Source organism: Lolium perenne, chromosome 1 (genome assembly GCF_019359855.2).
Source record: "Lolium perenne isolate Kyuss_39 chromosome 1, Kyuss_2.0, whole genome shotgun sequence".
NCBI classification, from domain to species: domain Eukaryota; kingdom Viridiplantae; phylum Streptophyta; class Magnoliopsida; order Poales; family Poaceae; genus Lolium; species Lolium perenne.
Window position 1 is genome coordinate 180039891 of NC_067244.2, and position 72089 is coordinate 180111979.

The 72089-nt window shown below is 43.8% G+C and overlaps 3 protein-coding genes across 5 annotated transcripts; 2 read left to right on the forward strand and 1 right to left on the reverse strand.

Moving 5' to 3' along the window:
• The first annotated feature begins 7868 nt into the window (after window positions 1–7868).
• On the forward strand, window positions 7869–24815 carry LOC127314492 (nucleoside hydrolase 3). 3 transcript variants are annotated; one of them, XM_051344961.2, is made up of 12 exons: window positions 7880–8279; window positions 16978–17157; window positions 17305–17415; window positions 18853–19188; window positions 19662–19838; window positions 19942–20229; window positions 20682–20804; window positions 22474–22671; window positions 22776–23011; window positions 23093–23297; window positions 23406–23711; window positions 24296–24815. In XM_051344961.2, the coding sequence occupies exons 1-12, from the start codon at window positions 8061–8063 to the stop codon at window positions 24593–24595; spliced, it is 2679 nt and encodes an 892-aa protein (XP_051200921.1). In that variant the 5' UTR covers window positions 7880–8060; the 3' UTR covers window positions 24596–24815. The 3 variants fall into 3 exon arrangements, with proteins under 3 accessions (XP_051200945.1, XP_051200921.1, XP_051200931.1); XM_051344971.2 differs by lacking the exon at window positions 7880–8279 and adding an exon at window positions 16385–16764; XM_051344985.2 differs by lacking the exons at window positions 23093–23297; window positions 23406–23711; window positions 24296–24815 and having other exon boundaries at window positions 7869–8279; window positions 22786–22984.
• A 2776-nt stretch (window positions 24816–27591) lies between these two features.
• Window positions 27592–33599, forward strand: LOC127314517 (nucleoside hydrolase 3). The gene is made up of 10 exons (XM_051344993.2): window positions 27592–27845; window positions 28311–28490; window positions 28576–29151; window positions 29259–29543; window positions 29627–29749; window positions 29971–30168; window positions 30269–30504; window positions 30604–30781; window positions 32604–32912; window positions 33032–33599. Exons 1-10 carry the CDS (start codon window positions 27660–27662, stop codon window positions 33347–33349), a joined length of 2589 nt encoding a protein of 862 aa, XP_051200953.1. The 5' UTR covers window positions 27592–27659; the 3' UTR covers window positions 33350–33599.
• LOC127314520 (uncharacterized protein At4g15545) lies at window positions 33556–36430 on the reverse strand. The gene is made up of 9 exons (XM_051345005.2): window positions 35977–36430; window positions 35747–35815; window positions 35358–35414; window positions 35157–35220; window positions 34970–35059; window positions 34672–34890; window positions 34430–34472; window positions 34028–34106; window positions 33556–33911 (listed from the first exon to the last, which is right to left on the reverse strand). The coding sequence occupies exons 1-9, from the start codon at window positions 36274–36276 to the stop codon at window positions 33819–33821; spliced, it is 1014 nt and encodes a 337-aa protein (XP_051200965.1). The 5' UTR covers window positions 36277–36430; the 3' UTR covers window positions 33556–33818.
• Between the last annotated feature and the right edge of the window lie 35659 nt (window positions 36431–72089).

Here is a 72089-nt window from a genome sequence, read left to right on the forward strand (position 1 = left end):
TAAAAAACCAGGATCTCCATGGGTCTCAGGGACTAGCACCAAGCCAACCTGGAGATTATTTTGTGGCCCACCCAAACCTCCATTAACTGAACCACCTGAACCATCAGAATCAGAGGGATCAGAACTAATGGTCAGAGTAACAGAGCTGTCCCCAGGAGCTGCATGGTCAATCTCCATCTGCTGCACATCACCAAGGTTTGGAGGAACATGAGCAACAAGGTCATTGAGTTCAATGAAAGCTTCCCCAGGCTCAACATTGAGATCAAGTCCACCAGGGGGCCCATTAAGATTCAGAGCAGCATTGTCAGGAAACAGAATGTCTGTATTTTGCTGTAAATTAATATTCTGCTGCAAATTAACTTGCTGCTCATTGCCCATTTGATTCAGATCATCATCTAAGCCAGCTTGAAAAGGCTGGGGCTCCCAAGCAGGCCACACAGGAGCAGGGTTATGCACAGCATCATGTCCCCCAGGGACAAATTCAGGCTGGAAAGGTTGCACTGGCATTGGGTGAGGGGTGGACCCATCTGCAGGAGGATCATCTTCATCAGCAGGCAAGTTACCAAGAAGCTTCTGACTGAGGATAAAGATAGGGACAGTCCAAGACTCTCCTTGGAAAGTATTCCCATCAGTGACCACACAACTATGTGGGATGTGCTGGAGGTCAGCCACTCTAACCTTAATCACAATAGCACCATAACAACTAGCTTCTTCATCCCATGCAACAAAAACCCCAAAGTCCTTGACAGCCCTTTTTATATGCTCAGAATTCCAGAGATCTAGGGGATAAGCAAGGAGCAACAACCAACACTCTTGATTATAGGTGAAAGCTCGGTGATTAATCCCCTCATTGTGATTGACAAAGGAAATAGTCCTGCCAGCAAACTGATGGGGGCTCTGATTCACTAGCCAATCTCTATCCGCAAAGGAACTAACTTTGACAAAAGCCGTCCCAATAGGGCAGCGCTGAACCATCTCCAAAGTGAAGCCATATTCTATCTCGATAAGATTGCGCAGCATATTGCGGACAAGACCGAAGGGGATAGCATCACCTGGCGGCGGCGTGATCGTAGCAATGGCGATGTCCTCATGCTTCGCCCTAATCCCATCTGTGACATGATATCTGCATTGTTGGGGACGATGTGCGACTTGGATCAGCTCATACTGACCAGGGATGAACGGAGATGGGTCGACCGGGAAGTTAGCCATCGCTTCGAGGAGTTCCGCCGGCGAGGCGGACGGTGCGGTGCTACTGTAGCCTGGGGTTTGCAGAGTTTGATAGGACAGAGGAGGTGAAGCGGCCGCGGCTGTCTGACGAGAGGAATAAAGACCAAGGTCTAGATTTAAGTGCTGAGAGGACCCATCAGACTCGGACGGCTGATCTGGAGTCGTAGGATCCTTATCGGACAGACGACGGTCAGGCAAAACATCGAAACTAGCACGAAGATCTTGCTTATCCACGGCAGGAGAAAAAACCGTTTCCAAAGGAGGTGGATTTTGTTTCTTTTGGACCCATACTTTCCTTTGCTGAACTAGAGGATCTTTTCCAAAAAGGAAGGAAAAACAGTTTGCTTTAATATGGCCAAAAGATTCACAATGAAAGCATTTAATATTATTCAGACAATTGGGCCTGACATGATTCGGAGAAAGACAGCGACTGCACCTTGGGCCATTGATGGGCCGGTCCGCCCGAAGTGGTACAGAAACCTTTGCACTCGGCCTATCTGCTGAATTTGAATTCCCGCCAAAGTTACGGAGATCAGAATGCAAGCGAGAAAAAATCTCCTTCACCGTGATATTCGGGCCAGACTTGAGAGGATAACGCTTGAGCAGCTCCTTGAAGAAAAAAGTCAAATCAGCAGTGAAAAGCTTCAGATTGGCCAAATCAGAGATAGCTGCCCGGTGAACTGAAGAAATATGATCCATGGGGTTGTCTAGGGAGGCCTCAGAACAATGATTGCGAAAATGTATCAAAATATCCTCTACTGAATAGCCAGCATTCACCAAATCTTCAAGAAGCAACCTAAGATCAGAATTGAAGCCAACAATGAAAGAAAACCTCGACAGAAGTTGTGATCCTGGGAACACTGCAGGTTTTGTTCCAACAACAGTAAGATTAGCACCCGTTAAAGGTCCTCTGACCGCATCAGCAAAAGAGAAAGGCCGTGAGCTTGATTTAACTGTAACCCAACTGCGATCTTCCTCTTGCTGCCAAAGACGGAATTCACGAAAAGCATTTGGACCACCATTGCCCCAGAGGAGGAAAAAAACCTTAAAATCTTTGCAACTAAACGAGCGCAGTTGATTCACAAAAAAACCCACATTTCTAGAGCAGACAGAAAACCTGAAAGTACGATCTCGCAGAAAGATCACCTGGAAATCCTTGGCAATGCCACCCAGACATGTTGAAAGGGCTTCGCTAACTGAATCTGGATCAAGCCTAAAAGAAGCTCTGCCAAAGGAGGCCACTAACCAGAATTCTTGATTGCAGTGAGCTGAAGAGAAAGCAACTGGGCAATGGAAGAGCCTCCAGATCTGTCTCTGAATATCAAGCCCAGAGGAAGAATCAAGGCGAAGTGCAGAAACCTTAGGAACAGATCCATCTAGTGGGACTCCTGATGGCTGAGGAAGGTGACTAGAAGGCGGCAGACCACGTCGATAGCCAACATGAACACGAAAACCAGGTAGATCTACCTCCATACCAGGACCAATGGCTTCACGATCACCAAGATCACGACCACCAATCACCTTTCCTTGCGCCGAAAGAAGAACAAGACGACGAACCTCAGATCGGAGGTAGAGGAAACCAATACCTCGGTCAGCATTACCATTGGAAGGCCTTGGGAGCGGCCAGAAGACTGCCTGCCAGCAGGAGAGGGTGTCCGCCATGACACCCAGGGCAAGCAGGGCAAGACCCGCCGAAGGAAGACGACGGGAGAGGGAGCCGGCGGCCGGGCTAGGCCCGCCGAGGGGCGGCGGCGGAGACGTCGCACTCAGATCTCATCTTTCTCGCCAGACTTCTACACCCTTCATTCTCACGTGCATGCAAAAAATCACTATAATTGATGATCTACTAGAATGAAATGGTGGTCTTCTATTTATAATTTTTTTGTTATGTTCACATCAATAGAAGAATGATTTAGAAAAAGAGAAAATAAAACATAGTATGAAAGCGAAAACAAGTTCCACTCAGAAAATTATGGAAGAACCATGCAATTATGCTTGCCAAATGATCTACATTGAGATTCATATACTTTGGAAAAACCTACTTATTCATCGAACACTAGAGCGTTATTGGGCCCATCCGTCCAAACCGAGGGGGCACGATACACGATTATACAGTAAATCCAGCAATTAGCGTTACATAGTGCTCAGGGAACAAGAATATATCTAGTGTTACCATGAGTTAGGCTGCCCCGTACCAAGTTAAAGCAACAGAACAAAGAATTTTATTTTATTTTAAAAACCCGAGTGGGTTGACCAGATATATTTACCATCACTATAAAGTCATCTCCAATATTGGTTCACATAATGAGAGATAAATCAAGAAAATCCATCTATGAATAGTGCGAAATTCGAACTCCACCGTGAACAGTATATTTGGCCGTAAAGGCTAAATTTATCGCTTTTGTTTTAACTTCGAGATGAATTTGAGTTTGAAGTCGTTACATATGTAACTTTCATGAATTTACTTGACTATTTTATTTTTAAAGTATCTACCATTTTGTTTGTCGTGCTTTGGTAGTGCTTTGGTAGCATTCCACTGTGAACCAGCCGTGTTGTGTATTGACTATTGAGGGTGTGTTTGGTAGCCCGGGTCATCTGGGAATCACTTTCCCATATGAGATTGTCCACTTCAGACTAGCTGGGCTGAGAATTTGGTGCATGTTTGTTAGCTCGTAGGAACTGAGCTAGGCTGAATAGAGAGTGTGTTTGGAATGATTTCTCAATGGAGCACTGCCCACCTCCATTTTTTTTTACAAAAAGAACCTTAACAAAAAAGAAAAAAAGCAATCGGCTCCACGCCATGGAGCTTGACAGGGATTCTTCATCCCGGAGCGTCAACGGCCGGACGCCGCGACCTCGCCTGGCCGGGTCGGCGTCGCACGAGCTCGTCCTTGGTGGCGGCGTCGCACGAGTTCGTCCGTGGCGGAGACGCGGCGCAGAGCTCGTCCGTGGCGGAGATGCGGCGCTGAGCTCGTCCATGGCGGCGGCGCAGGACGATGTCGAGGCGGCGACGGCACAGCTCGGAGTCGGGAAGGCGGTAGCGCAGACGAGCGTCGACGAGGCGGTAGCAGAGCTCGTCCGTGGCGTGGTGGAGGCGCGATGGAGAGGCGGAGACACGGCGAGGGAAAGGCGGAGCTCGTCCGTGGCGGCGGCGTAGGCCGGCGTAGAGGCGGCGGCGACGCAACTCGACGTCCAGAAGGTTGCGGGCGCAGGCCAGCATCCATGAGGCGGTGGCGGAGCTCGGGGACCAGCAGGTTGCAGGGGTTGATAGAGAGAAGGAGATGGGGCAAATGAAGAGAGAAGGAGGTGGGGTGGGGGTCTGGGGGCGGTGCGCGGGGTCGTAACAGTGTTTTGCGGGGCGAGGTGAGCCTGGGCGAGTTGTGAAGCTCGATTTGAGCTTCCCAACTCAGCCTGGCTGAGAGGCCTTTTTTTGTATTGGGTGGGCACTGCTGAGATGGACCGAGCCGAGCTAACAAACAAGAAATTGCTAGCTGAGCTAGGGTGAGGTGGGAATATCTGAAATCGGCCGACCTACCAAACACACCCTGAATGTTCAAACTTCGAACATTTGTAGTCTTAGACTTAGCTGTTTTCAAAGCTCAAATTTGGTATTCAACTTCGCATGAGTTTCGTTGAATTCTAGGACTCATATTTCCAGATGAAATCATGGAGCTCATATTTGAAACTTAATATTCGGTTTGAAACTTTGTTTCTTCAACAGTTCAGTTTGAAACTCGCTCTACTTTGCAGGAGATCCGGCCCCACAGGACACCGTCCTCCGGCGGCTGTCATGTATGAACAAGAGGTGCAATCATGGGCGGACGCAGCGCCCGGGCTTCTCTGCCGCTCGCCCAAACGGATCGCCGATTTTCATACAAGAATCAGGGTCAATCGATGGGCACAATTCACTCAGCCTCGTTTTGTTTCTTTCGGCTGTAGCGGGCGTGACACTTTTAGACGGGCCTTCCTCTTGCGGTAGTACCAAGCTACCAGCCCATCAGGCCACAGACGAAGAACGAAAGCATGTCTAGCAAACAACCAACATGGAAACCTGTTCGTTAGTTTCTTTCTTCCTTGTCCCGACCACAAAAACAAGAAATGGTAAGCTACACGATAGCCCGGTATTTTTTTAAATACAAAAATAAAAATTAAGAGTTTGAAAAAATCCGAAAAAATCCTAGATATAGTCAGATATAGTCTAAAAATCCACAAAATCCCGAAGCAAAATACTTAGTATTGTATGCTATACTAAAAAGTTGCACGGTTCCGCACATGTGTTAGAGCAGAGTTTAATACTGCGGATCGACCGGCGCGCCTCGTGTTTCCAGGCAAGTAAGACACGTCAGAAGTCTTTGCGCTGCACGCTGGTAGGCGGCCTCGTACCGTAGCGTCGGCGGCGGATCTTCTCGCGTAGCACCCGCCTGTTCAGGTGCCACCCATGTGGCAGGGGGACCCATGCGGCAGGGAGACGTTGTGCACAACTGCGGTTAAGTACCCCTGGGCCCTGGCCATCAATGCCGACATGTGCAACCAGTCCGTATGCACGCGCGGACCATTTCGAATGCGCGAGGACCAAATGGATCGACCCGCTGGAGATGCCCTAAGCTTGGAAAACCACATGAAAGCCGGGCATGCATTTTTTTAAAAGTTGGCTGGCCCGCCAGCATGCCTGCCTTGTTAGCGTCTTAAAGTGGTAGGTTAACCGATTTAACTGATGCACCCTCCCGCTTATGGCAACGAACAATTAATGGCACGACATGCCCCCTTGTCTACGACCAGGGCCGGCCCATAGGGCGGGGCAGAGGGGCGCTCACCCCGGGCTCTCAACAGTTAAGGCCCTAGTTCAAGATTTGTTTGTACACTTACTACACTTATATTTATACTCTTCAAGGCAGTAGAGTTTGGAATAATTCTAGAAAATATAGAAAGTTGAAGTTAACGTGCTTGCTTATACTCCGACTCATTCTCAAATGTGCAGAACAACACTGACCCTCATAATTTTTTACCCTCATAATTTGTTCTCTGATTATTGCTATTTGTTGCAAACAATACACATGTACACAAGTAGCTATTGGTAGAAATAATAATCATGGCATATAGTTCGTGCATTCAATAGAAATAAATAGTTTCAAACATCTTCACCAATATTCTAAAGACCATGGATCTTTCAAACGTAAATATTATTTAGTTTGATATTGCATTACCCTAATAGTTATCTTGCTGCATAATATTTTTTTTTAGTTTTTTTGTGTGTGTGACGAAGTGGTGAAGCTTGACTGAGATTGTTAAGGGGCCAGAAAACTAATCATGCTTAAACTTTAAGTAAAATATATAAATTTAACACAAATAAATATCTTTAAGAAAATTTTCAGAGTAGGGGGGGGGGGGGGGGGGGGGGTGGGGGGCATCGCCCCCGTCCCTAGAAAAGCTTAGCCACTATAAAAAGGAGTCCTTGGTGTCGTTTCGCCCTAGGGCCCCCGAAATCTATGGATCGGCCCTGTCTACGACCACTATATAAGCGTGCATGCTCTCTCCGCCATGGAACACAATGACACTCATATCTTTTCGCCTCTCCTTCTCCATAATGCATCGCCGCCAAGCTACTACTTAAGCGAAAATCACCTCGTCATGCTGATGGCTAATCCAGTGTAGTCCACCCTCCACGTCTACTTTGAAACGACATGATGAGGAGATGAATGAGGCCATCGAGGACCATGTCGATGAGATCTCCTGCGACGGAAAGCGGCTCATGGCTCCGCATTTGAACTATTGCGAAAATACTATTTTCCCCACGTGATGCTTACGTTTGCCGGAGAATTTTATTAGTTAGCTTGCGACACGCCCAGGCTTTGAAAAATTCCTGGGTCCGCCTCTGGGTGCAATCATCTCTGGCCAAATATATAAACAAGCTTCTCTGCAAGTCTGTATAAGCATTAAGCAAAGTAATTAATTCTACAGAGTACAATCAGCACGCAGATAGCATGGCCCAACTGCCATAGCGCCCATTCAATAATTTGGTGCGGCTTGCTGATGAATTGTCCAAAAAACACACACACACACTCACTATTGATAGAACAATCAACTGGCTCCAATCCTTGGCATAGTACTTGACCTTGAATCGATCGTGAACTTCCGACCTCTGTTTTCTTTAATCCCCTCCGTGTCACGAGCTAAACAAAGCAAACAAGTACACTTCATGTCTTATGATAGAACAATCATGAGAATCTCATGATTATCATAGTTTGTTGGTGGACGCTAAAAGCCCCTTATCTTTTTGCCCATCAAACCCAAATTGGCCACCTTGTCATCTTCCCAGACGCATTTTGTACTCCAACGATTGGAGCTTGGGAGCTAGGGGCGGTCACGCCGGCGGCGGTCCCAAATAATTCAGTGCCCCTGCAAACGCCACACCGGCCGGCAATCGTCTGGAAACTTGACAAAGACTGGATCGAGTACGAGTAGCATGGTATAGCAGTATAGCACCGAACGCTGGAATGGCACGAGCCTAGAGGAATGTACTGTGCAAGTGCAATACAGAACACACCGAAAATATCCATGTGCGATACAACCACAAGTAGAAGGCCATAAGTGATACTAACTGATAAGAGTAACTGTTAGATACTCAAGACTCCAACTAGGCATAGCTACCACTCTCTTGCCATGCGTGCATTTAATAGCTCGCCATGGAGGTAGCTCGATCGCCTAGCCAGTCCCGTCCGTACACACTTAGCCCAGCTCGCTGAAGAAGATCGTACGAGCGTACGGGGTGGCTGCTACATATTACTCCGGTATACTTTCGCTACCTGCTACTAGCTAGTTTATTCGGGGGGCGAATGGAAAAGTGGAGGAGGAAGAAGACGGCGGCGTCATGGAGGAGGAGGACGGCGGCGGCCGTGGCTGTGATGGTCTGGGCGGTGGTGGCAGCGGGTGTCGTCGCGGCGACGGATAAGGCGACGCCGCAGCGGATCCTGCTGGACACGGACATGGACACCGACGACCTCTTGGCGCTCATGTACCTCCTCAAGCAGAACCGCTCCGAGTTCGAGCTCAAGGTATTCTCCAGTACCAGATCCTCTCTTCTCCTGCATGTACGTAGCTAGCTAGGTTAGATCAACGAAGTTGCAACAAGGCGAGATTTACAGAGGAGCTTCTTTGAGTTCTTTCTCAAATGAAGTCCACCATTTATTTTCATGATTGAAAGCATGCATGCAGGAAGAGAATTGTCGTTTTCGTCGATGCCATTAGGATTGGCATTAAATTTGTTCCTGTCACGATTCATAACTGCGAGCTACACGATGACTAATTGACTAGGCATGACAGGAGAACAGATGGACTCTGAACTTGGGAGCCGTGGTCTTGATTTTGAAATTTCTGAATGTGCTATCTATCATACATTCAGAAGGATATAATCGATACGGGAGTGATGTTTTGCCACATGGGAGCGTATGCTTCCTTTATTTTAAAATACATATTTGATATATTTTGAAATGTTTAAAAATTTGAAATAAAAATTTCGCACGTACATCTTCATATGTTATGCGCTCACAAAGTCGTTCATGAAAAATCGACTTATCATGTGGAGTGTGTAAAAAAGATAAAATTCGGTGGTAAAACAAAGACTTGTCACAAGATAAAGTTTCTCTTTTTCACGTAGACTACAAAAAATATCATTTTTTTCGTGAAACTTAACGAACACACGTATTATGGAGATGTACATGTAAATTTTTTTGTCAAATTTTTTTAACACTTGAAAATATGATTTTATGGTAGAGGGATCATACGCACCCGGAAGCCTAATTGAGTTTTTGTAATTGATACCGATTACTTTATAAAAAGTAGAGCTACAATCAAAATCTCTTAGTACTTGATACTGTTTGTTTCATGTCAAATCCATATATATGGGCATAAACAAGGACATAAGTTTACTCAAAAAACAAAAGGAGAACCTTCTAACCGCAAAATCTGCACTGATAAAATAAACCAAACCTAGCTGGTTTGTAGCAATGTCATTAGCCAAGCATAATTAAAGTACAACTGATGTAGACAAGACGGTGATAGAGCATCTTCTTTTGACTATATGCTGTATTACTCTGCCACATATGTGAGCCATATCTCCCGAAAGTAATCTGACCAACGAGTTAACTGAATTACAAATAGTATTTCTTTCGGTTGGTCGGTTGGAACTTTGTAGTTAGCATATATAAGTTTTTTTGATTCTTTTCTTATGCTCATATAAGTGGGCACTATGATAAACTTGTACTATTCTCCTAGTCTGTTTTTTTACTCAGTAGAGTAGAGTATATTTTCAGAAAATAGGCTTTTGCTGCTTTAAAGATTACAAATATGGAAGCAGCAGGATATAACTAATAGAAGAGGGAACAAGCATACTAGAACCCACTTAACTCCCCTGGTACCAGCTCCAATCTGGATCGATGGGGTACAAATTTGTCTTTTTGGTATATCGTCGTTGACTATGACCTCACCAGGCGAACAGGCAAGAGCGGGAGATCTTGTGAACCAACTCCTTATAAACTGAAAGATTGCTACACTAGCCAATTAAACCAAAAGTTCGAACTGATGAAAAGAGACTAGTCAGTTATTTATATTTAACACCCCCCTCACGTCTAGGCTATTTTAGTCCTTAGCGTGGGTTTGGTGCAGGCCGCATAATCTTTTTGTTTGTTTGTTGCACGCACAGTCTTGAATTGGAGACTTCTTAGCTCTGATACCATGAAAGATTGTTGCACTAGCCAATTAAACCAAAAGTCAAAGAGAGATTAAGCAATGTATTTATATTTAACATAAACAACACCTCCAATGAGAAAAATCGATGCCATCAACAACGCTATTGCCCGGTTCGAGGATCTATGTTTTTTTTCCGAAGACCTACATATGACGAGAGATTATTGGGAGGAACGATGCTAGGTCACACCACCATCCTTATTTCCTTACCATAAAATCAAGCTTGCTTTTACCCAGACCACTTCCCCATACATAAACAAAATTCACCGATATATCTCCATAGCTCCTCTATTATAATTTTTTGCGAAAAGATCCACGGTCTATTACTACTCATCACAACAGTGCAAAGAACCCCAAAGTAACAAAAATACAAATAGAACCTTGTGTACCACCTAACAACGAATACAAGCACTCCGTGAGCCAGTGATGCGCCGTCGTCCTTACCCCTCCATCATCAGAGCCAAACAAAGGTTGTTGTAATAGAGCTTGTTGGCCCCAAAGGACCAACACATCACAACAACAAACATCATCAATGCTGAGAACCGGAGAACAAAAGAGCTAGATCTACAACCACACCAACGAACAAGATCATCGACAGGATCCCGGAAGCTCCACCAGACACACAACTCCACGCACCCTTCACTAGGTCTACATGCACCCTCGAAGAGGGGATATGAAGAGAAAGACCTTATTCTAATACCAGGATGTCATCGCTAACTCACCAACTGACAAATACAAATAAGCTAAAAAAAGAAATAAGAACCCTCCCGCAAGTGAGAGGCCTGGGTCTGCCACACCTCTAAGGTTTGAAAGGGATCGGAGGCAGGCAGGACTGGCAACATCACCGATAGAGGGGATGGAAACTCTAAACGCGTTGGGAGCGCCTTTCTTTTCTCACATGCTTTTAACGGTTAAATATATGTTATATCTAAATCTCCCTCTCATTTCTATTGGCAAATATATTTCATGCAACACTACTACTCTGTATATAATACATGCCACAAGGTCATGCATAATAACATAAAGATAAAGCTTGTTGTGTTGATTCTTATGCCAACACTGATGTCATATAGAATCTCCATGAAAACAAGTGATACACCAGTTTTCCATCTAACTCTGCACAATGAGTTGTCAATATTAAATAAAAACATGGAGATGCAGTATCAATAATTACCCCCACATGCTAGATGAGAAAGTGAGCTTAACTGCCTTTGTGCCGAGGTGGCATTTTCAAGGCAATTTTGATACGTCGGTAAGGATAATAGGGCAGTTCACTTTGCATTGTGTGGCTTGGTCCTGTGGTGATGTCCACATCAAAAGAAAAGCATTTATGAAGTCAAGGAAAACATGCTTAAAATGCATGTTTTTTTGAACAAACCGCTATAGAAAATCACAAATGCAAGCAAGTGCGCCACCAGCAAGCCTATGCGTTTGTTCAGGCAAGAGGGATGCTAGACCTGCCCCCTGAGAAAAAGTGAATTGTCCAGGGTTTGTTCTCAATGGAGGGGAGAAGAAGATGCTTCACTCCTCGGTGTGCTATGTGGGACGAGTCAATACCGTGCACATGCCATCAAGTGGGGACAACAATACATGTGAATATCCTTTTTGGTGGTGCTTTTTAAGCATCGAGTCTCGAACTTGGGGATGGAAAGCTTTATGTCTAACCTTTATTGGTTCCTCCACGGTGAATTTGCGCATGTCTTCCCTCAATATACATGATTTACCACAGAAAACACATGTGTGGAAGTACGGCATGTAGGCGATCAAATTGAAACAGGGTTAGTCAGGCTACACCACCGCCAACCTTATCGCGAGCCTTTGAGAACTTCTCTACAAGCACAACATTCTTGTTTTTTTATTTTTACTAGTTGAATGCCCGTGCGTTGCTACGGCTCTCGAGATTTTTTTTCTTCTCACATATAATAGACATAATACACATAAAAGTTCACTTGTATTGAAAAGATAGCCATATAGTTTCCAAAAATAATTCGATGGTACTTTGTAAAAATCATGACTCATTCCTACCAATTCGCTCTCTCTTGTAAACCAGACAACAAATCAGTATGGAATTATTTTTTTTACTTCATTACATCAAAGAAACTAATCTTCTCCATTCAATGATTATTTAACAGTAACACTACCAAAGTACCTAGTACATCAACATCCATTTCATCACCCTTCACCTTAGCTATCTGATTTAGCATTGGAAATGTATAGGAAAGATATAAGTGCATTGCTACGAAACAAATTAGTTTCAAAGTTTCTTCCATTCACACAACTCAAACAAACTGCAACAATGGGTATACTTTGTTGGTTCCAAACTGCAACAATAAATTTGAACCGAAGTGAAGCAAAATAAATACTATGGTATGTATTATCTGAATCTAAAACAATGTTTAGGCAAAACATACAAGCACCTTATGTGTTCTCCGTATCTCAGCCAAAATGTGGTCAGTCAAGAACATATCATTTCTAACCAAAAAGAATAGGAACTGATGACATAACATATATAAGAACCAAGCACTAACATCTTGATAACCAACCTGAAGAAATCCTACCATTTAATTTTACCTATTCCTGTGCATGAAAGGAGTACGAAAGGAGCTCCAGTCCTTGCCCCTAACACTTGAACAGTGGCACCACATCACGGTCATTGCAACCTTGTTGTTGCATGTACCCTCTTGGCAGTTAGTGGAAGGATAGTGAAATATCAAGCAGGGTTGTCAGGGTTGTCAATCACTGGTGAACTCTATTGCAAACATCCTTATCATTTTTCCAAGCCTGGAATCTAAGAAGTTAACAAAGGTTGGTAAATCCATATGAAACAACACAAATAAAATCTTAGCAACACTACAAAATAACTCTTTTACTTCTTACTCTAGTGCCAATCCAAGCAAAGTAAAAAAAAAAACAGTTTATAATTAGTAAATAAATCCAAACAGAGAAGACGGGCAAAAAATAGACTATTCTAAAATTTGCAATGGAGCAAGAGTACAGTATATCTACTCTCTTAAGAATTCACAGAACTCTTCAAAGGTAAGCTCATATTATTCAGTATCGAAGGTGCAACCTAACAGTATGGAGTACATCACAATTCCAAAAATAATAAAACATTTTGTTCAACAAAAATCCTTGAAAATCTCATTATATCAATCAATACTGTTTTGGTACTGATGGTAGGCACGGCTGCATCCATGATCTAGGCTCTAGAGGCCGCACCGGTCCCTCCATGTCATCCGTGCAGGGCGCGAGCTTCGGGCACCTCAAAGTTGTCGTGTCGGGTCAACTTTGAGGAGGGACAACACTTATACGTCGCTCCCAAGTCTAGCTTGGGCCCCAACGAGCAGGTCCTTGAGATCCCCGTTGGAGGCCATAGCTGAGCGGCGCCATATGGTTGGTCACCCACAGGAATGGCGGCCATGCCTAGGTGGGAGAGGAGGATCGAGAGGAGTGTTGGTCAAGAGCGAGGGGTGAGGCGACGGGCGGGCGGAATGGAGTGAGACGCGAATGACACCAACGAAGGCAGGGTGAAACATTCTTGGTGAGATTACCTTGATTGCTTTCTTGTCTGCCGAGATACTGAACGTGATTGTTTGATACCGGGGTGATTGTTTCCTTTATTATGGGGATTTTATTGATACACAATAAATATTTAGTTTTCCCTTAGAAACATTGGACATTTCCTTGATTATGGCAATCTGATTGGTAGGAAATAATTCTTAACTTTTTCCATCAGATGTGGCATGGGTTTGATGCATGTTTTGGAGGGAAATTTGATGAATGATCGACGATTACGATTTCTCCAACATTGGATGTCAAAGTGAATGCCCGTGCGTTGACTGCATAAGTCAATCAATCTTCCTCTTATTTTAGAAAATGCATTATTCATTAACCTTAGGCCTCCATTTTTCCCCCTCATCTTGCAAAAAGAGAGCATGTTGTCTTCCTCCTCTAGTCCGCTCGAAAGTCACACCCCCCTCAAAATAACTCAAGAAGTACATATGAATAGAACCATTATGTGGCATAACACTTGTACCGTAACATCAGTGTTTATTAATACGTACAAGACTTAATAAATTTGGCATGGTGCAAATTACTTGAAACCTAAGTGAATAAGTTCCCGACATTCACCAGAATATGTCACAAAGAAGGTCTAGTGCTTTCCTTCTTCAAGACCATGAACCAAAGGGACACAATATATTTTCTCTTGCATCCTCGGTTGTTGTATGTAATCAAACCATAACATATTATTCTTCTTCAAATAAAAAAATTAATAACCAAGAAAATCAACCAATAATCACATAAAACATAAGACATGACGAGGAAAAGTTTGGATGCAAAATATGATGGTTCCATCTCTGATATCAGATTGTTTGTGGTAATCTTGTATGTTTCTAATCGAACCAAATAGAGCCTGTAATTGCGAGTTTTTGTGAACTCCAAATTGCAAAAAAAGAAACAAATAAATACAGCACGCGATGCCGGTTTCTCTTATAGTAGATGTTGGTGACGGCGTCGAGGAAGATCAAGCAACATTTTTTTATGTTTTTTTACGGAAGTAGTAACAAGCAAAAACTCTATACGGCTACAGTGACAGATAAATTCTATGTTTTTTTATACCAATGAGTAGGTTCACTTGCATATAATTTGCAATCCCGGACATGAACTGAGGATGGATCAGGTTGTTTTCAAGAATGAGAAGGATAAAGACAGACTAAACACAACATAGGGGACCTCAAGAATATGCAGTAAGTGGTACATCGAAAAATTAAGATTTTAACATCGAAGAGGAGACACTTACCTCTTTACTTAATTATCCTTACATAATGCAATGCAACAATATGGCACTTTGCATTGGCAACATCTCTGTTCAACCTCTTGAAGGTATTCGACAACATTCTCGTATAGCGACATCTCCTGCACATATCCGCATGGAAAAAGACAGAATCTTCAAACTTATAATTCACAGAATCACTGAGACCGGGTTGGCTGATAAGTTCCACTGATGCGGTCTGAAATCCACTCGTCCCGCTGATCTCCAAAGTCAATGGTGAATCCACTTGACACAACAATTTGCATCTCAAAGAAACTTACCTTCGATTTGCCAGCGCGGTTGAGGTGGAGGTGAAGAGCGCTAGCGCAGACTCGAGCTGCTGACTCGTTTGTCGAGGTCCTCGTCGACGGTGGAAGGCTGGGCCGCCTGGGCGAGCTGAGCGCATCCCCTCGGCCTAAGCCTCAAGCCGTCCAATGTGGGACGCCATCGCGATGGAGGTGATCTTCCACGCCACGTCAAGCTGCCCGAATGGATCCGCTGAAAGCACCGCCTACGGCTCCTCGGGCGGACTGAATCCCACGACCACCGCCGCTACGACGCGTCCTAAGTCGGTGCGGTGAAGGCGTCAGATTCCAACATCATTGGAAGATGGATCCGATACAGAGAGGGGTGGGTGCTGCTGGGGGTGCATCGTGTGGGCTGGGTGACGTCCGAATGGCGGCGGCGAACCAAGGAAGAGCGGAAAATAAAGCATCTCTGATTGCTTTCCTAAAAACATGCCGTGATTAGGCCAGGCGAATCTGTGTTGCCTTTTCCGATCCGGATGAAGGAGATGAGAGAGGAAAGTGTGAACCCAAAAAAATCTGATCATTATTAGTGTTGATCAACAAATGGAAATAGGGGGGCAGTTACTATCATCATAGATTAACGGGCGGGCAAAAAAATCTTGTCAAATCCTCACCCGTACTAATTCCTATCACTTGCCAAACGTGGGATTGGGAACAATAATCAACTTTCTAAGACTACTCTCCAATCAAACTCCCACTCACATTCCCTTAAGTTGCCAAACACCCTACAATATTGGACGTGATTGTTTGATACCGGGTGATTGTTTCCTTTATTGTGCCAATTTGATTGATACGCAGTAAATTTGTATCTATTTTTCCTCAACCATGTTTTGAAGTTTCCATGATTTATGGTGATCTGATTGGTAGGCAATAAATTCTGAACTTTTTTTCATCCAGAGCGGCGTGGGTTTGATGAGCGTATTTTTGGGTGATCAATGGTTAGGATTGCTCCAATGTTTGATGTCAAAGTGCACATCATCCCCAACTGCAATGTAATAGTAAAGATGATTGGTAGGCAATAAATTCTGAACTTTTTTTCATCCAGAGCGGCGTGGGTTTGATGAGCGTATTTTTGGGTGATCAATGGTTAGGATTGCTCCAATGTTTGATGTCAAAGTGCACACCATTCCCAACTGCAATGTAATAGTAAAGAAAAGGAAGTGCACGTACCGGTAAAGAAAAATAAAACAAAAGTTGAATGTGAAGAAACGGCCCAATATAATAACCGGGCCCAGGTTTTTGGGTGCACTAGTGCCGAGTGTGGGAGATTTCGGTTTAGGATGTGGGACTAACAAGTCTGTGAATCAGACGATGTTTGGGCCCACTTACCTCGAGTAGTGGCTCACGGGGGCGAAGGCCGCCGCCGTCGGCCCGTCGCCGAGGGTGGCGCGACGCCTCCACGGCCCCGAGAACGCGCGTGCCGACGGACCGAGACTTGGTAGCGTGGCGATGGCGATGCTGAGGGCGACGTCCGGCGGCGGGGACTCAGATGACGCGACGGTTCGACGTCGGGTGCAGGATCGTCCAAATGGATCGGCGATGGCGCCGCCCTCCCCCTTTTCTGCGGAGTCAGATGTCCGCCGCGGGAAAGGGGCAGTACAGCGGCAGGGCCACTCGAGGCGGTCGAGCTGAGTCTTCTCCGATACCTGGGTCAATTGGGGAACAAGGAGAATGGTAAGAAACCGTGGCAGTTAATTTATTTGATTGAAGCATTGTCTTCGAAGGTTGTTGTGATCTTACTAGCATTAGGACATATATCACTTTGCTAAATCTACTTTACAGGTAGTCCTGCAAATCTCTGAGACATGTTTCACGATTGCAATAGGTGGTTATTTTGCAGTTGTTCACAAGGACATGATACATTGCTTCTCCTGTGAACATTTGCAGGCAGTTACCATCAATGTGAATGCCTGGAGTGATGCCGGGCATGCCGTGAATCATCTGTATGATATCCTCTACATGATGGACCGCGACGACATTCTGGTCGGTGTCGGTGGTGATGGCGGCATATCAGACGATGGAACCATTTATCCCAACGTTGGTGGTTATTTACCTCTCATTGATCAGGTATGTTGTTGGCATCTATGCGGTATCTTAATCAAAACATAGGGAATACTATCTTTGTGTAGAAATGCCCAAGAGAAAACATCTAAAAATATTTTCAGGTGATTTTCCTTTTAAAATGTGGATACTAATATACAGGTTAAATTTTAGGGCATCACAACGGTTGGGGAATGCCGATATAGGCAAGCGATTCCAATAGAAGGTGGTGGACGGTTGGACGTCGACACTAACGGGGGAATCAGAAGGAGCTTCCTTCCACAGGTATGCCGGCATACCTTTGTGATGCCCCGTGTAGAAGTTTTGCACTTTCATGTTTAAAAATATGGTCAACTGTCCACCACTGCATCACCTAGCAACCTAATAATCATTTGTAAGACGTAAAAAAGTTTAATCAACTGAGACATAGCCATACACAAAATTTGCCAAACTTGACATTTTGGTCTATTTTACCTTGTCTCATCCTACCCGTTGCTCTTTTTTCTGGAAAAGTGGAGTTAAATTTCAGAGCTACGTGAATCATTTATTTACTATTTCTGCATATTTGTAAGATTAAAGATCTTATGATTTTTTCTCGGACACACACCAAAATGGTGTCATCTTAGTAAGAAAAAACACCAATAAGGTGGAAAAAATAAATTCACCCCACTTCTAACTAAACACAAGCAAAACAAAACAAATAAGAAAATGAAAAGAAAGCCAAGCTACTCTAAAACAGAAAATAAATCAAGCAGCCGCAGCCGCAGCAGCCACCACTTGAGCCATGGCAACTCGCCAGTCAGGAGGCCGGTTGTGCTGGGGCAATCGGTGAAGCTCTTTAGATCCAACCAACGTCCATAAGCTTTGCTTCTCCCAGCACTGAATCGACGACCATAGAACAGTTTGGATTCAAGCCCTCAAATACAGTTATTACGCGTGCTCTAGGTGCTTCACAACGTAAGCTGGATGAGCGAGCAGATTCCCTTCACCTTGCTACTAAAATAGTCAGTGACTGTCAGCGTGATGGCTTCAACCTTGTATTCGTGTAGCACTCTGAACCATACTTCTCACTCTGTTCAGAGTGCTACAGTCATTAAGCGTGCGCTAGATGCTTCACAACGTAAGCTGGATGAGCGAGTGTATTCCCTTCACTCCAAATACAGTCATTACGCGTGCGCTAGATGCTCCACAATGTAAGCTGAATGAGCAAGCGTATTCCCTTCACCTTGCTACAAAAATCATCAGTGGTTGTCAGGGTGATGGCTTCAACTTTGTATTCGTGTAGCACTCTGAACCATACTTCTCAGAGTAACATCTGAAAGATATTATGATGGTAATCAAAACTTGCTTATTTGTCGTCTAAATGTGTCTGGAAGCTGGCATATTTTTATCTGGTGTTAATTAGCCAAAGGACAAGCTCATATTAAGAACATACGGTCAATTTTTTTTTTAAACGAACATACGGTCAATTTTTTTTTTAAACGAACATACGGTCAATTTTTTTTTTAAAAAAACGTTGCTTGACTAAGGGAAACATTAGAACCAAAATACTTTTATTGTCTGCGGTGAACCAGCCCTGGAGCCAAATAAGAGCAGTTTGAGGAATATTTATGATACCAAGCCATCATTTTAGTGTCCTTTCTAGAAGAAATGTGCCTGGGTACTCTGCTTATTTGTATATTTGTTACCAGGTCCAAGTTTTTGTTTTAATATGTAAAACAGGGGAACAGAAGATATATACCACTTCATCAACCTACAACTCAGCAAGTAATGATAGAGACAATATCTGCTGGCCCCACAACCGTCATTCTCATTGGATCACATACAAACTTCGCTATTTTTCTTATGACATATCCACACCTGAAAAGAAATGTGGAACACATATACATTATGGGTGGTGGTGTGAGATCGAAGAACCCAACAGGTTGCTGTCCGCAAAATGCTACCTCATCTTGTACACCACAGCAATGTGGTGACATTGGTAACTTGTTTACTAGTTACAATACCAATCCTAATGCAGAATTCAACATATTTGGTGATCCCTTTGCTGCATATCAGGTATGTGTCTTGCATCTTAAAGAGGCCTCCTATTCTACTCTTTTCTGGTTGGACTTTAAAAGTGAAATTATCTTATTTCTTTTACGTCTGTATCTCTAAATTTGTATCCCTTGGTCTTGGATTCCACTTATTGCATAATAGCATTTCTCTCAAGGAGCAAAGAACAATCATGTTCCATGTCTTGCCGTCTAGCCTCCATAATAAATTCTTCAGCGGATAAGAATAATGTTCTTTCCATGTTGACATGCATGCTAGCGTTGTTACTCCCCTTCTGTGATTAAGTGCCCCACATTAATGTAATATTTATAGAATTATTGTTTCTGAACTGAAGCTGGGAGCTGTATATGAACTTGATCTTTCGTACTACTTGATATAATAAATAACTCGATAATACGTGAATCTATTTTTACTTTATAATCGTGTCACTTTATAGACCGACAAATAATAAGTTAGCTAATATTTTACTTCTTCAGGTGTTTCATTCTGGCATTCCAATCACCCTTCTCCCTCTTGATGCAACTAATACAATTCCAGTCAACGAAGATTTCTTTTATGCATTTCAACAACATCAAAGTACATTCGAGGCACAATACTGTTTCAAGTCTTTGAAAATGGCTCGAGACACATGGTCCGATGATCAATTCCATGCAGTAAGTTCATATTATTTACCCTTACATAATTTTGATTTGGTGAAATATAGAACCTTTTCTGGGTTCTCTTACTATTTCTTCTTGTTGTCTTTGCATAATGCAGAGCTATTTCATGTGGGATTCCTTTACTTCTGGTGTAGCCATCTCTAGCATGCGCAATGACAAGAATTTCCAAGATGGAAATGATTTTGCCGAGCTTGTTTATATGAACGTCACAGTAATAACTTCAAATGAACCGTATGGTGTATATGATAGTTCGAACCCATTATTCAGTGTCCATACAATTCCCAAGTTTGGTCTTGAAAAAGGTGGAGTTCATAGTGGTCATGTTCAAACTGGAATTACAGACAACTTCTGTCTCATCAAGGGAAGTAGGAAAGGAAGATGTGAGGTATGTCCCCTAGCCTAATTGATTTATATGCGTCAGTTGCACATTTTTAAATCGGAAATATAGTTACAACAACATCAGAGCCTTTTTCCAAGCAAGTTGGGGTAGGCTAGATATGAAACACAACAGAAACATAAGGAAACCAAAACAAGGAGAGAGAGAAAAAAAACAAAGAACTCAAATTCCAGCGAAGCTAAAAAATTTCTGACACATGCCCTTATGTATCACTTCATTCTGTTGCCATAAAAACGTCGTATAAAGGATATCCAGTGGATCTAAATTTTTGATTTGAATACATATAAAATTTCATGAAAAAATGCATTACAAGAACGGAGCAAATATTACTATTTAATATGGTCAAGTGAGTTTCCCCATGTTGCAAGTGAATTAGATGACTTAACAAATTTACTGTGTATGAGAAACTCAATATATTGACTAATTATATTTTTTCTTAGGATGGATACACTAAGGAAATGTCTGGTCCAGAAGCAGTCCGTGTTCGTGTTGCCACAAAGGCTAAACCAAACACCGATAAAAATAGCCATCTGAATAGGGAGTTTTTCAAGAGTTTCCTAGAGGTAAGCCCGGCTGGCGTATGACCTTGCATGCCACAATATCACAGCTCACGTGGTTAATAAATACAAATTCTTACCTATTGTATCTATTATGTCTGTCAATATTCAAATTATAGCCTCTGCAATGCAATCATCTTTTTATTAGGTAGAAAAATACAGTCACCTTGTAAGCTTCCAATTGATTGTGGTTCTTTATGTATAACAGTAGGAAAGTTTCAGATAACTTGTTTATTATATTATGCTTGACAGTTGAATATTTTATGTGCTCTCATTTTGAGTTTGTCCTATGGTATAAATCAGCACTTAAGAATGTGAACTAGCTATTACTAGTTTGCTAATTGGTCATAATCTGCTTCTGTTGTGACTTTTTTGGTATCATCTGTATCAGCTGACTGGTGATGGCAGATACATTGGCATGTGCCAGTATATCTGCTGAACCTTTTATTTAGAAGAATTGCTGGATTTTACATATTGGGAGCCATAATAGTCCATACTCTTTTTAAATAATAGAAGAGAACACTTTCATGTGCTTTGCATCGTGAGACGCACATATCCACGGTTTTATTAGACTTGTAGCAAGAATACTAGAAGTAAACAGTTCAACATAACACATAGTTTGGAAAGTAATTTTTCAATGAGTACGCAGCCTATTTCTATGCATCAGTGGCTCAATCCATCACTGATGAAGAGCTCCTGGACTAGGGCCATCAAAGCATTCTCTTAGCCATCACAGAATACCTCACCACCTGCTGCTGAAGCCTGCACATCTATATTTGTCATCGCCATTTTGACCAACAAAGAACGTCAACCCAACCAACATATGTGCTGGTAGATTAGCACCAAGCCACCATTTCTTGAAAGCCACTCTCCGAACCATACTGAGCACACTAGAAGGGAATGGTAAATGAAATGCAAATAGATAAGCACACCATACTAATCAGGCAAACTAGCAACAAAAGAGAGGCTGAATATTCGCATCTCTGTGCAAAAAAACAACATTATGTGCTACCTCGCTAGTTTCTCTTTGACAGATTACCTTTGGTTAGTATATACCCTTTTGCCTAATGTAAGATCTATTGCTAGGGGGCAATTTCAGCTTATTTGCAAACCAAGTTTGAGAATTCCCCCGAGTAGCTACATAGACTGGATAATAGATCGTCTGTTTTATGTAAAATCCACTTCATTATACCCTGTTATTGTTTGAAGATTACTGACTCTGAGAACGAGCTCATTCTAGCCCACCCAAAAAATTGCTCTACGGAAAGACAGATTTAGTGGTATATGGTTGTAGCATCTACTACTGTAGCATGCTTGTTTATGAGGTTGTTCACTAAGGAGTGAGTTTGCTATACAGACATCGTCTTAAAACACATTTGAATACCATTGTCCATACCTGAGCTCAGAGGTGCCATACGAAAAAAAAAGAATGTTTTACTTAAGCCAATCCAAAATTGAAATGGCATCTTACCCTGCATACTCGTCAGCTATAGATTAGCCTGCTCTTTAGGTAACGATATCCTGTGAACACAAAGCTGTGCATGGAGGAGTTAATGCACATTGCATTCATCGTCACATGTAATGTAAAATAAAGCATCTTGTAAGCATTGTCAGCAATAATTTATGTCATATTGGTCCATTCTAAGATTGGTGGTAACTGAACTGTGGTCTGCAGGTCCTAACCCTCTCTGAGAACTCGGGCCGTTTAGACATTATGTCACAGTTTCCATTTTACAGAGAGGTTCTTTACAAGTCAGACTTCGTTAACAAAAGTAAGGGGAAAGTGGTCATTTTTGACATGGACATGAGTCCTGGAGATTTTATTTCCCTTATATACCTCTTGAAGGCACCTACTGAAGTAATAGATTTAAAGGTACAATTATCTGCAATGGCACATTAATGTGCCTACATGCAAATAAAAGATTTTGTTGCCTTGCTATTTTTGGCCACACAGTAATTTTACTATAATGAATGTAGGGAATTATAGTTAGCTGCAATGGTTGGGCAAATGCCGCAACTATTGATGTCGTTTATGACATTCTACATATGATGGGTCGCGATGACATTCCTGTTGGCCGTGGTAATTCCACTGCATTAGGCACTCCAACCCTTGGTTGCAAGTATGTCAGTGCAATTCCCCAAGGCAGTGGTGGTCTTCTTGACTGTGACACTCTTTATGGACTAGCTCGGTCTTTGCCAAGAAGTCCCAGAAGGTATCCTTGAACCAAAATGACCCACATATGAAATAATGAAAGTGGCTTAAATATTTACAGTTTGTTGATTTGAACAATTAGGTGCACTGCTGAAAATTCAGTAGAACATGGTGCTCCTAGAAATACTGGTCATCCAGAACTTCGTCAACCTTTGGCTTTTGAAGTTTGGCAGTCCGTTAAAAAGCAACTTTATCCAAGTGAGAAGATCACTATACTTACCAGTGGACCTCTTACAAATTTGGCCAACATTCTTCTCTCCGACAAGAATGCAAGTTCTGTAATAGAGGTTGGTTATTTGGTATTTTTTTGCTTCCGTGCAGTATTTAATGCATTTTGAAATAGGATAAGTTTAAACTGTTCACTGTTAATATTGACTTGTTCCTGTTGTGCACAGAGTGTATATGTTGTTGGAGGACATATCAGAGATGGAAATGATTCGAATGGAAACGTGTTCACTATTCCATCTAATAGATATGCGGAATTTAATATATTTCTTGATCCCTTAGCTGCGATAGTAGTTCTAGAGTCCACTCTGGATATCACACTGATTCCCCTGAGCTCTCAGAGAAAAGCTGCTTCCTTTCCGCCTCTCCTTGAAGCTCTAAAGCATGCACAACATACTCCAGAATCAAATTTTGTCCTCCACTTACTGTCATTGCTGCATGACCTTCAACAGAAGCACAAGCTATATCATCATATGGTAATGTCTGCAGCTCCTTCTGTTATTTGCTAAAGCTATTTTTTCAAAAGTGCAAAAGGATGAAATGAAAAAACGAGTTATAGTTTTGCTTACGGAAATCGTGATTTTCTGACCATCAAATGTCGAGTTAAGTTAAATTGTCAAGGATTCAAGGGGTACTTAATACTTATACTGTTTTAACCAATCCTGAGTGTGACATACCAGCTCAACCCTAGAAACCAATGACCACGTATATATGTATGCGATGGTTGAAATAGTCCACATTTCTAGTTTAGTGGAGCATCTCCAACGTATAAACCCATAGGTGCAACCCCCAGTCAACCGTTTTGCATGAAACGCGGAGGAAGTGCAATTCGGTTGTTATGCGTGCGCACCCAGTACATGGTTAGGTATTAGCCAATTGTGAACCTGGGGCATTACAACTGAGGACTCTTTTGACCGGTGAGCCTGCATATTAGTAGATTGCCTGCAAAGGATTTTGAACCCATAAAGACAGGAACTATTACATCTCAAACTATTGTACAGTATATATATGTGACTCAATAATTATTCTCTCTTTTGGGGGTAATTTTTCATAAATGTAGGATATATTTCTTGGAGAACTACTTGGTGCTGTTTATCTGGTGGAAGGATCTAATATCGAACAGTCATTACAACTGAAGACAATAAGCATTGTTGCCAACAATTCAACAAGCACGGATGGGCAGGTTGTAGTCGACCAACAGAGCACACATTTGGTGAAGGTGTTAGTAGATTTCGACAGTGAAGAATATTACGAGCAGGTTGCCAATTATCTGAGCAAAAGGGAGCGATCTGCCGTTATTGGTAGTTTTGCAGAACAGAGGGTATCATGGAGCAGGCAACCAGAGAACTCGAGGGTGTGAAGACTACTTTTGCATGGTAGCAGCAATATCGAAATGAACAAAAAGTTAAGTGTCCTTGCTTGATTAGATGCCATAGCTTATCGAAGAGTAAATAGACCATTTGATTACTTTGTCGCATCTTTAGTTCATGGAGTTGTTGGACATGTATGTAACTGTACCGATGGAACATGTTCATCTTTTCATGATGTTTTCTGGTACTTGAAAGCAACTTGTTTCTCAACCACCTGTGTTCAACAGTATCATTAACTCTCCTTGGCGGAGAAAACATGTTCCTCTAGTTTCCACGGAAATTACTCGCACATTTGACCCTTCGACAGGAACAAGCTTCAAGAATCTGACCAAAGTATCGAGTTATGCAAAAAAGTCTCACTGTTTTCATAAAAATGGCGTGTCAAGATCATGGAGCAGCATAAACACTGGACTCAATTGGCCACTCTTCTTAAGCAGAACAGTAGGGCTGAACTTTTGCGACCGGAACAGTGAGTTTCCTGGACACACTCTGCTGCTCTGCTATCGCGATCTTTTTCTTCCACATATGTTCTCATTCACAGGGGAAAGAGAAGAACCTAACAGTGGGTAAAGTTGTCACTTGTCGGAGTTCTCAGCGACTGGACGATCATAAGGAGCGGCCCGGGTCAAGCTGCTGCTGCAGAATGGCAGGCAGCACAATTCTACCGTGGAATTTTATCAGCTACCTGTTGTCGCAAGGTTCAGTTTGTGCAATGCTTCATGGGCAGGCACAAACCGAGAAGTGTATGCCCTTGCGTCAAGTTGCTAGTGCATAACAGACAAAACGCCCACTGCATATTGGTAAAAGGGAACAGTGGTGTCAACCTGAACTTTTGTGTGGATGAATTCTGTTTTTTCTACTCCGTTTTCTGCTACGCCCACTGTCAACTTTCAGGGAAAATTGTAGGGCTCACTTCGCAGTTTTATGATTAGGTACTCAAATTCGAGGCTATAAGCTCCGGCGGTGCTAGTATTGTACGAACAGTCCGGGGTCTCACTTTTTTTGTTCGCGGGGAGTCCGGGTCTCAGTTATTCGAGTCTATATAAGAACTGAGATAGAGTAGACAAGTAGGCAATCGAGATGTCAAATACAGTTCCTTTAATAACCAGTGACGCACCTTAATATTCTCCTAAATTGATGAAGTCAATGGTCTCGCTCGAGGATCACACGTTTTGGATGATGTCAATGGTCTATCTTCCAAAAACGAGTATCACGCTCCTCGTATTTGGATGAAGTCAATGATCTCATTCGAGGATCACGCTCCTCTGTATCGATTGATCTAGGTAGTCCTTTATTACTTTCCGAATAATACGCATTTGCACTGGATGAACTTGGCCCAAATGTACACTACAGTACATCAACTTGCGAAAGTTGCATCAAGTACCAAGAAATTGCTACTTCATTGGATCCATAATAAGTGTTGTGTCTTTAGTTCAAATTTTATTTAGAAGTAGTAGTTTTAATCATATTTACTCCGAAGAACGCCATGGGAGGAAAAAGAAGACACATTGGTGGGGTTTTGACGTAAGTTTTAACAACATTTAGGTAAGTTTAGAACTTTGGCCTCGGTTTAACGGTAGTTTGGCGTAGGTTACAGGATTCTTCACTCCTTCAATCATGAACAGGTCCAACGGTTGAGATCTTAAATATAGACGTGACCTTGTTCTGAAAATCCGATCTACACTGGTTCCATTGAATCTTACCCCTATTCACCATTAAAGTACTAGCTAGCTCGTACCCCTTACATTAGAATTTAGCAAATAAGTACCGAAACAATTCATATAGCATCCCGATGCGACCATTCCAACCATTGAACCCAGTAGAACCGCACAGCCTACTCTGTGACGCAACTGTATGAAGTAAATGGTAACGTGCTTGTCCCTGTAGCTGGCTGAACGTGTTGGCGCGCCAAAAGGTCATTGGTCGGTTTCATGATTCCCTGGTGTCCCGGCCAATTTGCTCCACCGTCGAGTCATTTTCGGCCTCCAAGGACAGAGGTGGACTAGTGACTGGAAGGAGGTCAGCCGTTGGGGGTGCATGGTCACTCACTCCTGCTCCAAATGCGAGACGACGACGATCGAGGCTTGTAGCCCGGGCTAGGCCACCAGGGAAGTTGGAAAACGACCACGATCAAAAACGTAACATTCCGAGAACCAACCTGTGGTTGGATGGTTAGGGAGGCGCATGACTTCTAACCTACCGTAGCTCAAATCGCAGATTTGACACTTTCGCTGCCTTATAAAGCGTGAAATATTCTTCACTGGGAGCGACGGCCCCGCCGATCGCGAGGCGCCTGTGGTGACTTCGTCAATCTCAAGACCCGCCGGATCAGTTCTTCGATGCAGTATCTTGGAGGTGCTCATAGGGGTAGGGTGTGCGTGCGTGCGTTCATAGAGGTGAGTGTGTGCGCGTATTTATGAGCGCCTTTGATTGTACTGTGTTCCGCAAAAAAAAAAAAAACGTAACATTCCCTCCGGCCCTAATTAAGCACTTGTTGCATATTTGCCAAATCTGTGACAAATTGCCGGACAGATTGACCTAGTCCAGATTTAGCTGATATTTTACCTTATTCGTGATATACATACATATATATACATAGAGAGAGCAGGAGAGGTACTTGGAAGTACTATACTTTCTTCGTCTAAAAAAGGATGTTACAGATTTATCAAGTATTTTTTTATATATATCTAGACGTGATTTACAAATCTGTGACATCTTTTTGGGAAGGATGGAATTTTTTTTCTCCCTAAACGTATCAATTCACAACTCTTTTTGATAGCACATATTTAATGCATAGTATAAGATACGTCTAAAAATAAGGTCGAGTCCTGGCCGGGGCCGTTGATGGCTCGGTCGGTCAGTGCTTATGTTTATTTTTTTCGAAAAAAACGTGCTTATGTTGGATTTGTGTGATTGATCCTACCCATCCATACGACTGTATTAATCCACTCCCATTAATGCCCACGGAGACGAAGGAAGGCAACCAATATCTCCCATAAAAGGCACCCATCATGCAGGGAAAGCACCAAAGCTAGAGTAGCCAGGCACCAACTCATGGAGAAGCCGAGAGCGCGGTCATGGATGACTGCGGCGGCGCTGGTGGTGTTCTTCGCGGTGGCCGCCGCCGCGGCGCCGGCGTCGGCGCCGAGGAGGATCCTGGTGGACACGGACATGGACACGGACGACCTCCTGGCGCTGCTGTACATCCTCAAGCAGGACCGGTCCGAGTTCGACGTCAAGGTTGGTGCCACCATATGTCCTCCCCCATCTCTGCATGCGTCGCCGGCCATGTATGCGTCTCTAGACTCTAGCGTAGCAGAATGTTCTGCTGATCCCATCCCGTCGTATTCGCTCGTGCGCATAGGTAGGTTTCTTCCTTTTGGAAACGGTCCGTCTCCAATGGATCTCCCGGCCTGCAATCTGCATGCGTGCGCGCGCGTGCGCCGTCTCGCATGATTGTTTGCATTGTCGACATTGCCCATTAGTTAAATTACTTATTAGGTTCAAAAAGGGTAGCGGTTTAATCTTTTGCTGGGAGAAAGAGGAAGCAATTCAATCTTTGGTGAGAAAAAGAGGAAGCAATTTAGATAGGACAACGATGGCGCATCTTGGGATTGCTTTGACTCCCTGCTTCGATTCTCTCTCTTTCTAGACTAGACGAGATTATTCTAACGAGTCGTGATGTGAACGTACACTGCTGCACAGGCCATTACCATCAACGCTAACGCATGGATCGACGCCGGGCACGGCGTCAACCAGCTCTATGACATCCTCTACATGATGGGCCGGGACGACGTCGCCGTCGGGGTCGGCGGCGACGGCGGCATATCGGACGACGGCGAGATACAACCCGACGTCGGCGGCTACCTCCCACTCATAGACCAGGTAACAATAGCATACTCCAAGAAAATGCACCGACGACGACCCCGCGCGGCCGCGCCTGACTAAAACTTGAACACACGAACGGCAGGGCATGTCGACGGCGGGCGGCTGCCGGTACCGGCAGGCCATCCCGCCTGGGCGACGCGGCGGGCGACTGGACGCCGACACCAACTCCGGTGTATGGAGGGGCTTCCTCCCGCGGGGTCCCCGGCGGTACGAGCCGCTGCGGCAGCCCACGGCGCAGCAGGTGATGGTGGACACGCTCTCCGCCGGCCCCACCACGCTGCTCCTCCTCGGGACCCTCACCAACGCCGCGCTCCTGCTCATGGCGCGCCCGGACCTGCGCCGCAACGTTGAGCACATCTACGTCTCCGGCGGGAGCGTGCGGGCGCCGGGCAACCTCTTCACCGCCTACAACGCCAACCCGTTCGCCGAGTTCAACGTGTTCGGCGACCCTTTTGCCGCCTACCAGGTGCTCCACTCGGGCGTCCCCGTCACGCTCGTGCCGCTCGACGCCACCAACACCATCCCGGTCACCGAGGAGTTCTTCGCCGAGTTCGGGCGCCGGTGGCAGAGCACGCCCGAGGCGCGCTACTGCTTCCAATCGCTGGACAAGGTCCTGAGGAGACACAGAAGACCGGGGCCCGACCTCCACGGCAGCACGGCAAGCTCTCAATTCAAAATCTCTCTCTGGCTATTTCATCCTTTAAAACTAGATAGATTCAGCATTAGCTAATTTTGGTATGAAAATATTTCTACTTATAAATGCAGGGCTATTATTTATGGGATTCATTTGCCGCCGGCGTGGCGTTCTCTGCCATGCGCAATGGCGAGGCCAATGGTGGGAATGAGTTTGCCGAGCTACAGTATATGAACATCACGGTGATCACTTCCAACGAACCCTACGGTGCGCACGACGGCTCAAACCCCTTTTTTGACGGCCGGGTGATACCTAAGTTTGGTCTGAAGGATGGTGGAGCTCACAGTGGCCATGTCCAGACTGGGATCAGAGACAGCTTCTGCCTGGTGCCGGGAAGCAACAACGGAAGATGCGAGGTAGTGTCCTAATTATGCATGCAGAATTTTTCCATGTTAAGAAAAAATCTGAATTCAGAAAAACTTGCAATTTCTCCTTGTAGGATGGATACACCAAGGAGGTGTCTGGTTCAGAAGGAGTCAGGGTTCGTGTCGCGACGAGCGCAACGCCAAACACGGATAACAGTAGCACACTTGACAGGGAATTTTTCAAGAGCTTTTTAGAGGTAAGCGACGGCGGCGAGATTTAAAATCTGGTGTCACATCTAGCAACTCACAATGTTGACAAATTTCGCAAATACCACATTTTTTCCAATGTTACAAACTCGCAGCAAATATCTACAAGAGTATACTTCCAGTTTTTTTTTGTCGAAAAAATAGTAAATTTCACGTATGAGGAATCATATCTGAATTAAATTGCAGTCTGCAACTGAACTATTTTCTTCAGGTTCTGAATCTCCCTGAACAAGCTGGTCGTTTCAACATCAGTACACAGTTCCCATATTATAGAGAAGTTCTTTATAAGCCAGATTTCATGAATGTGAACAAGGGAAAGCCAGTAATCTTTGACATGGACATGAGCCCTGGAGATTTTGTTTCCCTTATATATCTCCTGAAGGCACCAAGAGAAGTGATAGATCTGAAGGTGAGGAAGAAAACTTGACTGAAAATCTGTTGAACGAACATCATGCTGTGCAATTGAACAGCCAGGTTTCTAATAAAGTCACTTTACTAACATATAATAGGGGGTTCTGGTCAATGGCAATGGCTGGGCGAATATCGCAAGCATCGATACTGTTTACGACATTCTACATATGATGGGCCGCGACGACATTCCAGTTGGTCTCGGCAATACTACTGCATTGGGCACTCCAACCCTTGGTTGCACTAATGCTTATGCTGTTCCACTGGGCAGTGGTGGATTTATTGATTCAGACACATTGTATGGACTGGCTCGATCGTTGCCAAGAAGTCCTAGAAGGTAAACAGAAAAAAAGTTCTGCATCCAATTCATTTGAATGATACATGAGCATGTGACAATGGCGAAAAATATTTACACGGTTATTGATCGCATGATCAGATACACTCCTCAAAGTTCAGATGATCCGGAACATCGGCAGCCACTGGCTTTTGAGGTCTGGCAGTCTGTCAAGAAGCAACTTGGTCCAGGTGACAAGATCACTCTTCTTACCAGTGGACCTCTCACCAATTTGGCCAATATTTCACTCTCTGACAGAGATGCAAGCTCTGTGATAGAGGTCAGTGTTATTTTACTATATCTTTCAAATGATGGTTATGATAGTTCATCAACAGCTTTTACATCCCTTTTTCCGCCATCTGAAAAAAACTATAACAGAAAAAGAAATAACTAACTTGAACAGAACAAAACTCATCCGGAACAAACTTACATAACCAATTTCCTATAAAATCTCTAACAAACAATTAAGCACAATAGATATGGAAGCTGATGTTAATGGCTTAATATATCGGTTTTATATTATTTTATCTGTAGCAAAAGCATGGAAATATTGCTAACCGGACATTCTTTCATTGAACTGCTTTTGTAGCATATTTGCCCCCTGTTCCTTATTTCAAGTTTGTGTTTAGTCCATACCACTCATGTTGCAAACTAGGAATGTTCTATCCTTGAAAGAGAGTTTTTTCATTAAAAATGTGTTGTCTCTATATCAGAAGTACTAGGGCATATGTAATGCCTTTCTCCTGCATTCCAACATCAGCCTAGCTATTAATCCTACATTATTTGCAAACTCTCTTAAAAAAATTGTCGCCTACAAGCACATTCAAAATGAAATGAACATTGTGGTTAAACTTATATACATGATGTTGCTTTATATTTTAATTGTGATAGGATATATTTTATAATGCAAAATTTTCAGGTTAATACATGTTACTTTCTCATATAGTGAGTGATACTGACCTCGACGGGGTATTTGCAATACTATGAATCCGAATATACACCAAGCTGATGTCATGCTTAACAAAATAAATTAGCAAAGCCTCTTGAATTAATATATTTTAAATCTGTAAGTCGTTTTTTCTTAGATTAGAGGAAATTTTCTGAAAAACAATTAATTTTTACGACTTGCACTCTTTAGATATAAATATGTTTAAATTAAATTGACACTTCAAAAGTACCTTATTACATGTTTCACTTCTCTATCGGATACAAAAAGTGCAGATACATACATCTCTAAATATAACGATAAAATTAGATATCATAATTATCACTTCTTTATCAACTGTAATGAAATTTTCGACATTGATCATGCATAACAGTCATGAGTGTGACCACAAAGTTGCATGGCCCTGGCATTATTTTTCTTCGAGACAAGATAAAATAAATAAAGAGTATTTATACTAAACTTATATACTTATTTGAATCTCATTTGTATCAAATTACATTTTGACAAGTACATTTATATTACTCAATTAATATAATTAATCGTGTAACAGTATTGATACAATATTAGTTATAGTGTACACAAATCTAATGTCTATGATAAAGAATACATTTGAGTTGTGCTAATTTAAATGGTATCTTATAACAAAGCTGAATCTTGAACATGGGAAAATAAGAATGGACCCCCACCCCTATCTCTCTCCGTGTTCCACTGTGTTGCACGTATTTAATCATCATTATATATGTTGAGATCTTACGAACAGTAGTTTCTAGTGTATGATTAAGTATAAGCAAAGAGATATTCTAGAGTACATTAAAGGTGTTTATGAGAAGTTTTTCATTGAAGTGTTGGCTGATTTTCTGTTTTTTATCATGGTAAAATATGTCATACATGTTCCAGTGGGTTCATTAGTGGATAACTCGTGGGTGCTTTGTACTTCATGCTTAAATAGCAACACTTATAATAATTGCCAATGAACATCAAACTGCTGCAGATTCTACTACATGCAGTTTGATTAATTGATATGCTCACCGGTATCATATAGTGCTCCCTATATTCAGATGTGTATTTTGATTTGCTATCCGTTAATACTTATTTTTTTCTTGAATACTCTATGTGTGTACACTAATCTTGCTAAGCACATTCTCTCCATATGCAGAGAGTTTATGTTGTTGGAGGGCTCATCATCACAGGTGGAGGTCATGAGAAGGGGAATGTGTTCACTGTTCCATCAAACAAATATGCAGAGTTCAACATTTTTCTTGATCCACTGGCTGCAAAAACAGTCATAGAATCCAATTTGAATATCACACTCATTCCCCTTACCCCGCAAACAAAAGCGGCTTCGTTTGGGGCTGTCCTGGAAGCCTTGGAGCAAACCCAGCAAACTCCGGAATCAATGTTTGTCCATAGGATGTTCTCCTTATTGAACCAACTTCAGAGTAAACAGAAGTTATATCACCATGTGGTAACGGACTGCTATTCGCCATGCTTTTCTGTGCACGTGATACTGACACATAGTTTCTTTAAATTGTTCTATGCAAATTATCAGGCATAATTTTGTTTTTACAAATTGTCCTATTCCAGGATATATTTTTGGGAGAAGTTCTTGGTGCGGTTTACATGGTCCAGGGATCTGAATTGAAATCCTCCGTGAAGTTGAAGCCAATAAGCGTTATTGCCAACGCAACAAAAAGCACAGATGGGCAGATTGTGATCAGCAAGCAGAGTACGAAGCTCGTAACAGAGTTAAGTGATTTCAATGCTGAAATATATTACAATCGATTGGCAAATTCTTTAGCGAACAAGAAGCAGTCCGCCGTTATTGGGAGCTTTGAAGAACAAATGGCGATTTGGAGCAGGCCGCCGAATAATTCAGGGCCTGGACATAACAAATTCTTATAGTAGTACTGCTAAGAAATATCAAAGATTAGATACCAAGAGGTCCACTATAGAGTACATAATGTTCAGTCGTCTTACCGTACTAGAAGAAGTAAGATCCAACGGAGTTAAAATTGTATGAAAAGTACTTTTATCTTCTCAAGATGGATTTAATTGATTATGGTACTTGAGAGAGAGAACATTTGTTTTGACTTGACTTATACGAAACATCATAAATTTAGGAGGGCAAGAACCATTGCCTCCTAATTGCACATTTTGCATTTGTATTTATATGTAATAGCTGTAGCTTACAGATAATTCAGGACTTTACATTAACAGCAACACGAAACTTTAAAACTATATACCCGAAATATGCAATGATAGGAGGTGACTTCTACAAATTTTAAATACAATAAATACCAATCATATGAATCATAAAGCCAGCAAAACCTGGATCATAAGTAATCGTAAGAGAAGATTCTGATTCAGGACTCTAATGATGACTGCGGGTAATTAGACTCTCAAAGATGGTGTACAGGTCGCTGTTTTCAGGGCCAAAGATTGCATCAGCCTTTCTTAGTGTATCCTGCAAGAGTCACATAAGTCTAGTGAGCACTAAAGGGAACAAAATTCTGAAGATATAATAATACTATTTTAGATATAGCAAAACAAACAGTAAATCCTATTTATACACATGTATACCTCTCTTGTCTGCTTGTGTGCGTTCAGCTCCTTTACATTGGCTAGGAACGCGCTGAACTGCTCATAAGACATGCGGTTTCTGCATGTTTGCGAAGTTTAGGTCAGGAGTGAGGTGAAACTGTGAAAGTGTCCATCTGTGCTAGTGGATATGAAACTGCTTCTGGTAAAGCACCAAGATTGACGTAAACATTTTATGCACTTGTAAGATTATTTTATAGTTCAAACTGTGTAGTTCTTTAAGGGCATCCAAATTACATACTTTCAAAAGTTTTTACATAAAAGCGACATAGATGTAGATTAGGAAAAGGTAGGTAAACATAATAAATGGCGTATCAATTTTCTAACTAACAATATTTTGAGATACTTGATGTTCAGAGTAGAGCTCATTGACACAATATGTACCTGACTTGACGAAAGAACTCTTTTCCATCAACTCGTGTTCGTGCTGAAACAAATACAAATAAAATTAAACAGCATAAATTAGTGAGGATTCACGGACCAAAAAAAATCCTGTAAGAATCACAGCTGCACTCATTTATTACGAACTTCTAGAAATTATGCATAGCAAGTGTTCATATTTCACAGAAAAGTAGCAACAATATTACATATACATACACTATTTTCGGCAAGCTATCAAAGCTAACCTGTTTGACTTGCTGCCTCAAATGGCGATGTCATTGAGCTATGTTGACTAGAAAAGAGCGAAGATCTGTCGTCGAGCCTGTTCATTGATGCAATTGAGATTGAATGCCGCCTTGGTGGTGAGAGTGGTGCATAGCCCCTTGGAGGTGAGCCTGGAGGAGTAAGCTTTGGTGTGCTGTTGTATGACGGGATATATACATGCGTGCGGGGTGGCCTAGGTACTGCAAGTATAAAAGGTTGTTATGTGCTGAATATTAGTGAACATGATTTTACACTCAATAGTGTGAGAAGCAAAAGTACCATCTGGCTCAGCATGACTATCCTCCGAAGCAGAACTTGCAGTTTCTGACAGCTGTGATGACTTGGAAGTTGGAAATTCTGAATCTTCATCTGATAAAATCCACAAATAAAATTTAGTCTTGTCATATAATATGACCTGGCGTAGGGGAGTACACCTAGCACAAGAACCATGAAAAATCTGCAGTACCTCCAACAGATGGTGCAGAGGAGAAATTCGAAGATTCAGTGAGCTTTGCCCTGGGAGTAATGTTCTATAACATAACAAACGAAAAATCACTTGCTATGCAAACAAACTTGATGCAAAATCAGGAGAAGAATTTCAGAGTCATTGTTTAGCATGATAGCAGTAAGTAAACCGGCCATTAACATGTAAATGCAGACAACTTACAGGTTTGTCATCGTCTTCCTGAAGTGACTGCATAAGCGTCTTCTTGAAAACTTCCAACTGCGTAACCAAGCAGGAGCGTTAGATAGATAGTAAAAAGCACATAATCTTTATGGTCTGAAACAGTAACGAGCAAAAACTCTCTACAGGCTTACAATAGCACAGAACTCCTAACATTTTCACACTAATGAGTTGGTTCACTTGCATATAATTTGCAATCCAGGGCATGAACTAGGCAAGGACAAAGACTACAGACCGCATAGCAGAGGTGACCTCAAGAACATTACATAACTGATGCGTCGATAAATTTAACATTTTTACATTGAAACAGAGACACGCGTCTGTCTAATTCGACTCGAGAATGCAATGCAACGATATGTATGCCATGTTACCTTGGCGACGTCTCTGTTCAGCTTCTTGACGGTGTTCGACAGGTTGGCATTCTCTTTCAGCACTGTCTCCTGCATATTCAGTCAAAAGCAGAGAAACATCAATTTGGTTATTTGATCGAACAGCTACGAGAGGAAAGCCGAGTTGGCCGGCAACCGAGGCTGGAGCCTGTCGCCTTGAGCCAATTGTCAGTAAAGCTGAGCTCACGACCGGCTACTGCAAACAGACTTACCTTCTCGTCCTCTGCGCGGCTGAGGCGGTCGGTGGCGAGCGCGAGCGCGGACTCGAGCTGCTCGACGCGCTCGCGGAGGTCCTCGGCGGTGTCGTCGCGCTGGGCGAGCTGCGCGCGGAGCGCCGCGGCCTCCGCCTCGAGCCGCCCGACGCGGGACGCCAGCGCGATGGAGGTGATCTTGCGCGCCACGTCGAGCTGCTCGAACGGGTCGGCCGGGAGCACCGCCGCCAGCTCCTCGGGCAGCCCGAAGCCCACGGCCACGGCCGCCACCGGCGCGTCCTCACCTTCGTCCGCCATCATCCTGTGCGCTTCCACCTAGTCGTCCCTCCGTTTCCCCGTCGTCTTGCTGCTGCTCTGGTGCATGGCTCTAGTGTTATCTGCGTAGCCGCGGGCGCGGGGGATTAGGATCACGCACGCACGGGAGCGCGAATTTTGTGTGGTGGTGGTGATGGAAGCGCGCCAGCGCCATGGGGTGTTGGTTGGACTCGGAGGCTTCCGGCCTCCCTCGTCGCTCTCGATGTGCAGTGCCTCGGTCGTGGCTATGGCTGGCCGCGTTTCGGCGAGCCAACTTGCGGATCCGGGCGCCGTCCCGCCGGTTCTTCCGGTTCGGAAACAGCAGCGGTTGTGTGTGAGCCGAGAAAATGAAAAAAAAAAAAACTATAGATTTTGCTCTTATCCTTCTCTTTTCAATAAAATTGGTTTCGTGTGACTCCAATCTCTAAATATTGCGATTTTAAGTTTGCCTTTGTTTTGAAAAGAAAAGAAAAGAAGGTTGGTATCAGGCCAGTGCCACCGCACCTGCTAGCGCTTACGGTACCGGGTTGCTCCCCAACACCCAGAACCACCTTGCACTCGTGTGGCCGAAGACCGGCACCAGCACCGGTACCAGTGTCGATGGTACCGAGCCACTCGGCCCGGTGGTACTGGGCCTCCTCTGTCGGTAGTACCGGGCCGCCCGACCGCGCTGCTCACTCCGTTTGGCTCCCGCTCCAGGCCGCACGCTGCTAGCCCGCACGCCAGTTGTTGTCGTGCTCAACGCCGCTTGCCTCAGCCCTCTGCTCGATCCCACGCAGCAAGCGCTCGCCGCGTTGACCCTGCCCGGTCGCCCCACCCCCACGCCGCTGCCTGGCTAGTCCCGCGACCGCTCGCCTCTAATTTGTTTCTTCTGACGAATTTGCATGGATGAGCGCCGGGCAGTACTACCGGCCCAGCCAGGCGGTAGTACCGGTCCAAGCTGGATTTTGGTCAGATTTCGAGCCCAAGGAGGAGAAATGTGAGGGCACCTATTTAAAGCATTTTCTCTCTCTCCCTTAGGTGACTCCTTCCCCAACAAGATCTCCTCCATTGGTGCACATTTGAGAGCTCCTTCTCACTCAAATCCCTCCATGATTTTTGCTCATATTTGAGAAAAAAAGAGGGGAGATCTAGATCTATATTTGCACCAATCAAATTCCCCTCTTTGTGAGGGAATCCATAGATCTAGTTCTTGGAGAGAAATTTGGTGTCCCCCTTCATATTTTGTTCTTCCTCTCTTATGTCCCCAATAGCTTTAGTAGCTTTGTTGAAATTTGAGAGTGAATGATTTGAGCATCTTTGTGGTTTTTTGCCATTGCATTTGGTGCATCGGTTTGAACTCTCTGCAGTGACACATGAAGGTGAAAGTTCGTGAGATATTCACTTCGGGATCTTGTTCCTCTTGGGTCTTTGGACCCTAGATGGTTTAGTGGTCTTTCTGGTTCTTGGGGCCTTCAATTAAGTTGTGGAGATTTCTCAAGTGCAAGTCCTTTGTGGCAGTATATTGGGAGCCTCCAATTGAGTTGTGCAGATAGCCCCAAGCTTTGTGCGGGTTTAGTGACCACCCTCAAGGTCCCATGGTGGATCAAGGACTTCCCTTCTGGTGGGAAGGCTGGAGAAGAATACGGTGAGGCCTTCATGGCGTTTGGAGTGCTTTGTCCTACACACCGCTCCAACGGAGAGTAGCACTCGCAAGAGTGTGAACTTCGGGATACATCATCGTCTCTGTGTCACCTCGGTTATTCTTGTACCCGAGCTCTTTACTTATGTACTTTACTTTGTCATAGCGTTCGTGCTTCAAGTTATATATCTTGCTATCACATGGTTGCTTGTATTGCTTAGCATAAGTTGTTGGTGCATGATACGCGTACAGCACGCGTCCGTTGGGAACCCCAAGAGGAAGGTGTGATGCGTACAGCGGTAAGTTTTCCCTCAGTATGAAACCAAGGTTTATCGAACCAGTAGGAGCCAAGAAGCACGTTGAAGGTTGATGGCGGCGGGATGTAGTGCGGCGCAACACCAGGGATTCCGGCGCCAATGTGGAACCTGCACAACACAAACCAAAGTACTTTGCCCCAACGAAACAGTGAGGTTGTCAATCTCACCGGCTTGCTGTAACAAAGGATTAACCGTATTGTGTGGAAGATGATTGTTTGCAGAAAACAGTAGAACAGTATTGCAATAGATTGTATTTCAGTATAGAGAATTGGACCGGGGTCCACAGTTCACTAGAGGTGTCTCTCCCATAAGATAAACAGCATGTTGGGTGAACAAATTATAGTTGGGCAATTGACAAATAAAGAGGGCATGACCATGCACATACATATTATGATGAGTATTGTGAGATTTAATTGGGCATTACGACAAAGTACATAGACCGCTATCCAGCATGCATCTATGCCTAAAAAGTCCACCTTCAGGTTATCATCCGAACCCCCTCCAGTATTAAGTTGCTAACAACAGACAATTGCATTAAGTATTGCGCGTAATGTAATCAATAACTACATCCTCGGACATAGCATCAATGTTTTATCCCTAGTGGCAACATCACATCCATAATCTTAGAGATTTCTGTCACTTCCCCAGATTCACGGAGACATGAACCCACTATCGAGCATAAATACTCCCTCTTGGAGTTACAAGCATCTACTTGGCCAGAGCATCTACTAGTAACGGAGAGCATGCAAGATCATAAACAACACATAGACATAACTTTGATAATCAACATAACAAGTATTCTCTATTCATCGGATCCCAACAAACGCAACATATAGAATTACATATAGATGATCTTGATCATGTTAGGCAGCTCACAAGATCCGACAATTAAGCACAATGGGGAGAAGACAACCATCTAGCTACTGCTATGGACCCATAGTCCAGGGGTAGACTACTCACACATCACTCCGGAGGCGACCATGGCGGCGTAGAGTCCTCCGGAAGATGATTCCCCTCTCCGGCAGGGTGCCGGAGGCGATCTCCTGAATCCCCCGAGATGGGATTGGCGGCGGCGGCGTCTCTGGAAGGTTTTCCGTATCGTGGCTCTCGGTACTGGGGGTTTCACGACGGAGGCTTTAAGTAGGCGGAAGGGCAGGTCAGGAGGCGGCACGAGGGGCCCACACTACAGGCCGGCGCGGCCAGGGCTTGGGCCGCGCCGCCCTGTAGTCTGGCCACCTCGTGGCCCCACTTCGTCTCCTCTTCGGTCTTCTGGAAGCTTCGTGGCAAAATAGGACCACGGGCGTTGATTTCGTCCAATTCCGAGAATATTTCGTTACTAGGATTTACGAAACCAAAACAGCAGAAAACAAAGAATCGGCACTTCGGCATCTTGTTAATAGGTTAGTTCCAGAAAACGCACGAATATGACATAAAGTGTGCATAAAACATGTAGATATCATCAATAATGTGGCATGGAACATAAGAAATTATCGATACGTCGGAGACGTATCAGCATCCCCAAGCTTAGTTCTGCTCGTCCCGAGCAGGTAAAACGATAACAAAGATAATTTCTGGAGTGACATGCCATCATAACCTTGATCATACTATTTGTAAAGCATATGTAGTGAATGCAGCGATCAAAACAATGTATATGACATGAGTAAACAAGTGAATCATAAAGCAAAGACTTTTCATGAATAGTACTTCAAGACAAGCATCAATAAGTCTTGCATAAGAGTTAACTCATAAAGCAATAATTCAAAGTAAAAGCATTGAAGCAACACAAAGGAAGATTAAGTTTCAGCGGTTGCTTTCAACTTGTAACATGTATATCTCATGGATATTGTCAACATAGAGTAATATAATAAGTGCAATATGCAAGTATGTAGGAATCAATGCACAGTTCACACAAGTGTTTGCTTCTTGAGGTGGAGAGAAATAGGTGAACTGACTCAACAATAAAAGTAAAAGAATGGTCCTCCATAGAGGAAAAGCATCGATTGCTATATTTGTGCTAGAGCTTTGATTTTGAAAACATGAAACAATTTTGTCAACGGTAGTAATAAAGCATATGTATCATGTAAATTATATCTTACAAGTTGCAAGCCTCATGCATAGAATACTAATAGTGCCCGCACCTTGTCCTAATTAGCTTGGACTACCGGATCATCGCAATGCACATGTTTTAACCAAGTGTCACAAAGGGGTACCTCTATGTCACTGTACAAAGGTCTAAGGAGAAAGCTCGCATTGGATTTCTCGCTATTGATTATTCTCAACTTAGACATCCATACCGGGACAACATAGACAACAGATAATGGACTCCTCTTTTATGCATAAGCATGTAACAACAATTAATAATTTTCTCATATGAGATTGAGGATATATGTCCAAAACTGAAACTTCCACCATGGATCATGGCTTTAGTTAGCGGCCCAATGTTCTTCTCTAACAATATGCATGCTTAACCATAAGGTGGTAGATCTCTCTTACTTCAGACAAGACGAACATGCATAGCAACTCACATGATATTCAACAAAGAATAGTTGATGGCGTCCCCAGAAACATGGTTATCGCACAACAAGCAACTTAATAAGAGATAAAGTGCATAAGTACATATTCAATACCACAATAGTTTTTAAGCTATTTGTCCCATGAGCTATACATTGTAAAGGTGAAGAATGGAAATTTAAAGGTAGCACTCAAGCAATTTACTTTGGAATGGCGGAGAAATACCATGTAGTAGGTAGGTATGGTGGACACAAATGGCATAGTGGTTGGCTCAAGGATTTTGGATGCATGAGAAGTAATCCCTCTCGATACAAGGTTTAGGCTAGCAAGGTTTTTTGAAACAAACACAAGGATGAACCGGTGTAGCAAAACTCACATAAAAGACATATTGTAAACATTATAAGACTCTACACCGTCTTCCTTGTTGTTCAAACTCAATACTAGAAATTATCTAGACCTTAGAGAGACCAAATATGCAAACCAAATTTTAGCATGCTCTATGTATTTCTTCATTAATGGGTGCGAAGTATATGATGCAAGAGCTTAAACATGAGCACAACAATTGCCAAGTATCACATTACCCAAGACATTTATAGCAATTTACTACATGTATCATTTTCCAATTCCAACCATATAACAATTTAACGAAGAAGAAACTTCGCCATGAATACTATGAGTAGAGCCTAAGGACATAATTGTCCATATGCTACAGCGGAGCGTGTCTCTCCCACACAAAGAATGCTAGGATCCATTTTATTCAAACAAAACAAAAAACAAAAACAAACCGACGCTCCAAGAAAAGCACATAAGATGTGATGGAATAAAAATATAGTTTCAGGGGAGGAACCTGATAATGTTGTCGATGAAGAAGGGGATGCCTTGGGCATCCCCAAGCTTAGACGCTTGAGTCTTCTTAGAATATGCAGGGGTGAACCACCGGGGCATCCCCAAGCTTAGAGCTTTCACTCTCCTTGATCATGTTGTATCATCTCCCTCTCTTGATCCTTGAAAACTTCCTCCACACCAAACTTAGAACAACTCATTAGAGGGTTAGTGGACAATAAAAATTAACATGTTCAGAGGTGACATAATCATTCTTAACACTTCTGGACATTGCATATAGCTACTGGACATTAATGGATCAAAGAAATTCATCCAACATAGCAAAAGAGGCAATGCGAAATAAAAGGCAGAATCTGTCAAAACAGAACAGTTCGTATTGACGAATTTTATCGAGGCACCAGACTTGCTCAAATGAAAATGATCAAATTGAATGAAAGTTGCGTACATATCTGAGGATCACTCACGTAAATTGGCATAATTTTCTGAGTTACCTACAGAGAAAACAGCCCAGATTCGTGACAGCAAAGAAATCTGTTTCTGCGCAGTAATCCAAATCTAGTATGAACTTTACTATCAACGACTTTACTTGGCACAACAAAACACTAAACTAAGATAAGGAGAGGTTGCTACAGTAGTTAACAACTTCCAAGACACAAAATAAAAACAAAGTACTGTAGTAAAAACCATGGGTTATCTCCCATAAGCGCTTTTCTTTAACGCCTTTCAGCTAGGCGCAGAAAGTGTGTATCAAGTATTATCGGAGGGTAGTGCATCATCCTTACCTTGGGCTTTACCCTTACCTTTCTTGTTGTTTTTCTTTCTCTTTGATTTAGGAAATGTATGATTCCCCCCCGGTATAGAGGTGAAATCCTGGATGCCTTCTCCCACATCTATGACTGCTCCCAATAGTTTTAGCAGGGATCTTCCGAGTGTGATTTTTCCTGTCCCTACACATTCAATAACAAGATAATCAATGGATATTGTTCTTCCAAGAATGGTTGTATGCACACCTGCGGCTATTCCCTTAGGAATTATAACAGAGTTATCAATGAGAGTTATTTCTTCTCCTCCTTCATCAACTCCCCAAAGTTTCAAAGATTTATAAATGCTCTCAGGTATAAGGCAAAATTCAGACATAATATCACAGTTGGCACGAAGAGTTTGATCACCGATAACAATTTTAACAGTAGGATCCCATAATGAAGGTTTAGAGTTCACTAAAACTTGTTCAAGACGATTACGAACATGGTGATAGTTGTTATCCAAGCGAGATGTACTTATCTCGAGATTGTTTAATCTATTATAAATGCTAATAAGGGCTGAATCAAAGTTATTAGCTGAATCATGTGATGCAACCAACTTATTTATGGCATTAAAAGCTTGATCCCCATTGCAATGAAGGAAATCTCCTCCCACTAAAGCATCCAAAGCATATCTATAACGAATCATAAGACCAAAATAAAAATTACTAAGGAGCAAACTTAGAGTCATTTGAGGTTCAGTTTTACGATAAGAAGTAAAAATTCTAGACCAAGCATCCTTAAAACTCTCCTCATCCCCTTGTTTAAAAGTGAAGACTAATTCTTCAGGCGAAGAAGTAACAGGTTCAGAGCTAGACATGGTAACAAAAGTAACTAATTTTTTTGTATTTTTAATATAAAGTGCAAGACAGTAAATAAAGCAAACTAGTAAATGCAAGTAACTAATTTTTTTCTATTTTTGATATAGCAAACAAGATAGCAAATAAAGTAAAACTAGCAACTAATTTTTTTGTATTTTGATTTAGTGTAGCAAACGAAGTAGTAAATAAAACTAAGCAAGACAAAAACAAAGTAAAGAGATTGGGAAGTGGAGACTCCCCTTGCAGCGTGTCTTGAACTCCCCGGCAGCGGCGCCAGAAAAAGAGCTTGATACGCGTACAGCACGCGTCCGTTGGGAACCCCAAGAGGAAGGTGTGATGCGTACAGCGGAAAGTTTTCCCTCAGTATGAAACCAAGGTTTATCGAACCAGTAGGAGCCAAGAAGCACGTTGAAGGTTGATGGCGGCGGGATGTAGTGCGGCGCAACACCAGGGATTCCGGCGCCAACGTGGAACCTGCACAACACAAACCAAAGTACTTTGCCCCAACGAAACAGTGAGGTTGTCAATCTCACCGGCTTGCTGTAACAAAGGATTAACCGTATTGTGTGGAAGATGATTGTTTGCAGAAAACAGTAGAACAAAGATGGCAAGAGATTGTATTTCAGTAGAGAGAATTGGACCGGGGTCCACAGTTCACTAGAGGTGTCTCTCCCATAAGATAAATAGCATGTTGGGTGAACAAATTACAGTTGGGCAATTGACAAATAAAGAGGGCATGACCATGCACATACATATTATGATGAGTATTGTGAGATTTAATTGGGCATTACGACAAAGTACATAGACCACTATCCAGCATGCATCTATGCCTAAAAAGTCCACCTTCAGGTTATCATCCGAACCCCCTCCAGTATTAAGTTGCTAACAACAGACAATTGCATTAAGTATTGCGCGTAATGTAATCAATAACTACATCCTCGGACATAGCATCAATGTTTTATCCCTAGTGGCAACAGCACATCCATAATCTTAGAGATTTCTGTCACTTCCCCAGATTCACGGAGACATGAACCCACTATCGAGCATAAATACTCCCTCTTGGAGTTACAAGCATCTACTTGGCCAGAGCATCTACTAGTAACGGAGAGCATGCAAGATCATAAACAACACATAGACATAACTTTGATAATCAACATAACAAGTATTCTCTATTCATCGGATCCCAACAAACGCAACATATAGAATTACATATAGATGATCTTGATCATGTTAGGCAGCTCACAAGATCCGACAATTAAGCACAATGGGGAGAAGACAACCATCTAGCTACTGCTATGGACCCATAGTCCAGGGGTAGACTACTCACACATCACTCCGGAGGCGACCATGGCGGCGTAGAGTCCTCCGGGAGATGATTCCCCTCTCCGGCAGGGTGCCGGAGGCGATCTCCTGAATCCCCCGAGATGGGATTGGCGGCGGCGGCATCTCTGGAAGGTTTTCCGTATCGTGGCTCTCGGTACTGAGGGTTTCGCGATGGAGGCTTTAAGTAGGCGGAAGGGCAGGTCAGGAGGCGGCACGAGGGGCCCACACTACAGGCCGGCGCGGCCAGGGCTTGGGCCGCGCCGCCCTGTAGTCTGGCCACCTCGTGGCCCCACTTCGTCTCCTCTTCGGTCTTCTGGAAGCTTCGTGGCAAAATAGGACCCTGGGCGTTGATTTCGTCCAATTCCGAGAATATTTCGTTACTAGGATTTCTGAAACCAAAAACAGCAGAAAACAGCAACTGGCACTTCGGCATCTTGTTAATAGGTTAGTTCCAGAAAATGCACGAATATGACATAAAGTGTGCATAAAACATGTAGATATCATCAATAATGTGGCATGGAACATAAGAAATTATTGATACGTCGGAGACGTATCAGTGCACATAGGTGGACCCTAGTTATATAGTTTTTGTGCTTGGCAAATTAAACGCTAGTTTTATTCCGCATTTGTTAAGCCATAATCGTAAAAAAATTAAACCGCGTATTCACCCCCACTCTAGGTGGCATCCGTGTCCTTTCACTCGTGTGTTAACCACTATATTCTTGCTCTTGTTGTTCGCGTGGGCCGCGGCATGGCCGCCCTCTGCCTCGAAGCCCTCCTCCTCTTCATCTTCTTATTCCTCCTTGTACTCTTCTGCCTCCTCATCCTCTTCTGCCCCATCATCCTCTTTCTCTACATCATCCTCCCCTCCTCATCACCCCTTGTGCCCTTGGCGCCTTTGCCACTCGTTGGTATTCCATAAAATGGGTTGTCGGCGCCATCCTCAAACTCAAGCGGACTCTCCTGAAGCGTTTGTGAGGATGGCAGACCTGTGAAGGGAAGGCCGGAGTCGCTGTCGTCGCCTTGTTGACACCACCCGTTTGACATCAGGGAAAACATGGAGTTGGGTTTGAACCTGCCGTGCGGCAGGCTGTTAGCATAACGTGGAGAGAACCTCGACATCATGGTGGAGGCTTCATGGAAGAAATCCTACATGGACATGGTGGATGTTGTGTTGCTCCATGCGGTTCCCCCGATAGCATCGGCGCCGACAGTCAGTTGGGCGATGTGTGCTGCATTAACCTTCGTCGCCTTCTTGATGTCGGCCTACACGGCCAACCTTTCCGTGCCATGGTCTCGAATGGGCGGCGCATCACGTCCTTCTCCCAATCGGCTAGCGACATCGCCTCTGGCTTCACCTTCGCCGGCGACGACTTGTACGACTTGTTGAAGGGCGCCATCGCGCCCATATTTCTGGCCACCTTCTTTACTTTTATATTAAGATCTTTCGGCGCCATGGATACTAGGGCCGAGTGCGTGATGACAGTGGCGAGGTTTGGGTGGGCGAGAAGAGACGGGCGGAAGAAATGAAAGAGACAATGTGAGAAAGGAAAGGGATATGATAATTGTGAGTTCGTTGTGTCAATGGCAGGGTAGGCCCACTGAATGTTCTAGGACTTCGCCTAGAGGGGGGGGGTGAATAGGCGGTGTATAAAAACTTCTACTTGAGAGCTAAACTAGGCGGAATAAAACTACAAGAGTTTACTAGTTTAGCTCATGGCCTAACAACTAGGGGTTTGCCTAAGTGCTCCAATAAACTATGCTAGCATGATGAGCAACAAGGTGATAACAAGATAGGTATAGCATCAAGCATGATAGATATCACAATGTAAAGCGCATAGGTAAAGGAGCTCGGGTTGAGAAGTAACCGGTGCACGAGGAGACGACGATGTATCCCGAAGTTCACACCCAAGGGTGCTACGTCTCCGTTGGAGCGGTGTGGAGGCACGAGGCACTCCAATGAGCCACTAGGGCCACCGTATTCTCCTCGAGCCTTTCCTCCAAGGAGAAAAGCCTCGATCCACTAAGGGACCCTTGAGGGTGGTCACCGAACCCGTACAAGCTTGGGCAAACTCCCAAGTATCAAGCTTGAGGCAACTCCACAACGAGGAGGCTCTCAAGTACATGGCCACAAGAGGCTTACAACACACCACCAAGGAAACCAACTCAGGATGCTATGCGCCACACGAGGCTAACATACTCCACCAAGGAAACCAACTCCACCAAGGATGCTATGCGCCACACGAGGCTAACACACTCCACCAAGGAAACCAACTCGACCAAGGATGCGATGCGCCACAAGAGGCAAGATGGCCACTAAGGCAAGAACACCACTAAGGAAGAACACACACACCCTACGAGATCGAAACCCCGGAGAGAGCACAACCGATGCACCTAATGCAATGGCTAAGAACACCACTAGGATGCCCAAGTTCTTCTCTCCCAAATTCCAACAAAGCTAGAAGAAGCTATTGGGGGAATAAGGGGGGAAGAACAAAGTGAGGAGAAACACCAAGAAACTCCAAGATCTAGATCTAGCAAGATCCTCTCACTTAGAGGAGGATTCAATTGGTGAAGCTCTAGATCTAGATCTCCTCTCTCCTTTCCCCCAAAAATATGCAACAAATAGTGGGGGGATCAAGAGGAGGAAGCAAGGACCCAAGGTCAATAATGGAGGAGAGAGAATGGAGGGGAAGGGTTGGTTGGGTCGAAGGTAGAAGAGGGATATATATAGGGGACCCAGAAATATAGCTGGGCTGAGAAAACGGTCAGATCCGCGCCCAAAGCGGTACTACCGCTTGTTGAAGCGGTACTACCGCTTGCGCGCGAACTGTGCAAAAAGCAGATCTGAATCGGGCAAAAATCGGTAGTACCGCTCTGCTGAGCGGTACTACCGTCACGGTGCCGAAACGCAGAGAGAGAGCTAGCAGAGCTGGGCTTGCAGGCGTAGCATGCAGCGCATGCAATATCAGCAGAGGCAGCGAGGCGTGCGGGCGGGAGAACGCGCGCGCGTGGCAGCATCGGGCGGGAGCGAGGCGGCATAGGATCCCGCGCCCGCGGGTCAACGCAGTGCAGGGGATCGATCGATCAATCGTCCCGCACGCGAGCTGGTGCCAGCGAGCAGCGGCAGCGGCGAGCTGGGCCAGGGAGCCAGCGGGCGAGCGGGGCGGTGGCCAGGCGCGGAGTGGGCTGCGGCGGCCCAAGGCGCGGGGCGGCAAAGGCGGGCGCAGCGCAGCAGGCCGGACTAGTGAGCGCGGCCCATGCGGGTGGAGGCTGTGAAGAAAAAGAAAAAGCAGCCGAGAGTACCGGCCAGGTGCAGGCCGGTACCGTAACTGGGCTACGGTACTACCGGGCCGGTACCGGCCTGGTACCGCTTCCAGTCCAGTAAGTAAAAACCGCGCGAGCGGTACTTTGGCCGGTACCGCCCACGGTAGTACCGCCCGGCCCAAAACTATTTTTTTTTCGTTTTCTTTTTCAAATATGATGCAATGTAAAGACCATAACTTGAGCTAGGAAACTCGGAATGACATGAAACCAATTTTGTTGGAAAGAGGGCGACAAGAGCTACATCTTTACAAGGTAAAATCGTGCAAATGAGTGAGTGATGATTTTCTCATGGTCATAGAGGTGTAACCTCTCAATACGGTATATCGGGAAAATCATCACTCTCGCCTATGCAATATGTGATGCAACCGAAATCCGTTTCATGCATAAGAACCAAGAAGAACCAAGAACACGATGCAATGCATGCAAGGTTTGAGCTCTCTCCAAAGATACGACCCACTATCCTATCGAGCACAAACCTAGTCCTTGCGCGTTCTTCTCGAGTCGGCAAGCTCCGTCTTCTCCCTCTTCATCATTGTACATGCCACCGTCTTCCTTCAACATACATGCCACCATCTTCTTCCATCTTGTACGCACACCACCGTCTTCTTTCATCTTCAACGCCGTCTTCTCTCTTCATCTTCTACGCCATCTTCTCTCTTCATCTTCAACATCATCTTTGTCTCTCTTCGACACCATCTCCATCATGTACTCCGTCTTCTCCATCTTACAACCTTGAGTCCAACATGACTATGGACTTGACCTAAGATTGATTCTCAATGCAACCTTAGTCCATAGGGATTGTCATCAATTACCAAAACCACACATGGGGTAAAGGACATGTTCTTACAATCTCCCCCATTTTGGTAATTGATGACAATCTCTTTGAGAGGGTTTAGATATGGAATTTAGCGAACAACCCAAGTTGAATATTTAGAACAAACTCCCCCATAATATATGCATGTGTGAATGAACTTGAATTTCATTGCATATACCGGCAATTAAAGCCTAGCGGAGTATCTCTAAATATTCAACCATGCAAAGCAACACATGCAAGGCATCGAAACCCTCCAAACTTCTCCCCCATTGGCATTAATTGCCAAAATGGACGAAAGGTTTGGAAGGCCAATATAGTGAGCGTTCCTCCATAAGTTGTGCATTTCTCATAATTGTGAGTGAAATCAAATGCACATATTTAATGACGAATATTCAGAGGATATCAAACTATATTGAGGATCAAAGATTGCAAGAGGATATGAAGTTGAGACACTATGAAGCAAGCAATCAATGAACCAACACAATGCTCTAAGTAATTATGTGAAAGCTCGCCAAAGTTTGTGTACAAGATAAACAATTTGCATCGAAGAATAAGGTGCACAAGCATGGCATCATTACTCCCACAAGACCACTCAAAGCATGTGCCAAAATCAACTATGAGTGCTTGAAGATGCAAATGATATAAAATGAGCACTCATAGCCAAGTTCTTTGTGAAGTCATTAAAGAGTGAAATAAGAATGAAGGAATAGACTCCAACAAAGAGGGATATCAAAAGATATGCACCATATCTTATGTGTATAAGTTTCTCTAAGTGGACAACATCACGGAGACGTTTATTCACAAAGAAACATGCACACACAAGATAGGTACAAGAGAGATAGAGCAAGATATCCAAAACAAGTATGCTCAAGGACTTATCTCATGTTAAGAATTTAAACCAAATATAGGTAATGAGATAACCCACTCCCAAAGAAAGCAAGGTTTGAATAAACCAAACCCTCAACACTTTTCATGATGGCACAAAAGTACCGAAAGGGAAAGGTTTGTCTTCCAAGGTCAAAATCTTGAAACAAGGAAGTGTTCTAGCGAACATAGGAGAGCTCCCCCAAAATTAGTGCACCATTTAGAATTTTGCATTTGAATACAAAATGCACAAATGCGGGATTTGCTCAATCATGTTTGTCAAAACACCAACAAGGTTCAAGTGAAATAAGGAGATCCAAAAGAAGCAAGGAAGACAAATGGGAGTCTAACCCACAAGGACAAATTCTTGGCAAGAAATGAAGCAATTAAGCATATGAGCCAAGTGCGAGGATGATCCGGAACAATACTACACAATTTATTACCAATTGTCAAAGGACAAGAGGTGTATAGGAAATATCCATATGTAGTTTGTGAGTATGTCCAAGATTATCTTCACAACAAGAAAGCACATGGTAAAGTGGGATTTGTTTGAGCACACATGTCACATAGGAACAAGATAATCTATAATATCAACTCTATGTGACACAACCTCAAATGTTCACATTTTCTAGGCTTGTAAAATGCACATGGCACAATACTCCCCCATAATGTGATAAAGACATTTTCCGTGCAAGAGGCAAATAAGAACCAAGTGAGATAATTAATGGACATTATAGGATTTTAATTCATCATGTCACACATTTTAGGATTGTGAAATGCACGGAGCATATCACTCCCCCAAAATGGGATAGTTCATTAATTTCTCACATGAGCGAACAACTAAGATATGAACAAGATGCAATAGGCTCAACAAAGAACAATTGTACATGGTGTGCCACCCAACAAAAAAAAGAAACAAGATAAGCAAGTAGGAAGCACAACATACACAATCACATGCAAGGCACAAAACCAACACATGCAAAAGGGGAGCGAGTAACTTTCAATGTAAAGGAGTTGAGGACTCGTTACCGCAAGGAGGAGCATGGGTAAAGAATGAACGGAGTAGTACTTGACTTGAGGAAGTGAAAATGATGAAGATCCCCTAAGTCTTCATGAGCTAGTCAAGCCTCCATGCCCTCCACTTGTACCTATTGATCAAGTTTTGGCTTGTTGGTCCCCAACTAAGTTGGGTCCTAAGAAGTTAGTCACAATAGGCTTGGCAACCCAAATGGTTCTTTGTGCGAAACCACTTTGAGTGCCAACATATTTGGCAAACACATCGCCAACCTTATCCTTATGTAGAGAGTAAGCACCATGGATCAAGATAGGGTTGGATGAGTTACCACTTGTGCAAAAGGAGGAGATGTGGCCCTTCTCACGGCATATGTAGCATCTTCTTCTCCTCCCCTTCTTCTCACTTGATTTCTCCGCAACGGGAGCCTTGGCTTCATCCTTCTCGGGTAGTGGCCCTTCTTCACGTTGAGGTAGATCTTGAGCTTGGCCTTGAGATAGACCATGAGCTCCATCTTGAGGCCGCTTCCCTTGTTTCTTCTCGCCAAGTGGCTTCTTCTTCAAGGGGCACAATCTAACATGATGCCCTTCAATCTTGCACTTGAAGCACACAATCTTGGCGGGGTCCTTCACATGCCCTTGGCCCTTCTTCCGCTTGTGCGAGGTGGACTTGTTCTTGTTGTTGGAGTTGAATCCAAGTCCACTCTTGTCATTGGGGAATTGCTTCCCCTCGTGACCCTTTACCAAGTCCTTCTTAAAAGAAGTGACTTGGGCCTCGAGCTCTTCGATTTCCCCTACATGGTTAGTAACAACACAAGTACTAGAGGAAGTGGAAGCTTTATTGTTAGAGCAACAAGGTAAGGTATGTAATTCACCACAAGATATAGCAATAGCATGGGTTGGTGATTTACTAGCACTAGCACATGGAATTGTAGAACAAGGCATAGAAGGTAGTTCACCACAAGATAAGTCAATAGCATGAGTGGGTGAACTAAAAGCACTAGCACATGGTAAAATAGCATTTTGAGAGGTAGTGCTAGTACTCACATGAGGCACACAAGATTTTACCTTTGTGATGATAGCCTCATGGGCTAACTTTAGCAAATTATGAGAGACTAGAAGATCATCATGGGAGCTAGAAAGCTTTCCATAGTTCTCTTCCAATTTCTCATAATTGCTTGTTAGCAAAGCAAGTTGAGCCCTTAGCTCAACATTCTCCTTCAAGATGGAAGCTTCACAAGAGGTAGAGTTAGTAGCACAAGCATTATCAATCATAGAACAAGGAGAAGTCAACTTTAGCAAGCTCTATTAGGTTGAGAGCTTTAAATTGCTCATGAGACTCGGTGAGTTTGATGAGCTCACTCTCAATAGCCCTAGAGCTACTTTTGAGAAGCTCAAAATCCTCAAGGAGTTTATCATTAGCACTAACTAGCTTCTCATTTTTAATTTGAAAATCATGTGCCATCTCTAAAGCTCTATCATGAGATTCCCTTTCCATAAGTATCCTCATAGCAAAGTTCTCTTCAAGAGTTTCTTTGGTGGCTTCTTGTTCTTTAAGAGCTTTATCAAGTTTTATAATCTCGTGTGCATACTCGCGCTCATGCTCTTCCTTTTTCTCAATAAGTTTTGTGCTCTTAATGGCAAAATTGAAGATTTTCATGAAGTTAGAGCGAACAAGTTTCTTCTTAGGAAGAGTATGATAAACCGATTCTCCCAACTTGTTTAAGGAAGCAACATTAAGTACTTCCATATCATCATCCTCATCATCACTAGATAGATAGGGTTCCAAGGAAGGAGATACCTTAGAAGCCTTAGCCATAAGGCAAGTGTAGGAACCATGCGATGATGAAGAAGATGAACTCCTTGAAGCTCCATCCAAGATCTTGTCTTGGCCCATAGTATCTTCGGTTTCCTCTACATTGTTAGTCACACAAGTACTAGAGGAAAGCAAAGTATCTTCATTATGGCAACAAGACAAGAGAAGCATATCATCATGGGATGAAGATATGCAAGGACTATCAACACTAGCATGTAAAACATTTATCGTGCTACAAGTGTTAAAGTCCAAAGATGAGACATTGCAATGGGATAGAGATGAAGAATCATCAAGAGAGCGCTCACCATCAACAATGCAATGTTCATCACCACTCACCATACCATTACCTTGTGTCTTACCACACGTTGGTGAAGTGGAAGGAGCGTGATCATCCTCAATGGTCTTGGATCCACCATATGTATCTCGAAGCTTTGTCCAAACCTCACGAGCACTCCGGAAAGGCGCAATGGAGGAAATCACTACATGACTCACAACACGGCAAAGGACTTTAGTAGCTTGAGCATCTAGATAAGAGTTTTTCTTCTCCTCAAAAGTTGGATTTTGTGGACCCTTAGGAGGAGAAAAACCCATATCAAGAATTCGCTCCACATGTGGGTGCATGTCCCTAAAATAATCAAGCATGTAGAATTTCCAATCATCATAATTAGTGCCATCAAATGTATAGGAAGAAATGTGCACTAATCCTCTAGCCGACGTCATACTCTCTAGGCGGTGAAGCCCAACAAGATAAGAGAGCCCTAGCTCTGATACCAATTGAATGTTCTAGGACGTCGCCTAGAGGGGGGTGAATAGGCGGTGTATAAAAACTTCTACTTGAGAGCTAAACTAGGCGGAATAAAACTACAAGAGTTTACTAGTTTAGCTCATGGCCTAACAACTAGGGGTTTGCCTAAGTGCTCCAATAAACTATGCTAGCATGATGAGCAACAAGGTGATAACAAGATAGGTATAGCATCAAGCATGATAGATATCACAATGTAAAGCGCATAGGTAAAGGAGCTCGGGTTGAGAAGTAACCGGTGCACGAGGAGACGACGATGTATCCCGAAGTTCACACCCAAGGGTGCTACGTCTCCGTTGGAGCGGTGTGGAGGCACGAGGCACTCCAATGAGCTACTAGGGCCACCGTATTCTCCTCGAGCCTTTCCTCCAAGGAGAAAAGCCTCGATCCACTAAGGGACCCTTGAGGGTGGTCACCGAACCCGTACAAGCTTGGGCAAACTCCCAAGTATCAAGCTTGAGGCAACTACACAACGAGGAGGCTCTCAAGTACACGGCCACAAGAGGCTTACAACACACCACCAAGGAAACCAACTCCACCAAGGATGCTATGCGCCACACGAGGCTAACATACTCCACCAAGGAAATCAACTCCACCAAGGATGCTATGCGCCACACGAGGCTAACACACTCCACCAAGGAAACCAACTCCACCAAGGATGCGATGCGCCACAAGAGGCAAGATGGCCACTAAGGCAAGAACACCACTAAGGAAGAACACACACACCCTACGAGATCGAAACCCCGGAGAGAGCACAACCGATGCACCTAATGCAATGGCTAAGAACACCACTAGGATGCCCAAGTTCTTCTCTCCCAAATTCCAACAAAGCTAGAAGAAGCTATTGGGGGAATAAGGGAGGAAGAACAAAGTGAGGAGAAACACCAAGAAACTCCAAGATCTAGATCTAGCAAGATCCTCTCTCTTAGAGGAGGATTCAATTAGTGAAGCTCTAGATCTAGATCTCCTCTCTCCTTTCCCCCAAAAATATGCAACAAATAGTGGGGGGATCAAGAGGAGGAAGCAAGAACCCAAGGTCAACAATGGAGGAGAGAGAATGGAGGGGAAGGGTTGGTTGGGTCGAAGGTAGAAGAGGGATATATATAGGGGACCCAGAAATATAGCGGTTGGGCTGAGAAAACGGTCAGATCCGCGCCCAAAGCGGTACTACCGCTTGTCGAAATGGTACTACCGCTTGCGCGCGAACTGTGCAAAAAGCAGATCTGAATCGGGCAAAAATCGGTAGTACCGCTCTGCTGAGCGGTACTACAGCTGGTGCTGAAAAATGAAACGCAGAGAGAGAGAGAGAGTTCTAGCAGAGCTGGGCTTGCAGGCGTAGCATGCAGCGCATGCAATATCAGCAGAGGCAGCGAGGCGTGCGGGCGGGAGAAGGCGCGCACGTGGCAGCATCGGGCGGGAGCGAGGCGGCATGGGATCCCGCGCCCGCGGGTCAACGCAGTGCAGGGGATCGATCGATCGTTCGCCCTGCACGCGAGCGGGTGCCAGCGAGCAGCGGCAGCGGCGAGCTAGGCCAAGGAGCCAGCGGGCGAGCGGGGCGGTGGCCAGGCGCGGAGTGGGCTGCGGCGGCCCAAGGCGCGGGGCGGCCCAAGGCGCGGGCGCAGGCCAGCAGCAGGCCGGACTAGTGAGCGCGGCCCATGCGGGTGGAGGCTGTGAAGAAAAAGAAAAAAAAAGCAGGCCGGTAGTACCGGGCCAGGTACCGGGCCGGTACCATAACTGGGCTACGGTACTACCGGGCCGGTACCGGCCTGGTACCGCTTCCAGTCCAGTAAGTAAAAACCGCGCGAGCGGTACTTTGGCCGGTACCGCCCACGGTAGTACCGCCCGGCCCAAAACTGTTTTTTTTTTCGTTTTCTTTTTCAAATATGATGCAATGTAAAGACCATAACTTGAGCTAGGAAACTCGGAATGACATGAAACCAATTTTGTTGGAAAGAGGGCGACAAGAGCTACATCTTTACAAGGTAAAATCATGCAAATGAGTGAGTGATGATTTTCTCATGGTCATAGAGGTGTAACCTCTCAATACGGTATATCGGGAAAATCATCACTCTCGCCTATGCAATATGTGATGCAACCGAAATCAGTTTCATGCATAAGAACCAAGAAGAACCAAGAACACGATGCAATGCATGCAAGGTTTGAGCTCTCTCCAAAGATACGACCCACTATCCTATCGAGCACAAACCTAGTCCTTGCGCGTTCTTCTCGAGTCGGCAAGCTCCGTCTTCTCCCTCTTCATCATTGTACATGCCACCGTCTTCCTTCAACATACACGCCACCGTCTTCTTCCATCTTGTACGCACACCACCGTCTTCTTTCATCTTCAACACCGTCTTCTCTCTTCATCTTCTACGCCATCTTCTCTCTTCATCTTCAACATCATCTTTGTCTCTCTTCGACACCATCTCCATCATGTACTCCGTCTTCTCCATCTTACAACCTTGAGTCCAACATGACTATGGACTTGACCTAAGATTGATTCTCAATGCAACTGTTAGTCCATAGGGATTGTCATCAATTACCAAAACCACACATGGGGTAAAGGACATGTTCTTACAATCTCCCCCATTTTGGTAATTGATGACAATCTCTTTGAGAGGGTTTAGATATGGAATTTAGCGAACAACCCAAGTTGAATATTTAGAACAAACTCCCCCATAATATATGCATGTGTGAATGAACTTGAATTTCATTGCATATACCGGCAATTAAAGCCTAGCGGAGTATCCTCTAAATATTCAACCATGCAAAGCAACACATGCAAGGCATCGAAACCCTCCAAACTTCTCCCCCATTGGCATTAATTGCCAAAATGGACGAAAGGTTTGGAAGGCCAATATAGTGAGCGTTCCTCCATAAGTTGTGCATTTCTCATAATTGTGAGTGAAATCAAATGCACATATTTAATGATGAATATTCGGAGGATATCAAACTATATTGAGGATCAAAGATTGCAAGAGGATATGAAGTTGAGACACTATGAAGCAAGCAATCAATGAACCAACACAATGCTCTAAGTAATTATGTGAAAGCTCGCCAAAGTTTGTGTACAAGATAAACAATTTGCATCGAAGAATAAGGTGCACAAGCATGGCATCATTACTCCCACAAGACCACTCAAAGCATGTGCCAAAATCAACTATGAGTGCTTGAAGATGCAAATGATATAAAATGAGCACTCATAGCCAAGTTCTTTGTGAAGTCATTAAAGAGTGAAATAAGAATGAAGGAATAGACTCCAACAAAGAGGGATATCAAAAGATATGCACCATCTCTTATGTGTATAAGTTTCTCTAAGTGGACAACATCACGGAGACGTTTATTCACAAAGAAACATGCACACACAAGATAGGTACAAGAGAGATAGAGCAAGATATCCAAAACAAGTATGCTCAAGGGCTTATCTCATGTTAAGAATTTAAACCAAAAATAGGTAATGAGATAACCCACTCCCAAAGAAAGCAAGGTTCGAATAAACCAAACCCTCAACACTTTTCATGATGGCACAAAAGTACCGAAAAGGAAAGGTTTGTCTTCCAAGGTCAAAATCTTGAAACAAGGAAGTGTTCTAGCGAACATAGGAGAGCTCCCCCAAAATTAGAGCACCATTTAGAATTTTGCATTTGAATACAAAATGCACAAATGCGGGATTTGCTCAATCATGTTTGTCAAAACACCAACAAGGTTCAAGTGAAATAAGGAGATCCAAAAGAAGCGAGGAAGACAAATGGGAGTCTAACCCACAAGGACAAATTCTTGGCAAGAAATGAAGCAATTAAGCATATGAGCCAAGTGTGAGGATGATCCGGAACAATACTACACAATTTATTACCAATTGTCAAAGGACAAGAGGTGAATAGGAAATATCCATATGTAGTTTGTGAGTATGTCCAAGATTATCTTCACAACAAGAAAGCACATGGTAAAGTGGGATTTGTTTGAGCACACATGTCACATAGGAACAAGATAATCTATAATATCAACTCTATGTGACACAACCTCAAATGTTCACATTTTCTAGGCTTGTAAAAGGCACATGGCACAATACTCCCCCATAATGTGATAAAGACATTTTCCGTGCAAGAGGCAAATAAGAACCAAGTGAGATAATTAATGGACATTATAGGATTTTAATTCATCATGTCACACATTTTAGGATTGTGAAATGCACGGAGCATATCACTCCCCCAAAATGGGATAGTCCATTAATTTCTCACATGAGCCAACAACTAAGATATGAACAAGATGCAATAGGCTCAACAAAGAACAATTGTACATGGTGTGCCACCCAACAAAAAAAAGAAACAAGATAAGCAAGTAGGAAGCACAACATACACAATCACATGCAAGGCACAAAACCAACACATGTAAAAGGGGAGCGAGTAACTTTCAATGTAAAGGAGTTGAGGACTCGTTACCACAAGGAGGAGCATGGGTAAAGAATGAACGGAGTAGTACTTGACTTGAGGAAGTGAAAATGATGAAGATCCCCTAAGTCTTCATGAGCTAGTCAAGCCTCCATGCCCTCCACTTGTACCTATTGATCAAGTTTTGGCTTGTTGGTCCCCAACTAAGTTGGTCCTAAGAAGTTAGTCACAATAGGCTTGGCAACCCAAATGGTTCTTTGTGCGAAACCACTTTGAGTGCCAACATATTTGGCAAACACATCGCCAACCTTATCCTTATGTAGAGAGTAAGCACCATGGATCAAGATAGGGTTGGATGAGTTACCACTTGTGCAAAAGGAGGAGATGTGGCCCTTCTCACGGCATATGTAGCATCTTCTTCTCCTCCCCTTCTTCTCACTTGATTTCTCCGCAACGGGAGCCTTGGCTTCATCCTTCTCGGGTAGCGGCCCTTCTTCACGTTGAGGTAGATCTTGAGCTTGGCCTTGAGGTAGACCATGAGCTCCATCTTGAGGCCGCTTCCCTTGTTTCTTCTCGCCAAGTGGCTTCTTCTTCAAGGGGCACAATCTAACATGATGCCCTTCAATCTTGCACTTGAAGCACACAATCTTGGCGGGGTCCTTCACATGCCCTTGGCCCTTCTTCCGCTTGTGCGAGGTGGACTTGTTCTTGTTGTTGGAGTTGAATCCAAGTCCACTCTTGTCATTGGGGAATTGCTTCCCCTCGTGACCCTTTACCAAGTCCTTCTTAAAAGAAGTGACTTGGGCCTCGAGCTCTTCGATTTCCCCTACATGGTTAGTAACAACACAAGTACTAGAGGAAGTGGAAGCTTTATTGTTAGAGCAACAAGGTAAGGTATGTAATTCACCACAAGATATAGCAATAGCATGGGTGGGTGATTTACTAGCACTAGCACATGGAATCATAGAACAAGGCATAGAAGGTAGTTCACCACAAGATAAGTCAATAGCATGAGTGGGTGAACTAAAAGCACTAGCACATGGTAAAATAGCATTTTGAGAGGTAGTGCTAGTACTCACATGAGGCACACAAGATTTTACCTTTGTGATGATAGCCTCATGGGCTAACTTTAGCAAATTATGAGAGACTAGAAGATCATCATGGGAGCTAGAAAGCTTTCCATAGTTCTCTTCCAATTTCTCATAATTGCTTGTTAGCAAAGCAAGTTGAGCCCTTAGCTCAACATTCTCCTTCAAGATGTAAGCTTCACAAGAGGTAGAGTTAGTAGTACAAGCATTATCAATCATAGAACAAGGAGAAGTCAACTTTAGCAAGCTCTATTAGGTTGAGAGCTTTAAATTGCTCATGAGACTCGGTGAGTTTGATGAGCCCACTCTCAATAGCCCTAGAGCTACTTTTGAGAAGCTCAAAATCCTCAAGGAGTTTATCATTAGCACTAACTAGCTTCTCATTTTTAATTTGAAAATCATGTGCCACCTCTAAAGCTCTATCATGAGATTCCCTTTCCATAAGTATCCTCATAGCAAAGTTCTCTTCAAGAGTTTCTTTGGTGGCTTCTTGTTCTTTAAGAGCTTTGCCAAGTTTTATAATCTCGTGTGCATACTCGCGCTCATGCTCTTCCTTTTTCTCAATAAGTTTTGTGCTCTTAATGGCAAAATTGAAGATTTTCATGAAGTTAGAGCGAACAAGTTTCTTCTTAGGAAGAGTATGATAAACCGACTCTCCCAACTTGTTTAAGGAAGCAACATTAAGTACTTCCATATCATCATCCTCATCATCACTAGATAGATAGGGTTCCAAGGAAGGAGATACCTTAGAAGCCTTAGCCATAAGGCAAGTGTAGGAACCATGCGATGATGAAGAAGATGAACTCCTTGAAGCTCCATCCAAGATCTTGTCTTGGCCCATAGTATCTTCGGTTTCCTCTACATTGTTAGTCACACAAGTACTAGAGGAAAGCAAAGTATCTTCATTATGGCAACAAGACAAGAGAAGCATATCATCATGGGATGAAGATACGCAAGGACTATCAACACTAGCATGTAAAACATTTATCGTGCTACAAGTGTTAAAGTCCAAAGATGAGACATTGCAATGGGATAGAGATGAAGAATCGTCAAGAGAGCGCTCACCATCAACAATGCAATGTTCATCACCACTCACCATACCATTACCTTGTGTCTTACCACACGTTGGTGAAGTGGAAGGAGCGTGATCATCCTCAATGGTCTTGGATCCACCATATGTATCTCGAAGCTTTGTCCAAACCTCATGAGCACTCCGGAAAGGCGCAATGGAGGAAATCACTACATGACTCACAACACGGCAAAGGACCTTAGTAGCTTGAGCATCTAGATAAGAGTTTTTCTTCTCCTCAAAAGTTGGATTTTGTGGATCCTTAGGAGGAGAAAAACCCATATCAAGAATTCGCTCCACATGTGGGTGCATGTCCCTAAAATAATCAAGCATGTAGAATTTCCAAGCATCATAATTAGTGCCATCAAATGTATAGGAAGAAATGTGCACTAATCCTCTAGCCGACGTCATACTCTCTAGGCGGTGAAGCCCAACAAGATAAGAGAGCCCTAGCTCTGATACCAATTGAATGTTCTAGGACGTCGCCTAGAGGGGGGGTGAATAGGCGGTGTATAAAAACTTCTACTTGAGAGCTAAACTAGGCGGAATAAAACTACAAGAGTTTACTAGTTTAGCTCATGGCCTAACAACTAGGGGTTTGCCTAAGTGCTCCAATAAACTATGCTAGCATGATGAGCAACAAGGTGATAACAAGATAGGTATAGCATCAAGCATGATATATATCACAATGTAAAGCGCATAGGTAAAGGAGCTCGGGTTGAGAAGTAACCGGTGCACGAGGAGACGACGATGTATCCCGAAGTTCACACCCAAGGGTGCTACATCTCCGTTGGAGCGGTGTGGAGGCACGAGGCACTCCAATGAGCCACTAGGGCCACCGTATTCTCCGCGAGCCTTTCCTCCAAGGAGAAAAGCCTCGATCCACTAAGGGACCCTTGAGGGTGGTCACCGAACCCGTACAAGCTTGGGCAAACTCCCAAGTATCAAGCTTGAGGCAACTACACAACGAGGAGGCTCTCAAGTACACGGCCACAAGAGGCTTACAACACACCACCAAGGAAACCAACTCCACCAAGGATGCTATGCGCCACACGAGGCTAACATACTCCACCAAGGAAATCAACTCCACCAAGGATGCTATGCGCCACACGAGGCTAACACACTCCACCAAGGAAACCAACTCCACGAAGGATGCGATGCACCACAAGAGGCAAGATGGCCACTAAGGCAAGAACACCACTAAGGAAGAACACACACACCCTACGAGATCGAAACCCCGGAGAGAGCACAACCGATGCACCTAATGCAATGGCTAAGAACACCACTAGGATGCCCAAGTTCTTCTCTCCCAAATTCCAACAAAGCTAGAAGAAGCTATTGGGGGAATAAGGGAGGAAGAACAAAGTGAGGAGAAACACCAAGAAACTCCAAGATCTAGATCTAGCAAGATCCTCTCACTTAGAGGAGGATTCAATTGGTGAAGCTCTAGATCTAGATCTCCTCTCTCCTCTCCCCCAAAAATATGCAACAAATAGTGGGGGGATCAAGAGGAGGAAGCAAGAACCCAAGGTCAACAATGGAGGAGAGAGAATGGAGGGGAAGGGTTGGTTGGGTCGAAGGTAGAAGAGGGATATATATAGGGGACCCAGAAATATAGCTGTTGGGCTGAGAAAACGGTCAGATCCGCGCCCAAAGCGGTACTACCGCTTGTCGAAGCGGTACTACCGCTTGCGCGCGAACTGTGCAAAAAGCAGATCTGAATCGGGCAAAAATCGGTAGTACCGCTCTGCTGAGCGGTACTACCGCTGGTGCTGAAAACTGAAACGCAGAGAGAGAGCTAGCAGAGCTGGGCTTGCAGGCGTAGCATGCAGCGCATGCAATATCAGCAGAGGCAGCGAGGCGTGCGGGCGGGAGAAGGCGCGCGCGTGGCAGCATCGGGCGGGAGCGAGGCGGCATGGGATCCCGCGCCCGCAGGTCAACGTAGTGCAGGGGATCGACCGATCGATCGTCCCGCATGCGAGCGGGTGCCAGCGAGCAGCGGCGAATCGGGCTGTGGAGCCAGCTGGCGAGCGGGCGGTGGAGCGCGGAGTGGGCTGCGGCGGCCCAAGGCGCGGGGCGGCCCAAGGCGCGGGGCAGCCCAGGCGGGCGCAGTCCAGCAGCAGGCCGGACTAGTGAGCGCGGCCCATGCGGGTGGAGGCTGTGAAGAAAAAGAAAAAAAAGCAGGCCGGTAGTACCGGGCCAGGTACCGGGCCGGTACCGTAACTGGGCTACGGTACTACCGGGCCGGTACCGGCCTGGTACCGCTTCCAGTCCAGTAAGTAAAAACCGCGCGAGCGGTACTTTGGCCGGTACCGCCCACGGTAGTACCGCCCGGCCCAAAACTGTTTTTTTTTTCGTTTTCTTTTTCAAATATGATGCAATGTAAAGACCATAACTTGAGCTAGGAAACTCGGAATGACATGAAACCAATTTTGTTGGAAAGAGGGCGACAACAGCTACATCTTTACAAGGTAAAATCATGCAAATGAGTGAGTGATGATTTTCTCATGGTCATAGAGGTGTAACCTCTCAATACGGTATATCGGGAAAATCATCACTCTCGCCTATGCAATATGTGATGCAACCGAAATCCGTTTCATGCATAAGAACCAAGAAGAACCAAGAACATGATGCAATGCATGCAAGGTTTGAGCTCTCTCCAAAGATACGACCCACTATCCTATCGAGCACAAACCTAGTCCTTGCGCGTTCTTCTCGAGTCGGCAAGCTCCGTCTTCTCCCTCTTCATCATTTTACATGCCACCGTCTTCCTTCAACATACACACCACCGTCTTCTTCCATCTTGTACGCACACCACCGTCTTCTTTCATCTTCAACGCCATCTTCTCTCTTCATCTTCTACGCCATCTTCTCTCTTCATCTTCAACATCATCTTTGTCTCTCTTCGACACCATCTCTATCATGTACTCCGTCTTCTCCATCTTACAACCTTGAGTCCAACATGACTATGGACTTGACCTAAGATTGATTCTCAATGCAACCGTTAGTCCATAGGGATTGTCATCAATTACCAAAACCACACATGGGGTAAAGGACGTGTTCTTGCACCCACCACTCTCCATGTCGCTTCGCGTTACGTCTGACGCGCCCGCAAGGAGCCATGTGTAGTGGGGACGACCTTTGGGGCACTATATTGGGCCGCATTGGTTCAAAAAGACCTTTGGGGCACGCGCCGAACCAAAAAAAGCCTTTGTTGGACCTTCTTATCAACTATTTTTGGTTGAATGGTTTGCGGATTTACTTATGCGTGTACATATCCGATTAATTTTGTTTTCATCCCAAGTCTGCTTTGTTTCAGTTCTAAATACGTGGTTTCATATTCTTCGATTTGAATCCTTAACCGGTCATTATCCAATCTGCTCCAAATCCGTCGTGAGAATATGGTATAGGATATAGTAATAGCAAAATCCCATTCGATCCACATCCCTAATATTCAGAGGTATGTGGACTTGGCTATATTAATTGTCGTGGTCATCACCATATGTGATTTACGATCCTTGTATATGACTTGTTGTTCCATCTATGGTTAATGAAGCTTCTGGAGTGTCATATTTGCTGACGTCGTATTTGTAGTCGCAGTTGCCAGGATCGACACTTGAGAGATGCAGAGCAAGGGAGATGTAGCCATCTACGAAAGGTTCAACCCCTCCGGAGAGTAAAAGACCTACTTCCTGCTTGTGTGTATTCATTGAAGAGTTACAATCGGATCCTGCAAGCCGTCTATGGTGACTCGCAAGGTGGTATGGAGATTGGAATCGTCCATCTAAGGTTCCACCCCAGAGGTGTATATGGACACCCCCAGTTAAGGTTTACAATAAGTGTGGCGACTCGGTTAGAGACTCATAGACCTAACGGGCCTTATAGGTACTCTCCTGGACTTCTTTCAGATCTAGTCATCAGCATCGTCTTCAGGTTCAGTCGGCCCAGACGAGTTGGGTCAGGCCCATGGCTTGATCGCACAGACGAGGCCCACGGATGATAGGACATGTGAGCTATATCCCCATCGGATTGTGTCACACATCAAGCATGTGAAAGGATCGTATGCTGCACCTAGAGGGGGGTGAATAGGTGCTAACCCAATTTTTAGTTATTTTTCAATTTAGGCTTGACACAAAGGTAAATTCTCTAGATATGCAACTATGTGAATTTACCTATATGACAAGGTTAACAACTAAGCAAGATATAGCTACGCAATATAGGAGATAGAATAGGATAGAGGTAACCGAGAGTGGAGCACGCGGAGACACGGAGATGATTCCCTAGTTCCCTTCATTTGCAAGAAGGTACGTCTACATTTGGAGGAGTGTGGTTGCTACGAAAGCCAAACCAACACCACGAAGGCTTCACTCAGGTCTCATGTGAGCAACGCCATGAAGACCTAGCCCACTTCCACTAAGGGATTTCCTCGAGGCGGAAACCAGGCCTTTACAAGGTTCTTGGGGCACACATCCACAACCAAATTGGAGGCTCCCAAATCTGTAACAACACAACAATCAACAAGAATACATCAACAACAAACAACTAGAGATTCCAAATAGGAACAGTAGCAAGAGGGCCCTCAAGCATATGAGGGGGAATGCAAATCGCTTCGATGAGGATGTAGATCGGGGTCTTCTCCTTCGAATATCCAAAGATCAAGAGCTTTGGTTGGATGGAGGAGGAGATCTTGCAAATCTTGTGTTATTGAGGTGGCTCTAATGGTGGTGAAGCTTGGCAGATTTTTGGTGCAATGATTGAGCAACTTGTCCCAATGGAGAAGAAAGCTATTTATATGAGTGGGGCTTTAGATCTAACCATTATGGACGTTTTTCTGTAACACCGGAAGTTCCGGCCAGGAGGGCCGGAAGTTCCAGCTGGATGCTTTCGCACCAGACCAGCTCAAGGACAGAGCGAGGGCGGAACTAGGGCAGAACTTCCGGTGACCGGAAGTTCCGGCCAAGTTCCGGCCTACTTCCGAAACTGCGTGAAAACCATACTGGACATACTGAGGCACAAAATGCCGATTTTCGGAACTTTCCCAGAAGTAGGGCGGAAGTTCCGCTGACTGGAACTTCCGGCCTACTTCCGCCGAACTTCATCGTGAGCGGCGCTGAGATTCTTCTGCCTGGAGCGTCTGGGCGGAAGTTCCGCCAGCTGTGGCCGGAACTTCCGGCTGAAGTAAAAAAACCAGCAGCGACTTCAGAACTGACATTCCATTCCACCAGCCATGTACATATAATGAGACCTTGTACCTATCTACATCAACACACATAAATAGATACCTGTTGTTGTCATCAAACACACAAAACTCAAAAGGGCGGTAAATGTTCTTTCAATCTCCCCTTTTTGGTGTTTGATGACAACACAAGTATTTGCAAGGAATAGTCAATGTAAACATCAAGTATGTGAGAGATATAGAGGAGCTCCCCCTATATGTGAGCATGAACACATACGAAACAAAGCTCCCCCTATATCTTGCATCCATCTTCCATGGGTTAACAATTCAACATAGTGATAAGCATATAGATAGATAGATCATACACACATAGATATCCATAGAAGACTCACATACGGAGTTTACCATACACATAGATAAGGTTCGCATACCACATAATATCTAGGAACATAGTTCGACACTAAATAGATAATAAAATGGAATCACAAGCGATAGAAATCAAAGAAAACACGAGCTTGTGACTCCCCCGTGCAAATACCCAACAGAGAGCAACCTAATAAGGTCTCACTCTCCCCCTTTGGCACCAAGGCACCAAAAAGGGACATGAGAAACTACACGTCCCAAGGGTCGGCATTAGCCCAGCCGGGAGGAAGATCCGATGGAGCGTCGGGGTGAGGTGGAGTGTGAGGAGGAGACTCAATCTCGAGACCATCTGGAGGGAGAGGAGCGCCATGCTTAGAAACCCACTCAGCCTCCGGAGTGATGTTTTCCTCGGTTCCGGGAGGAGATACTTCTATATCGAGAGCCCTCATGATGCTCTTCTGACGAGCCCGAGACTTCTTGGCCTCAACATGCTGCTGATACTGACAGTGATTGACCTCTGAGGTGAGACAAAATATCTGTTGCATGCGGTGGGCAAGCTTGGAGGCCCAACTTGGTGGCTTCTCATAAAAAGGTGGAACATCTTCAATGGGCGAATTGTGACGCTTAACCCGGAGGCTCTTCACTTCATGAGCTGTGATGTTGAGAGGAATGGAGTTAACAAGAGGGGCATCACGGGTAGAAATCCAAGTGTCTTCAATGAGCTTCATGATGTAGGGAGCAAATAGAGGAAGCTTCTTCTCTATAACACATGTCCACATCTCATTGTAGATGTAGTCCATCACATCAAGCTTCTCACTGGCGCCCTTCTTAGCATGAGAGTTGGCCATGAGATCCACTTCATAGGTATGCAATTCATCAACGTTGCCACCCTTGGGTCCAATAGTTTCCCGGCAGATACGAAGCATGATGTCCCAAGTAGGGAGAAGATCCGCACTCTTTCCCAGAATACCCCATCCTTTGATATAGAGAGGTTCCAAATTATCCTTGGTGAGAGCAAACGAGCTATCATGAGACCGCCAAACATTAGCATCCACATACGGAGAACGAGGGTATCCAAGAGCCGCTCCAAAGTTTGCCAAGTTGGCCTCAAGAAGATTCTCATGGGTCATCCACCGGAAGGTTCTAGCTTCATCTTGTTGAAAGTGAACGGTGGCATATAACTGTTGAATCAACCCAATGTCGAAGTCCTTGTTGAGCTCCATAATGGGATAGAGCCCAAACTCTCCACACATAGCATATGCCTCATCAAAGTACCTTGTGGCGGCCATCTTGGCGGTGTCAATGGAGTGTTGGGTGACAATACCCTTCTTGAAAGTCACATATATCTCATAGAAGATTTCTTCTTGGGCCTTATTGTGGAAGCGCTTATCTGTAACCCTATTGTTCCGAGGGATGAGATAAGGGTTCCCTTGCCTCTCCTTGTACTCAAGATATGGCATGTTTTTCACTGACACAAGCACTTTCTTGCCACGAACTGCGGGTGACTTGGTCCTCTTCTGAGCCGCAAGTTGGCGAGCCGTGAGCTTGGAAGGATGAGTGAGCTCCAATTCTTCTTCTACTTCGTCAACATGCTCCTTGCCTCTCTTCTTGGAACCACCTGGGATACATAAATGAAGATAGTAGATGATACATGAGTGCACACGAATAGAGGAGGCCAAAACCAGATCCTGAACAGAACATTGAGTACAGAACAGTAAACATGCCAGGCCAGAAGTTCCGGTGGGAACCGGCGGAAGTTCCGCCCGAGCGGAAGTTCCGGCTCAAGCTGCCGGAACTTCCGGCTGCACGAAGGCAGCACGGTTTCCCTTCGGATTCGCGGCAATGGCGATGTGAATCGCTCTACACCAACGTTCTAGATAAGCACTAGCAGGGCATAAGCACCTAGAAGGAATCTACCCAGGCTTGGCCTAGAGTATGCCCTAAAATTAATATAGTGAGGTCAACCCACACCTAGAGAGGGAAAGAGCACAAACCGGGGGAGCCACGTAGGAGGAGAGGGAGAGGATGCCTATCCACGGAGCCGATCCGACGGAGGACGCCGGAGGTGAGTGATACGTCCATTTTGCATCACTATTTTATATCATAATTTGCTGTTATTCATTGATATATTTCATATTTAGAGGTAATACTTATGTTATTTCATCTTATTTGCATGTTTCATGATTATTGGAGGATCGCGCACCGGAGTCAGGATTCTGCTGGAAAAAGCGCCGTCAGAATGCAATATTTCGGAAGATCAACAATTGACGGAATTTATATGAAAAATCCTATTTTTCCAGAAGATGACGAGAGCCAGAAGGAGGAGCCGAGGAGGGCCACCATGGGCCCCCTCATAGGCCGGCACGGGCCCTGCCCTGGCCGCGCCGCCTTGTGGGGAGGGGGCCCACGGCCCCCTCTGGCCTCCTCTCCTTCGCGTACATCTTCGCCCCAAAAACCTAAGCTCCAGAGGATAGTCGCGAAGAGTCCCAGCCACCTCTGCGGGGCGGAAAACACCAGAGAGAAAAGAGCTCTCCGGCGGGCTGAGATCCGCCGGGGAAATTCCCTCCCGGAGGGGGAAATCGACACCATCGTCACCGTCATCGAGCTGGACATCATCTCCATCATCATCACCATCATCTCCATCATCATCACCGCCGTCTCCACCGCTGCACCTCGTCACCGCTGTAACAATTTGGGTTGGATCTTGATTGTTTGATAGGGGAAACTCTCCCGGTATTGATTTCTACTTGTTATTGATGCTATTGTGTGAAACCATTGAACCAAGGTTTATGTTCAGATTGTTATTCATCATCATATCACCTCTGATCATGTTCCATATGATGTCTCGTGAGTAGTTCGTTTAGTTCTTGAGGACATGGGTGAAGTCTAAATGTTAGTAGTGAATTATGGTTGAGTAATATTCAATGTTATGTTATTTAAGTTGTGGTGTTATTCTTCTAGTGGTGTCATGTGAACGTCGACTACATGATACTTCACCTTTATGGGCCTAGGGGAATACATCTTGTACTCGTTTGCCAATTGCGGGGTTTCCGGAGTGACAGAAACCTAAACCCCCGTTGGTATATCGATGCAGGAGGGATAGCAGGATCTCAGAGTTTAAGGCTGTGGTTAGATTTATCTTAATTACTTTCTTGTAGTTGCGGATGCTTGCAAGGGGTATAATCACAAGTATGTATTAGTCCTAGGAAGGGCGGTGCATTAGCATAGGTTCACCCACACAACACTTATCAAAACAATGAAGATTAATTAGCTATATGAAGCGAAAGCGCTAGACTAAATCCCCGTGTGTCCTCAAGAACGTTTGGTCATTATAAGTAAACAAACCGGCTTGTCCTTTGTGCTAAAAAGGATTGTGCCACTCGCTGCAATTGTTACTCTCGCATTTTACTTACTCGTACTTTATTCAACTGCTACATCAAAACCCCCTGAATACTTGTCTGTGAGCATTTACAGTGAATCCTTCATCGAAACTGCTTGTCAACACCTTCCGCTCCTCGTTGGGATCGACATTCTTTCTTATCGAAAATACTACGATACACCCCCTATACTTGTGGGTCATCAAGACTATTTTCTGGCGCCGTTGTCAGGGAGTGAAGCGCTATTGGTAAGTGGAATTGGTAAGGGAAACTTTTACTGTTAGTGCTGATTTTATTCCTGCCTGCTGCTATAATTCATTATGGAGAGATCTTCTCTTGAATTTTTATTTGGAAAATCTACTACTACTGCAAAGGTAGTGGATGAGGCGCCAGGTGAGGAAGAAGTACCATACAAAATACCTATGGAAATTATTGAACGTGTTGTGGATAACCATTATACAGGGGATGGAACTTATCATCCTGGAGATCATTTACTGTTCTTACATGAATTATGCGGTTTATTCAAGTGTGCAGGTATTGCTATGGATGAAGTGAGGAAGAAGTTATTCTCTATATCACTGTCTGGTAAAGCGGTGCATTGGTATGAATTACTGGATAATGGGGATTCTCTTGAATGGAATGATATTGTGCCCCGATTTTATTCTAAGTTCTATCCTCCAAGTGAAATTCAGAAAGATCGGAACCGCATATATAATTTTTGGCCTCATGATGGAGAGAGTATTGCCCAAGCGTGGGGGAGATTGAAGTCTTTAATGCTCAAATGCCCCATTCATGAGCTTCCTGGTAATATTATTATTGATAATTTCTATGCAAGACTTTCTTTTCAAGACAAGACCTTGCTGGATACTTCTTGTTCTGGATCATTTACACGCAACAAAGAAGAGTTTAAAAGGGACCTTCTTAATCGGATCCAGGAGAATACTGAAGGATGGGAGAACGACAAAGATAGAGAATCAGGTATAAATTATGATGATAAATGCATTGAAGCTTTTATGGATACTGATAAATTTCGTAATATTAGTGCTACTTATGGTCTTGATTCTCAAGTCGTTGCAAATCTTTATAAAGCTTTTGCCTCTCATTATGAATTGCCTAAGAAGAACTTTGATAAGTATCATGAACCGTATAAAGATAAAATTGATTCATCTATAAATAAATGTGTTGTAGTTGAAACTGTTGATCATGTTATTCCTGAAGCTTATATTGAAAAAACTCCTTTCCCTGCTAAAATGAAGGAGTACTCTGTTATAAATAGTGATGTTAATAAAAGTTAAAAGAAACCTGTAGAACCTGAAGAACAAATAAAGGTTGAACCTGCTGTTGCAATAGTTAAAGATCTTGTGACTGAAAATGTGGAAGATGGTCATATTATTTTCTGTGAAGATGCTTCTAATATTGTTTCACATCCTAATAAGTCTAGAAAGAATAGTGTTCCTATGCTATCTGTTAGAATTGGTGATCACTGCTATTATGGTTTATGCGATATTGGTGCAAGTATTAGTGCTATTCCTTATGAGCTTTACACGAAGATTATGCACGAAATTGGTTCTTGTGAACTTGAAGATATTGATGTGGTTATTCGGCTGGCTAATAGAGAAACTATCTCTCCAATTGGTATTGTTCGAGATGTGGAAGTTTTATGTGGTAAGATTAAATATCCTGCTGACTTTTTGGTACTTGGTTCTGCTGCTAGTAAGTATTGTCCTATCATTTTTGGTAGACCTTTTCTAAATACTTGTGGAGCTGTTATAGATTGCAAGAAAGAGAAAATTTTGACTAAATTTGCTGGTGAGTCTTATGAGTTTAATTTCTCTAAATTTGCCAAAACTCCTTATAAAGCTGATTCGCCTAATAATGATTTTAGGGTTGAACAGTGTGCATCTATTGCTCTTGCTCCTAATAATCCTTTGCAGCAACATTTGGAGAATAATGAGAGTGAAGTTTTTAGGGAAGAAAGAAATGAGCTTGATGAAATTTTCCTTCGTCAACCTATTCTTAAACATGACTTGCCTGTAGAAGATCTAGGTACAACATTACCACCAAAGGAGGATCCTGTTTTTGATTTAAAACCATTGCCTGATAATCTTAAATATGCTCATATTGATGATAAGAAAATATATCCTGTTATTATTAGTTCTAAGCTTTAAGAGTTTGAAGAAGAAAGGTTATTGGAAATATTGAAGAAACACCGAGGAGCTATTGGCTACACTCTTGATGACTTGAAGGGGATTTCTCCCTCTATTTGCCAACATGCCATTAATATGGAAGATGATGCAAAGCCTGTTGTTGAACATCAGCGTCGTCTAATTCCCAAGATGAAGGATGTTGTAAGAAATGAGGTATTAAAACTTCTTGAAGCTGGTATTATATATCCTATTGCTGATAGTAGATGGGTTAGTCCTGTGCATTGTGTTCCTAAGAAAGGAGGAATGACTGTTGTGCCTAATGATAATGATGAGCTCATCCCTCAAAGAGTAGTTGTAGGATATAGAATGTGCATTGATTATCGAAAAGTTAATAAGGTTACTAAGAAAGATCATTACCCTTTACCTTTTATTGATCAAATGTTAGAAAGGTTATCCAAAAATACTCATTTTTGCTTTCTTGATGGTTATTCTGGGTTTTCACAAATTGCTGTTAAAACTAAGGATCAAGAGAAAACCACTTTCACTTGTCCCTATGGAACTTATGCTTATAGACGCATGCCTTTTGGTTTATGTAATGCTCCTGCTACTTTTCAAAGATGCATGTCTGCTATTTTTCATGGCTTTTGCGAGAATATTGTAGAGGTATTCATGGATGATTTTTCTGTCTATGGGAATTCTTTTGATAATTGTTTGCGGAACCTTGATAAAGTTTTGCAGAGGTGTGAAAAAACTAACCTTGTTCTTAATTGGGAGAAATGCCACTTTATGGTTAATGAAGGAATTGTATTGGGACATAAAATTTCCGAGAGAGGTATTGAAGTTGATAGAGCTAAAGTTGAAGCAATTGAGAAGATGCCCTATCCCAGGGATGTTAAAGGTATTCGTAGTGTTCTTGGTCATGTTGGGTTTTATAGGAGATTCATTAAAGATTTCTCCAAGATATCCAAACCTCTTACTAATCTTCTTCAAAAAGATGTACCTTTTGTTTTTGATGATGATTGTAAGGAAGCTTTTGAAACTCTAAAGAAAGCCTTAACAACTGCACCTATAGTTGAACCTCCTGATTGGAACTTACCTTTTGAAATTATTTGTGATGCTAGTGATTTTGCTGTAGGCGCTGTTCTTGGACAACGAGTAGATAAAAAATTAAATGTTATTCATTATGCTAGTAAAACTCTTGATGCTGCTCAAAGAAATTATGCTACAACTGAGAAAGAATTGTTAGCTGTAGTCTTTGCTTGTGATAAGTTTAGATCTTATATTGTTGATTTAAAAGTTACAATTCATACTGATCATGTTGCAATTAGATACCTTATGCAA

Bases quoted from the DNA above. Each gene is read 5' to 3' on its own strand.
- LOC127314517 (XM_051344993.2), top strand. From the start codon at position 27,660: ATGGAGAAGCCGAGAGCGCGGTCATGGATGACTGCGGCGGCGCTGGTG. The intron at 29,544-29,626 runs GTAGTGTCCTAA...TTCTCCTTGTAG, and splicing joins GCAACAACGGAAGATGCGAG to GATGGATACACCAAGGAGGT. The intron at 30,505-30,603 runs GTAAACAGAAAA...TCGCATGATCAG, and splicing joins TTGCCAAGAAGTCCTAGAAG to ATACACTCCTCAAAGTTCAG.
- LOC127314492 (XM_051344961.2), top strand. From the start codon at position 8,061: ATGGAAAAGTGGAGGAGGAAGAAGACGGCGGCGTCATGGAGGAGGAGG. The intron at 8,280-16,977 runs GTATTCTCCAGT...GAACATTTGCAG, and splicing joins GCTCCGAGTTCGAGCTCAAG to GCAGTTACCATCAATGTGAA. The intron at 22,672-22,775 runs GTACAATTATCT...TAATGAATGTAG, and splicing joins CTGAAGTAATAGATTTAAAG to GGAATTATAGTTAGCTGCAA.
- LOC127314520 (XM_051345005.2), bottom strand. From the start codon at position 36,276: ATGATGGCGGACGAAGGTGAGGACGCGCCGGTGGCGGCCGTGGCCGTG. The intron at 35,816-35,976 runs GTAAGTCTGTTT...CTGAATATGCAG, and splicing joins GCCGCGCAGAGGACGAGAAG to GAGACAGTGCTGAAAGAGAA. The intron at 33,912-34,027 runs GTATACATGTGT...TGACTCTTGCAG, and splicing joins CACACAAGCAGACAAGAGAG to GATACACTAAGAAAGGCTGA.